Below are 67,931 nucleotides of genomic sequence, written 5' to 3' on the forward strand. Positions count from 1 at the left end.
ATGGAAAGCTTTTTATGTTCCCCTTACAACATAGAACGTCCATCTTCCCCAACAATCCAACCGTCCATTTTTTATTAAGAGAGCCACTAATCGTTTGATCTTAGAGCCGACGTTTCAAAGTATTTTATTTTTATTTTTTTTAATACAATTTTTCTAAATATGAAATTTGATACATACCATCTTCTCATTGGAGCACACCTATTAAAAATAGTAACAATAATTTTTGGATAAAAAATAATGACCAAAATACCCCTTGAAACTTTCAAGGATATTTTGGTCATTTTATTTGATTGAAAATATATTTTTTTATATTTTTTGTTTGTGCGAATTTAATAGAGAAATGAAAGTCCAAAATTTCGTGTCAAATCAGTTTATATAAAAAAAAATTAAAAATAAAACATTGCAGAAACGTGACATTGTAATTTGGGCAATCTTAACCCTCCATTCAAAAATGGAGGGTTGAATAAAAAGAGGATAGAACTTTTATGTTATAGAGAAACATATAAATCTTAAAAAGCTTTCCCATGTATATATATATATATATTTGTGGTGGAAGGTGATTCTCAAAATGTTATTAATTGGCAAAAAAAACAAACATTGATCCAAGAATTTCCCCAGTGGTTTGGCACCAGCAATTAATGCATCTCCCTACTTCTAGAAAATGATTGCAATTTGATGTTTTTTTTTTTTCTCTTTATGAATATTAATTGCAATTTGATGGTTACATGCGATAAAGGAACTACATGCAGTTTCAATAAGTGCAGTCCTTTTCTGAAATTAATAGCGTAATTTTCTTATTATTTTTCTTTTACCGTCTCTCTAACATGCTTGGTTCGTGTGAAACTGTTTTCTAGAAAATATTTTTACATGAAAAAATTCTCCCGGGTGATCAAGGTTTGAAATATTTTCATACCAATTAGTCTCAGTGCATCTTTTCACACCAATTAGCAACTAATTGATGTAAAAATATTCTCCCATTTGACCATTTGAAAGAACTTTTTCATGTGAATGTTTGCTAAAAAATATTTTCACGAGAACCAAGCATCCTGAAAGCATCACAAAATTCACAAACAACAATTAGGACTCATATGACGTGCATTTTAGTGTCACGATGATATACCAGATAGTATGGTACACTATATTATTATTAACAAGTTCACCTTTGTTTTACTTTGAAGTGTCAATTCGAACCCACTTTTAACTTCTATTTATAATACATTGAACATAAGAACAACTACTTTTTATTAGTTTTCTAGCATGGCCAAGAATAGCTCAGATCTATAGGAGTACAATGTTTTTAATTACTTAATAATGTAACATTATGCTTCGTAACTTATTTGTTATCTAGAACTCAAAGATTGATTGATTCTCGCTTTAATAATACAAGAAAAGTTATCTCATCTCATGAAAATTCACATGTTATTAGAGGTACTTATGTCGTCTACCTTGCCAAGGGGATCATATGTCTCCTCTATCAAACTACGACACGTTCTTATCATTCCTCGATTCTGTCTAATGCTTCCTATGCTACGTTTGTCCATGATCTTGTTTTCATTAGACAATTAATTGACCAAAATTATTTCATTATGGTTGTTACATTCAAAATTTCTCACTTTCAATCCATGTATGAACAACGACAATGATTTGAATTGTTTTCACAGTAACATGGCAACACAATAATTTAACAGGCAATTATATGGAATTCAAAATTCGATAGCTTATTAATTGCATCCACGATAAGTCTAACCTAACAAAAAATTTGCCCAATGCAACCAAACTCAATTATATGGCAGTCTATCATTATAGGTCGCTTCTCAAGCTTTTCCTTATGCACATATATCTTTGATGTGTAAAATGCAATGCACAGGGTGTCAGGCAAACCCATACTTTGATGTGTAATATTACACGCCTAATATCCGGTGCATGGGACATGAATGGCAAAGAGAGATATATTTTTCAGTTTGTGTTACCTAGAAATTGTCCTTTGCTTTGCGGATGACACCCAGAGCTTCTGCATCACTAGCATTCTCTGGGATTTTCAGTGATCTCCTAATTTCAGAACTAAACGTGCGCAAAAATGGATTACATGACTTCTCTTTGCCTAAAATTGCTGGAATCTGCTATGCAAAGAAATGAACATAAGCCTTATTCTGATTAAGCAGTAGAATTGAAAATCAAGCTTGGAAAAGGAAGTTTAAATAACAGTGACGCAAGCAAATCCATGCAATAAAATTTGGTGCACAGATATTGGTTCTTTGAATCATTTTATAATGTGAAGGCAGTGGGGCCTCACCAAGGTTTGAAATCTGGGTCTCAGGTCAACTTGAATCCCCAAATTTTAAAGTAGGCAAAAATATAGCAGACAAAAAAATGATATTCCTACTTTAGGCATCCAGGATAACAAAGAAGTGAAAAGACGAACAAACTAAAAAATTGGATATCCTAAATGGAAGGAAAAAACCATTTTGCAGATCAGAAACCATCTTAGAATGGAGCATTCTATGTTGTACTTAAAAACTGCAATACAATGCAATAAACATGAGATGGCTAATGGTTCTTTGAATCATTTTATAACCTGAAGGAAAGGGGTGGTGCCTCACCAAGGTTTGAAAACTAGGTCTTGGGCTCAACTTGGATCCAAACATGTTAAAGTAGGCAATAATATAGCATACAAGAAAAGACATTGCTATTTTCAACATCCATAATAACAAGTGTAAAGAAGAACAAACAAATAAATTGGATACCCTAAATGAAAGGACAGAAACCATTTTGGAAATCAGAACCAGCTTAATTGCATCAGGAAGAATGAAGACGACCATACTGTACTTGAAAACAAGGGTAGACAAGTTTTATTGTAAATTTGAAGGGTCAACACCTGTTTATCAAGATGGGTTTCTTGGGATTACCGTAGGTAAGCTTTTCTGGCGAAGCTCTGCTACTTGGGCAGCATATGCTTGGAGGTCTTGATTCTTCGGCTCTATAGAAAGCGCAAACTTTGCATTGCTCTGCTTGTATTCCAGGAAAGACATCATTTCCCGTATATCAGCTTCTCATTTTGTATTACATTTATTAGTCATTAAGAAGTAAAAGTATAACATACACCAGTGGTGTATGACGAACAGTGCACCAATGGGATATCCACCACCTGTTCCCAATTACTGATGATGGACAGGTGGAGATGAACCATGGTTCGTTAATCACCCCCATCCATCATCAGGCGCAGACAGTGGATATCACGTGGTGTAACAAAAAACATACATGACTGGTACATGGTATACTTTCTTTAACGGATGTGAAGATAAAGAGAATAAGAAAACGATCACAAGTACAATACTTTACCTGTACAGAAACACCAAAAGGGAATAAAAAAGTCGGTACTCACAAACACAATTCATGGATATGAACAGTTTTTAGTTCTATGAACTTTTTAAGAAGCTCTTCCATTGATGCGGCATGTTCCAACTCTAAAGAATTATATATCCTTTCTTCTTTTTTTTCCAGAAGTGAAGAATTTGTCCAATCCATCGATCCAGTTCTAATAGGTGATTCAGAAATTGTCTTCTTATTACTTGCAGAATTTTCACTTCCATCATAGACTCTCTTTTGTCCGAATAAGAAAATGGGATTTTCTTTTGTAAGTTCTTTCATTACTCCTTCTATAAATATAACTCTTTTGATAACCCATTTTCTTTTTTCTTTTAAAACTCTAACAAATAAAAACCATTTCTTTTTTCCTTTTTTAAACTCTTTTTCAAGTTCTTTATGAATAGGCTCAAAAAAGGAAGGTCCCTTTCGGGCAGGACCAAAGGGTAGGTCAGTTTCCATTCCCCAAACTGTTAAAAAACAAGAATTTTGTTTTTTTATTTTTTTCACCTGATGATCTATATGATGGGATCGTAGTTTATATTTGCGCCAAGTTTCAAATAGAAAGGAAATAAAATCTTTATCTGAATACTAGCTTTTAACCAATTCTTCAAAAATTTTCTTTCTGATAATTGAACACCATGATAGGTGCATATATATATATATATATATATATATATATATATATATATATATATATATATACATATATATATATATATGTATATATATATATATATATATATATGAGGTACCATGATGCATGTTGTTCGCAGATAACATAGTTTTGATCGATAAAACCCGAAACAACGTCAACACAAAGTTAGAACTTTGGAGGGATGCTCTAGAATCCAAAGGTTTTAAAATTAGCCGGAAAAAGACAGAGTATATGGAATGCAAGCTTAGTAGTAATAGGAGTAGAGATGAGGAAGTAGTTAAGATTGACGGCTAAGAAGTGTTGAAAATATGGCCTATCAAGGCCTAAATTCCAGTAGTCTCTCATTCAATGGGAGCGATTGAGAGATTTAAATCTTAGCGTCTTGCGAAATGAAGCCCAGATTCTTTTACCCCGAGTACGCATGAGGCATCGAGAGTTCACGTATTGAGAAACTGCTTTATCAAGGAGGTGAGGGTGATCTCCTAGTCAGGATTTTATAGGTTAGCATCATGTTTAGCTGCAATCGGCCAGGGTTTGGAGAATCCAAAAGAGAAAAATAAAACCCGAGTACTAATTGAGTATTCGCCCTGTATGGAATGGTCAAGACTTATGGGACATAAATCCGTATCCTGACAGGAGACCATTGCATGGCATGTGCATTTTCATTTCGTACGGGAAGCCACTCTTCCAAATGCATTATCTGAGTTTGGAAGAGCCAGTGCACATGTGCTTTGAGAGGACCCCTGTAATTAGTTAGATCATGTCCCACAGGGGTACACCTGTAATCCATTGAGAGCCGAATGATCGGAAGTTCTGGCTCAGCAGCTTTGATATGACCAATTATGTGTCTCTGCTTTAGACTGTGGAACATAGGTCTATTGGGTCGATCTAAGACTCGACGGAACATCATCCGGGACTAGCCCATTGTACTCCAATACCTATAGTTATTAACCTGATATCTCACTATACCTTTTGTCCGATTTTATAATGATGAGAAAAACCTAAAACTTGCTCAAAAATACTTTAAATATTTATTATAAATTTTAGAGAATTTTTCAGAAATTTATTTGCTAAAAAAATGAGGGTTGTCAAATTGTTTAACTCAAATTCTACTTTAATCCTAACATGGCAGTGTCATGTGGTGTCCGAGTCACCATAGGGCTGCCACGTGGCACCCCAAGCCTCACTGCTCAGCTAGGCGTTATCCTTAGCTAGGGGACTAGATTGGCATTTGGTTGCATGTTTTATAAAGGGTTGTGTTATGGTGTCTTGTTATATATTGTTATATAATGTTATAAATTAAGGCCCCCTTTTTATCACATGTCTTAATTAATTCACACATGGGTCATGCATGGCATGTGTGAAGCTTAATTAATTAATTTATTTAATATTAAAGAGAAAATGCATTTTCAAATTTGAGTTGAAAAAATATCTTCCCACATGTGTGAAGCGGACATTATCTTTAAATTGATTGGTTTGAAATTTTAGACCTACAAAGTGATTGGCTTTGATAAAGTAGAATGTCTCCATATGTGTGAGCTTTGCCAATTACTTCTTTGCCCTTTAGCCTTTGTGGTTATCTACTCTAATACATTATTAAAAAAACTAAAGGTATATTTGTAAGGCCATATTGGATACAATTGGAAGAAAAACATGGGCCAAGGACAAAATGGTAAAATGGCATAGCCTTAAGGTTAGGATGAGTGATAATGATGTGAAATCCCATCCCTTCATCCTAGTGGTTGGATGGGGATGGGGATGGGTGGCTAGGTACATTAGCCTCTCATGTACCTTTGGATTAGTGCATCAACGGTATTGATTGAGTCCAAGGTTACACCCATGTTATAAGAGCACATCATGATATCTCAAACCCTAACTATCTTAACTCTTGACCTATTTTGAAAAATTGCTGCTCCCCTCCTTCTTCTAATGTTTTGTGAGAGAAAATTGAAGAGAGAGAGCTTTTAGAGTTCCATTAATGGTGATATTGATGGTGGTCATCTTTTCTTATGCTTAAGTCCATAGTGTGCATTTATCAAAGTAAACTCCATCGAATTTTCTTTTCTCATAAGATCATATTCTTGGCATCTATAGTTACTGGAGTTTTAAATTTAGCAAAGTTTCATTGATCTTGGAATCCCCATTTGATCATCTTTTTCATCATGCTTATTCATAATGTGGTCCTTCATGAGTTATAGCCTATATGCATAAGAATCCATAATCATGCATAGTATCCATTGATTACTTTGCTTCAAATCCATCAAATAATTTAGTCTCAGTGTCACTCAATTTCCAGAACTTTTTCATCACGTTTTTACCTATGGGGGTTTATAATATTTTCATACAAGATTGTTTTGGTGGTCTGAGGAACCACCGTGTGTAGGTTGGCTATAACTCTCTGGTTCTTTTTCTGATTCGATTCAAACCTTATGCATTATGTTTTAGATGATACAAGTGTGTTGAGATCCTAAGAAGTGATTTTACGGTGTGTAATTGCTTTCCATTTGGATAAGACACTCTTGTGAGATTGAACCACTTTTGTACAATCTGAAGGGACAAAATTAAGTCCTTATAGGGCCCGATTGCGTGGCCCCGACACAAGGGGTTCGAAACATGGCTTCCCTATTTTAATTTGGCATTTTAATTCCCTGTTTAGTAGATTTTATTCTTTAGAATTTTGTTTTGCATGATGTATTTAAGCTTTGAGACATAGTTTATGTAATTTGTGTTATGAAAGTATAATTCATAAGCTAGTCTTGCTTTATATGTAATTGCCCAATAAGGGGTTGGTATTTGAGTTTATTTATAGTGGTTATACAAGGCTAGAAATGGTTGTAATTATTATTTAAAGGATTGTAACTTATTCACTTAGCTTGGTTTTTAGCACGTGGCTTGTTGAAGGTGTCCATTTTGTTTTGTTTTTTGGCTTGAAAATTTTCTCTAGTCTTTGTATCCACTATCAAGAAGTACATAAAAGACCGCACTTTAGATACCTTGAGTTGATAATCCAAGAAAATGAAGAGATTGAGGAAGATGTCGCATATAAAATTAGAACTGGGTGAGCAAAGTGGAGATGTGTAACTGGAATTTTATGCGATCGACTCATACCAATGAAACTGAAGGTAAGTTCTAAAAGACAGTTGTGAGACCAGCTTTGCTTTATGGGGCAGAATGTTGGGTGGACAAAAAACAATATACTCACAAAATGAGTGTAGCGGATGAAGACGTTGAGATGGATGAGTGGCAAGACAAGAAGGGATAGAATTCGAAATGAATCAATTCGGGAAAGTTTAAGTGTGGCACCAATAGGCGATAAGATGAGAGAGAATAGACATAGGTGGGCCGGCTATGTGCGGTATCAACCCAGTACAACACATGTTAGGAGGTGCGAGTTAGTTCAAGTGGAAGGATTGAAAATGGCAAAAGGTAGGCCTAAAAAGACGCGGTTGGAAGTAGTTCAAAAAGATATAAGGACTTATGGCCTCACTGAGGGTATGGCCTTAAATAGAGCATAATGGTAGACCAGGATTTATGTAGCCGACCCCAATGAATTGGGAAAAGGCTATGATGATGATGACGATGATATATATATATATATATATATATATATATATATATATATATATAGGAAGATATTACAAAATGCCTATAGGCGAAAATGAACAGTGATTTCACCGACCCTTATCATCGCCCAATGTTCATCGCATGATCACGATTGTCCGGTACTGTTTTATTTTTTATTTTTTCTACAAATCGGAATGACCTGAAAAGCGTGAGTTCAACAAAAATAGACAAATCTACGAAAAATATCAAAAAACTATTTTACATGAAAAAAATTGACCAAAATACCCCCGAAAAGGATTTAAAAATCCTACCATTATTTTGAATATATGAAAGCCTGGGATGAAGTCTTTGGGTACCAAAATATAAAAAATTCCCACAGTTGGTACATACAGTTTAAAATAACTGATCCAAATGATTTCCCGAACTGGTTTAAAAATTGGTTCTCCATATGGGGATCCACAAGCCAGATACTTCCAACAGAATACCAAATATCTCAGAGAAAATTCTCTGATTTTAATAAGCAAAGTTTAAAAAGAAATTTTCATTTATATTTTATGGCCCTTTATCAAATCCCATGGATCTTAAAATGGGAATACCAAATCTCATAGGACGATATGGACCGATATGATTATCTCCGTACATTACACCGCCAAATCTCCATTAAGTGGTGGGACAGTTACAAGAATGACTCTTTATCTCCTAATAAAATCAAAATGAAGTTTATCTCTTCCCCACCACCTCCACAAATGGATATTTCCCACTATGTGGCACTCCTCCAGCAGCAAAACCCAGCCATGACCAAAGAAGATCTTAAACTCAAGCGCTGGGAAGCCCTCGAAGTTACTGATGACAACATGTCCACCCAAAGTGAAGATCCTAAAGACTACACTCCCCTCAATGAGGACGACTGTTACGGCATCAAATTTCCTTCAAAATAAAGCAAATTTAGAGCGGGAAGACGACTCCAAACTTATCCAGGACACATACCCCCGAAAAGCCACCGACAGTCACCGTAGGAAAATCACTGTAGTAGTTACTATAGCAGAGTGCGGTTACTGTAGCCACTGACAGTCACTGCAGCGGATTCAAAACGTTTGAAGTCCGCAAAAGTCTATAAAAGGGGAGGAGCTCAACCCATTCAAGTGTCCTGGACTTTCCTCAGCCTCTCAGCTCAGCCTCTTTACTTAGCCTCTCTGCTCAGCCTCTCTGCTCAACCTCTCTGCTTAGCTTCTCTGCTCAGCTTCTCTGCTCTGCTCTCTGTTATTTGAAAGTACTCTCTGTTCTCTGCTCTACTCTCTACTCTGTCTTCTCTACAACTCTCTACAGTATTCTCTCTACTTTTTAAGTCTTTTCTCTGTATATCTGGTGGTGTATCAAGCCACCTAGTATAGTGAGTGTAAAAGTGGGCTGTGTGATTGTTTTTGGGACGAGGTTCCTGCTTACATCCCGAAACAGTTAAGGCTTTTTACAAGTTTCTGTATTTGTCAAATGTAAGTACCTCTGTCTTCTGTTATAAGATTGTTGTATGATTTCTATTATTGATATTATCTGCTTTGTTATCTATCCTATTTGCTTTTTCTGTTATCTGTTATCAGTTTTATTACTCTTGAGTGCAAATGGTATCAGAGCCACATTTCATACAGTGGTATAACTGTAGTACTAATAGAACCTGAACTATTATAAGATTCTAAGAACAGTTTGCAGTAGTAAGTTCAAAGTCGTCGTGACCCAAAGATCACTAAGGCCAAGGAAGAGCGAAGAAAGTGTAGGGACTGTTTTCGATTGACTCGAACTATGATGGCAAACTTTATTAGAACTCTATCTAATAGGTCAGCTACTATTAGTAGTACATTACGTGTGAATAACCGTGAAGAAATAATAATTGATAACATAAAAAAACAAATTCAAAACTGGAACATACCTAAGGTACCTGTTTCAGATATTTATAGTAAAGGAACTTTTGATTTTAAAACTAGTTTTTCTATTAAAACTATAGAACAAAGTATTTCTGTCATGGAAACCCAGGATAATTTCAACTACTCTGTCCTAGAATGATTGAAGATCATAAGAGGAAGGAATATAAATATTTATATATATTGGTCTTGTCTAAATAGCTGTAAAACATTTAACTAGAACAAGGCTAAATAATTCAGTCCTGCTTTGTTTAAGGGACAACAGACATAAACGCTTCACTAATTCCTTACTTGGAATAGTTGAATCTAGTCTCTGTAATGGGCCTATTTACTTCAATTGTTTTCCAAACTTTTCCGTGGCCCTAATAGATCCAAACCTCTTAAAAGTCTAAACTCTAAACCTTCAAACTCAAGGTTTTGATATGGACCCAGGATCACAAAACTTAGCTTTTGTCTACCGAATATGTTACAAGGTAATGAATACCTTATGTCCAAATGCAAGGCAAATGGACTCCAAAGGACAAACAATATTTTTCCAAACAAACATGGAAAAATCAAACCTGGTAATACCCAAGTCTGTTGCATGGTCCTTGGTAAAATTACCTGAGAGATGGCCTTTGCAATCAGATGCCCGAATTGAACCTCCAGAAAACAAAGACCCTGAACAAATACTTGAATATTTTGATGGGGAAATAGAAATTAGATTTCATTCATCCCGAAAAACCACACTAAGAAAAGCTGAATCTAGTGTCAGGGAACCTTCGAGAAGTTCTACTTCTTCAATTCCACAGTCAGAACATGAGAGACTATCTTCTCATAGACGGACCGTTATAGAAAGATTAAATAGAACCTCAAACCAGGTACAACAACCAGTTTATAGAGTTGAGACCGCAGGCTCTTCTGAAATAGAAGAACCGGAACCAACTCCTTCAGATCTAGATTTTGATGTCAATGTAATTCAAAAGGAAGAATTTGAAATTGACAAAGAATGGATAAAAAAGGACTTTTACTCTGAAGAAAACAGGTTAATAAGAGAATGGTTTTTTACAGAATTTAAAGAACCTCTAAGAGATGCCTTCCATTTCAAATTTAATAGGTTTAATTTAAATCATAAGGCAACTGTAAAGTTCTTCAAATGGTTAAAATATATAGCAAAACATTATCCTATTAAAATCCCAAAGTTTGAAGTAAACATAGTAGAAAAATCTTTCCAAACCTACCAGACTTCTCAAGGAGAAACAATTGAGTCCATACATCCCCCTGAGGTTAGTATAAGACTCACTGAGGAAAAGTTAGGCGAAAAGGTTGAAATTAGAGCCTCACCTCTAAAACTAGGACCAAAAGAAAGTGACCAAAGCATGGCCAAAATTGATGGAATACCTCATATCATTGAACCAAACAATTATATTAACGCCTTGCTCCAAACAATAGGAAAACAAACCACCCGAATAGAAAATGCCATAAACCAATTAAAAACAACTCTTGAACCCAGAAGCTTGGAAAAGAAGAAAGAAGTTGTTCTATTCAAACCTCCTCCAACAATAGAAACAGGGAAATTTAGCCTGCAAGGAATAAAGAAAAAAGAGGAAAACAGTGAGCTCATAGATGAATTAGCAAAAGATTGAGAAAATTGAACATTAATGATAAAGCTGAGTCCGCTAAAACTCAAAAAGGAAATGTTCAGGTCCTAGAAAAGGCACTTGACGAAGAAATTGAACAAATTGAGAAAGCTTTTAAAACTGAAAGCTTAGAAGTAAATAGGATCGATTATGGGAAAAAATTTAGACCACTATCCCAAACTTGGATGTACTATCCTAGACCTACCCCAGTAGACCAACAGATCGAAGAAGACTTAATATCAACTTCAGTTTCTTACTCAAGAAAATCTATTGTGAATTGGAATATTAATGGTATGGTAGAAAACCAAATCCTAGATCTCATGAAACACATGACGATGTATGCCACTGCCTGCAAGGCTAGTGGAAATCAGGACCATGAGATAGCCAAAGCCATAATTTGTGGATTCACTGGTTGGCTAAGAGGCTGGTGGGATTTCCATATGGATGAAAATTCGAAAAACCAATAATTAAATGCTACAAAACAATGGATGGTCAAAAGAGAAGATGGCCAAGAAAATATAGTACAAGAGGGTGATGCAATTAACACATTAATATATACTATAACCCTCCATTTTGTAGGAAGTACTGCGCTGTTGGCAGCAGGGTCTGAAGATTTATTATCTAATCTTAGGTGCCCAACATTGGCTCATTATAAGTGGTACAAGGATGCGTTTTTCTCACGACTACTGTCAAGAGAAGATAGTAAATCAGACAATTGGAAAGAAAAATTTATAGCTGGTTTACCACATTTATTTGTTGAAAAGGTAAAAATCAGGCTAAAAAACAAACATGGGGGACTCATTCCTTAATCTTTGGATACCGTAGGCGAGTTACCAGCAGAAATTTGTGCTGAAGGTCTGGCATTATGTACAGACTTAAAACTCTGAAGGCAATTAGAAAAGCAAAGAACAACGGGGAGGAAAGAGCTAGGAGATTTTTGTGAACAATTTGGATTTAATACTTTACCCCTTTCAAAGCTTTTTCCTAAGAAAAAACATAATATCAGAAGCAGGAAATTCAAACCTTATCAAAAGGTAAAAGAAAACTTCTCAAAAAAAAATTTAAAAGATAAACATCTTTCAAATACAAGGGAAAAAGGAAAATCCCTGTTTGTTACAACTGTGGCAAGGTTGGCCATTATATAAACAAATGCAGAGTCCAAAAGAAAATTAATTCTTTAGAATTAGATGGCCATATTAAAAGGCAAATATTTGAGATACTCCAGATTGAAAATGGAACTTCAGACTTTTCTGAGTCAGAAGAAGAAATGCTAATTGGAGAAATCAAAGATGAAGATATCATTTTCAGTAGCTCTGATTCAGATTCTGATTCTGGAGATGACCCAGACAAAGACAAAGAAAATTGTCAATGCAACTATTATAAGGCAATAATAGATATGAATGGATTGATTATCAATACCCTTACAAAAAAGAAGATTTAATTATAGACCTTATTGACAAAATAATAGACCCTGAAGCTAAAAAAGAAGCCTTAATAAAATATATCAATATGTCAAAAGCACCATCAAGAAAACCAAATTCTTCCCTTGTCCCTACAAAAGAAGACTATAGCTTTCAAGATATTATGAAAAGAGTACAAAATAAAACCCATACAGAAAAAGAACCTCCAATATCTGAGCTAAGATATGAAATCAATGAAGTCAGAAATGAATTGATAGCCTTCAAATCAAGAGTCCAATCTTTAGAATTAGCTCAAGATCCACTCTGAGAAACAATTAAAGAAAAAAATATAGAAGAAGAGTTTGATCAGCTGATAACTGAGCACAATATTCTCATACCACTAGAAGTTAAAGATACCCTTCCAAAGCCTGAAACTTCTAAAGCTGTTATGAATATAATAGAAAAGGTTCACACTTGCAAATATGTAAACCTAGTAGATAAAATTATAACTAAAAAATGGTTTACCAATATCACAATTGTAGTACAAAAAGAATACAGTTTCCAAACTACCGCACTAATACATTCAGGTGCAGATTTAAACTACATTAATGAAGGATTGGTACCAACCAAATATTTTAGTAAAACTACTCAAATCCTTAATACAGCAGATGGCAGTAAGATACTAATAAACTACAAGTTAACTGATACTGCAGTTTACAATAATGGTGCTTGCTTCAACTTTCCATTTATAATGGTGAAAGGTTTAAGCCAACCTGTTATCCTAGGGACTCCATTTCTGAATATGCTCTATCTTATAAAAATAGATGATACAAGAATAGAAGCTAGCATTGAAGGGCATAAGGTAAAATTTACCTTTATTGAAAAGCCCAGAGTCCATGAGATTAACAAAATCAGAGACACAATTTCTTCTAAAGAAAAATTTTTGTTCCATCTAAAAGAAGAAATAAAATATAAAAATATAGAAAAGAAATTGTCTCTCCTAGAAACACAAAACAAAATCAAATCTTTAAAAATCAATATGGAAAAAGATATTTGTGCAGAAATCCCTAATGCTTTTTGGAATAGGAAGCAACACATAGTAAAATTACCACATGAACCAGACTTTCGGGAAAGCAAGATTTCTACTAAGGCAAGACCCATTCAAATGAATAATAGGCTACTTGAAATATGCAAAAAGGAAATACAAGAATTATTAGAGAAAAAACTAATAAGGAAAAGCTCATCACCATGGAGCTGCTCGGCCTTTTATGTAGAAAAGCCTCAGAAATCGAAAGAGGAACTCCTAGATTGATAATAAACTATAAACCACTAAACAAAGTCTTGAGATGGATTAGATATCCAATACCAAACAAAAGGGATCTTTTAGATAGACTAGTCAATGCTTGTATATTCTCTAAATTTGATCTAAAGTCCGGCTATTGGCAGATCCAAATTGCTGAAGAAGATAAATATAAAACTGCCTTTAATGTTCCTTTTGGGCAATTTGAATGGAATGTCATGCCATTCGAATTAAAAAATGTACCTTATGAATTCCAAAATATCATGAATGAAATCTTTAATCCTTGTACTAAATTTATGATAGTCTATATTGATGATATGCTTGTTTTTTCAAAATCAATTGAGGAACATTGGAAACATCTAAATAGCTTTTCAAAGGCAATAAAAAATGCTGGCTTAGTAGTCTCTGCGAGAAAAATAAATCTTTACCAGAACAAAATCAGGTTTCTCGGTCATAATATATTCCAAAGAAGGATCATCCCTATAGAAAGAGCGATAGAATTTGCATCTAAATTTCCTCATATAATTTTAGACAGAACCGAGTTACAATGATTTTTGGGTTGCTTAAACTATATCTCAGATTTTTACAAAGATTTAGCAATTGATGCAAAACTTCTATTTCAAAGGTTAAAAAAGAATCCTCCAGCATGGACTGATGACCATACTAATGCTGTAAAGAAAATCAAAATAAAAGCCAAAGAATTACCATGTTTGGCACTTTTTAATCCTACGGCATTCAAAATAGTAGAAACAGAAGCTTCTGAACACGGATTGGTTTTGGGGGTATTTTGGTCAAATTTTTTTTGCGAATTATTTTTTTCATATTTGTATTAGATGAGCCTCACTAAGATGTACACAAGTTCCAAATTTCAAATCATTCCGATTTATACAAAAAAAAATGAAAAATGAAACACTACCGAACAATCGTGACCATGCGATGAACTTTGGACAGTGATGAGCATAGGCGAAATCACTGTTCATTTTTGCCTATAGGCGTTGAGAAGACTTTTCCATCCATATATATATATATATATATATATATATATATATATATATATATATATATTTTAGTTAACAACTTTCAAATATGGCAAGCACCATGGTTTCAAAGATTTCTTTCACACAAGAAAACCTTAAAAATCTACATACCATAGTATACTCATGGCCACAAAAAATACGCGTATCATCTGGCAGTGACATAATTTTCCTTAGTGACGAATGCATCTGCAATCAGAGTATCAAAGCACTACAATGTCATAACCATGGAGATATAGAATTTTTATTTTCTTTTTTTTTTTGGGAGGGGGGGGAGGGGGAGGGAAAACATGTCTTTCTTTTCTTTTTAGAGAAAAGTAACTATGTTAAATTTTACACCTCAAAATCATAGTAATATAACTCATTTGCATGATTAAAATGAAGGCCCATAGTTGAGATATGGTACAGCTCCAAAAAGAAGATCTATTAAGGTAGTTTTCAAGAGATCCATGTACACTTGACTGCTTATGGGATGGACAACAAGCTTTTCTCTTTCAAATTTGAAATTCACTCCCATCCATATAACTCAAACTACATAAGCTGGAGCAAAAGAGGACCTGCTCTGGGCTCCCTTCAAAGAGCTTGCCACATGATAAGCTAAATAAAGTGTCACCTGTGAATATTGCTTTCGACCCTGGAAAATAGAAGCTCCCATGGCCTGCTCAAAATTTGATCCCAAGAAAGCTAATATTAACGCAATAGTCATTAGCAATATGAGCACTATACTAGTCGTTGCATCAAAAATTAAGATGGAGGAACACAATGATTTTAGAAAAAACGAACCAAATATGCAACAATAGGGTGGAGTACAAGCCACAGGTTTTTACTCAAAAAGTTCCATGTTTCTCAACTACTACATGTCAACTCATGTAAATACTGTAGATTAGGGCCATGCTATCAGTTATAAACCTTGATAACTTGCTAAACATATCTTCAAATAGTCTATGACCCTGAAAACAATAAAATCTCGTATATAAATTTTTCTCTCCAAAAAAATTAGCATGTAAGAGTATTGGGAAAATATAAAACGATAACAAGCTCTTGAATCTGCACCTCTTGTATGACCAGGAGTTTCCATTACAAGCATCTCATGCTCAGCAAACATCCACTTGTCACCATCAAATAATTCTATATCAATGCCAGGAATTCGATGTTTGTCATTGCCCATGCCAATTACCTTCATGTGATAGAAATTTTTTCAAACTGAACAGTGGAATCTAGAAAAGAGGAACCCCCATGTATTTAAGCTTTATAAATATGCAAAAGCTCCAAAGAAAACCTCATCCATACCTTTGCACCATACCTTGCTTTCAGCTCCATATTCCCACCAGTGTGATCATAATGATGATGGGTGTTCAGTATATATTTGAGATTGTAATTTTTCTTATTCAGGGTATCAATTACAGGTTCATGCTCAGAAGGGTCTATAACTCCAACAATTCCTGTATTCAAATCATGCAATAGGTATGCATAATTGTCCTTGAGGCATGGCACCTGACACATCAAGCACTAGAAATGAAGATGATGACAGGGATTAACCAGAGATGAAGTAAGACTGATAGATACTCTATCAGGCTAATACATGCCATTAGTCTCTATCAGGCTAATACATGCAATTAGTCATAGATATGCAAGAGGAAAATGAGAAATCTTCGATGTCATGTGGAGCTATTACTTAATTGGATAACCACCATTCTCACACATCAATATGCACAAATATCAGAAACAAAATGACATCATGTTAGTAAAATATTCAAAGCTCATTCCCATTTTACAGGAACATTGTGAAAAATAGATTGAATGCAAATCTACTACTTTACAAACCAGGTGTGAACAAAATATTAAAATCTATGGGTATATTCATACATGCAAGCATGCCAACAAAACATAGGTTGTTGTCTAAGTAAATCAAATCAATAGGCTACAAGGATTTGATATAACATTTTATCACTGAATATTCCCAAATTAACTACAAGGAAAGAAAAAGGACGTCAGTAAGCAAGGTTAATTGTTACCAGCTCAATTTGCAATGGGGACTCTGTTTGAGGGATACTGGAGTAAGATTGTTTAATTAAAATTGAACCTCTAAGTCCCTGTGGTGATTTTGAAGGTCTAACATGAAAGGTCCTAAAGCTGAAGGAGAACTTCTTCCCAAGAATTAATCTTCTTCCGCATCTCCAACTGCAAACGAAGCGTCTTACCTGAAAACAAGAAATGACAGTTCATTAGAAGTTACCACAAGACAACAAGGGAATAATTAATATACAATCATTGCTTCACATACGCACACAAAACAAACAAAATTTTGTGAATTTCCTCACTAATACAAAGACACTAAAACAAAGAAACATAAATACCCATAGTTTATTTCCGTTATGTACAGAAAGAATTGTCTATTTTGATAAGTAAACAAAGACACATCGATGTTATAAGCTCATTAATACCAAATCAATATGCACCAAAAATCGGACAGGAAAATAATTGGTGGCCAACTAAAGCAAACAAAAATATAGATACATCTATTAATATCAAGAAATTTGAGCAATTAGGATACGCTCTAAACTCCAAGACTATCTCACATACAGTAATCTCTCTAGAACATGATCGAATACCAATACAGAGATAAACCGATAAGAATGAGGATGGCAAGTTAATAAATGGTGAGAGAAAATATGCCTTGCTAGTACAAGTATGAGCTCTGAAGCCTCCTATTTATTTTTTGTCGCAAAATTCTTCGACCAAGATGTTCATTTTAAGGGGAATGTATTTCAATCCACACATCTATGGTATATTCGCATACAAATACATACATATTATCTACCAATCAAAAAGAAAGAAAACATACATATAATCTGTATGTACCTATATATAGTTGTTTTAATGGACATTTATAAACGTATAATTGTATACACAGAAAAAAAAGGAGGGAGAAACTAGGATACATCTACAAATTGCTTATGAAGATGACGGATACAACTTATTGGGTACACTGGAGCTTAATTAGGCACTTAGATTTAAAAAATACAGCTCCCCATTTTGGCCATGCTTGTTCCACCATTCATGAAAAAATTCATATCACAAAAGAAAATTAACCAATGACTATGAGAAACCAAAGTTCAGTGGAGGCAGATAATTAAGGGAACTTGCTCCAGGTGATTAGACAGAGTTTCAGGCTAATCCATTGAATCCTCGACACCAATGAATTATTTCCCTTAGATATAATCGAATTTAAAAGGTGTTCTGATCGTTGGTGAGAAATATAAGAATACTATAGAGAGAGAGAGAGAGAGAGAGCCAAATGACAGTAAACAAAAGTGCAAATTATAAGAAATTTCAGCTTTTCTTCTTAAACAAAAAGAAAAAATAAAGAAGAAAAACAAATTGGGTTATAAGCAGAGACAGAGAGAGAGAGAGAGAGAGAGAGAGAGAGCCAAAGGACAATAAACAAAAGTGCAAATTATGAAAAATTTCAGCTTTTCTTCTTACACAAAAAGCAAATATAAATAAGAAAAAACAATTGGAACAAAAAATGAAAAAAAAAGGCCCAATTGGGGTGTAACCAGATAGAGCATTGGAACACATACATTAGTAGTAGCAGGTTGGGAAAGAATTGTGGAAGCTCTGGATAACAACATGGCTCTGAAAAAATTGTCACCTTCTTCTCTGAGAAACAACACTAATTGAACAGGGAAGTCGATGAAATTTGATGTACTTTTTTAACAAGGAAATTTAGGCATTCATATGGGCATATGTGTCAATGCTCTATGAACATTCGCCCTTCTTTGCTAAGATCAACGGGATAATCCCTATTAATTTTGAGGGATACTATTATTGAGACCATTTATTTTAGGGTTTGTGTACCATGACACTATATATCTTTAGTTAAGTTCGTTATAAGGTTCAATAAATTTTTTTTGAATTTTGTAAACACAACTGTCTGTTTTGAAATCTGATGGACAGCAATGGTTGTGACATTTTGTATTTAAAAGTAAATAGTCTCGTTATATACTCTTTTTTTTTATTATTATTATAAAAAAATTATAATTATTCTAACTATTAGATGTTAAATTAGATGGTTTGAGTGGCATTATGAAGCTTTTGATAAAAAAAATTTTGAATTTGAGTCCAGTCGTTGACGGTACTCTTACAACCTTCCTATTTGAAATATGACTCACAATTGTGACACGTCGTAATTTTTATTCCTATCTTTCAGTTATTTCAAAGAAAGTGCATAGTAAGATTGTTTAATTCGCTGTGAGAAAATGAACAACAAGACCATCTATCTTTTGCTTAAGAAAATCTCAATAATTTTTAAGTTTGGGATTTGGTGGCTCGACTATGTGGCTATTCAAAGTGTAGATTTTGTTACATATGGTGATAAATCCTTGATCATTGGATTTCACATTTAAGAGCTAGGCCTAATTATGACCTTTTTATACCATATTGTAAATGGCTTTATGGTATTGTTTATGAGAAATGGAACTTAATTATTAAATTTATTAAAGGGAAACGTTTACATAGAGCCGAGGCTCTAAACAATCAAATTTGAACCTATCTCAAAAATTTCAGTAGAAGAGGTTGGTTTGATGCTTAAATACCTTTAAATTGATCATCCCGACATCAATATGCATAGACATAAGAAACAAATGGATTTCAAGTTTTAAAATAGTGTATTTTGTGACACATTTTTGGACCGTTAATTTTTAAAATTTTCAAGTTTTCATAGATCTGTTGATCTACACTATTTTCGAAGCTTTAAACTTTATAAATAAATATAAAAATATATTTTAAGGCTATCATAAAGATTTCTAGCATTAAAACTACATTTCTCTCTACTATTTGAAGGTAGGCTCTAATTTGATGGTTTAGAGCCTAGGCTCTATACAAACCACACCCTTTATTAAATTATATATAAAAAATAAACAATTTAACACTTCATTTTGTATCTTTTGATCAGTTTCAAAATACCTTGATCAGTTTCAACATACCCAAAAAAACACACTTGTTGAGTTGAGTAGTCCATTTGGGAACCTGAAAATCTATTTCATGAAAATATAGTACACGGAAATATGACATTTCCATTCTTTAGGTACACTTGAATAGTAAGAAAATGGAAAAAGATTACCCAAGATTTTTCAAAAAATCAGAAAATCTAGTACGTGAGGTGAAGGATAAAAGATCTATTAAGCACGGCTAATTGGGAAAATCTTTCGGGTGCGTTTCTCTACCAAAAATGTCGTGATTCACTTCCCAATAAACCACAATAAAAATATAAAAAAAAAAAAAAATCTCGTGATTCATCTCCTAATAAACCATAAGAAAAAGAAAAAAAAAAAAAAAAAACATTCTTTAACGAGCAGCTAAACGTCGGAAGTGTTAAAATTCTGAATCCTTTGTATTTGAATTAATATCAAGAATATACAAAGTCTATATACAGCTAATTAATTATTGATAATGACGAACTAATATAGTATTATCAAGAGAGATATCTACATCAACTACATGATAACTTAAAATTAAAAACTATCATCAACTGTCTCTATCTCCTCAACTATCTCTATCTCTACACTCCCCCTCAAACTGAGATTGGGTAAACATCATCAGTTTGTCAACGAGATAGTCATGACGAGCACGAGTCATTGTCTTAGTAAATATATTTGTAAGTTGTTGTTGGGAGGTAATATATGGGAGTGTAACTTCTCCGGCCATAAATTTGTCACGAATGAAATGACAATCAACTTCTATATGCTGTGTGCGGTCATGAAACACTAAATTTGACGCAATACGTATGACGCAGCATACAATGGTGTAGGAGTTCGATCAAGAATATTGAGGTCCTGTAAAAGGCCTCTCAACCAAGTAATTTCACTGCAAGCTGAGGACATTGCTCGGTATTCGCCTTCTGCAGAAGATTTAGACACAATTTGTTGTTTCTTATATTTCCATGAGATGAGAGAATCTCCAAGAAAAATACACCACCCAGTGGTTGAGTGTCTAGTATCGGGGCATCCTGCCCAATCCGCATCAACATAGGCTCGTAGCTAGAGAAAAGAGTTAGAAGAGAATAATAGACCTCTATGATATGTACCCTATAAAAAACGAATAATACGATGGATAACAGAGAGGTGGATGCGATGAGGATCAACAACAAATTCGCTAACGACCTGAACTGCATGAGAAATATCGAGAAGAGTCATAATGAGATAAAATATACTCCCAATCAGTTGTCTATAAAGAGTAGGATCCAGAAGTTTGTCGTCATCATCCTTTCTATATTTGACATATACCTCAATTGGTATATCCACTCGTTTCTCATCAGATAAGTTAGCCAGTTTGATCAAGTCTTTGGTGTACTTCTTCTAGTTAACTATGTATCCATTAGGGGAATAATGAATCTCCAGCCCAAGAAATAAGTTAACGGACCCAAATCTTTCATTTTGAATGATCGACTGAGAAGCTCTTTCAAGTGTCTGATATTATTCAAGATGTCTTATGTGATGAGAATATCATCAACATATAGGAGAAGAATTGTTATTCTTGAAGAACAATGATAAGTAAATAGTGAAAAGTCATGAGCACTTTGTTTCAACCCAGCATGCAGAACGACCTGTCAAAATCGTTCAAACCAAGCTCTTGGATCTTGTTTTAAACCATACAAGGACTTTTTCAAATGACATACCATAAATTTATCATTGCAATAACCAGGAGGAGGTCGCATATATACTATCTCTTTTAAATGTCCATAGAGAAATACATTTTTCACATCCATTTGTGATATAGTGTACTGACGAATAGCGGAGAGGGCAGAAGAGATAGCCGTAGATACATAGTTTTGTACCAACTGTCGAATATCATCTGATGTCTGGGACATTGTCATATTTGGGTCATAAATAGTGCTGGATGGAGGGGTCTCTACTTTTAGTCCCTTGGAGGCATCATTAGCAGCTTGGTATGCCATGCACAAAGGCCTTCGTGTATCGAATCCCCGGTTGTCTCGCCGAAAAGGATTTCGACATTATATGATAATATGCCCAGCATGTTTACAATAAGTAAAAAAAAATTTTCTAATTATACTGGGATGCTATATGACCATATTTTTTACACTCATAACATTGCAGCAAATATGGATCCTTTTGTAATGGTGTTCCTCTAGCCCGTTGAGCTACAAGTACAGACTCAATATCCTTCTTTCCCTCAATGGTGGCATGGGTTGTGACTCTTGTTTTCTCACGAAGTAATTCACCAAGAATAGCATCCATGTTTGCTATTTTTTGGCGATTCAAAATATTAGCTCGAACAATCTCATAGTCTAAGCGCAACTTCATCAAAAACTGCATCACATTCATATCACCATTTATCTTCATTGAGCTCTAAATGCAACTTCAAGTTTACATATTCATATTATGTTGACAAGTTCATGAAACCAACATAATATTCCTGAATGGTTTTCTCGCTTTGACTATAGGAAAACATATCATACTCGATTTGAAAGCGTCTTGTAAGATTTGATTGCTGATAAATTTTTTCCAAATATTCCCACATTTCTTTCGCAGTATGGAAGCCTCTCATTGGCCTTCCAATAACCAAATCTACAGAGCCAAGGATCCATGAGATAATTTTTACATTGTTGATCTTCCATTGTTGGGTATCTTTAGTATTGGGTGTAGCCAGTTCAGGTTCAATGCATCAACATACCTCCACAAACATTTCCTTTCAACAAAAAATTGAAAATAAAACCGCCAATCGGGATAATTTTTCCCATCAAGTTTTAGGGCCAATACATTTCTTTTTTCAGAAGCCATATCCGAATTGTATCAAAACTTAAGAGTGTTCATATAATATGGTCCCTATAGACCACCTCCACCTCTTTCCACTTTCTTTTTTTTTGAAAATATTGGGAAAATGCCTGAGATCAAGGAGCAATGTATTGGTTTTGGTGCGCCGAGCCTGCAATATGTTCCATCAGTAGACCTGATTCGTAAGGTTCCATGTGTTTCAAGATTGAACAAGTAAAAAGGATCGCATCAAGGTTGGATCGGTTGATCGTGGCGGACATCAACGGGAACTGGTGCCAAGAAATTTGCAGGTATGCAAATAGATAAAGGTTGATTAACGTTGATTAACGTCAAGAAATTTGCACGTATGCAAATGGATAAAGTTTTGGTAGGATGATTGATTGGTGCAATATGGTATTGGGTTTACTCGATTTGATTTCAGTAGGATGATTGATTCATGAAAGTTGCTGGTGTGCATATATATATATAGAGAGTTGTAACTCACACGTAATAAATCGAGAGAAAGAGAAATATCTACATTAACTATAAAATAATTTAAAATTAAAACTATTTTCAACTATCTCTATCTCCTCAACTATCTCTATCTCTATAGGTAGCCCCATCAACCCTCATTATTCACCTCCTAATAAACAGCAAAAAAAATAAAAAATAAAAAATAAAAAAATCTCCAACGACAATTGTAGCTATTGTTCCAAAAAATAATAATTTGGGTTCTCTGCTAAGATATTTTGGCTTTATTTTTTCTTGTTTGATGCTATTGTTTGCTGACAAATTCGAAATACGTGAGTTCACCCATAGAGAATCGTCAAATCAGTATGCTTGAATTGTTTTTTTTTCGGAACTTTTTTAAATTAATTTACTTCTTCAATCTCCTCCAATGCCCCAACATAATTTCTCCTCCAATAAATCTCATTTAGTCATAAAGCCTTCTAGGTTACTGGCCAAATTTCTGTAAACTTTTTTGTTTCTTTTGAATTTTCCATGAAAGTTTTCTGGCTAGAGATGATGCTTTAGCACAAGAAAAGAAAATATAAAAATTATGATAGCTTATCATAATAAAAGCATGTTATTCCAAAGTGTTAACCTCTTGAAAACATGTGATTCCAAGTCAAGACACAAAGGCATACAAAAGGTGCAGCTAATTCTTATGCCTCATGCAATTATAAAGTTTAAGCATGGGGACAACGTTTAAACTACATACTAATAGAGATTGTACGCTCAACCATGTTTTGGGTATAAAGCCAAAAAAGAAAAAACAAATGTTGGTAATGCATTTCCTATATTTCTTTTAAACATAGCCAAACAGTAATAATGTATTTTCCTAGTTGTATTTAAATAAAACCCAAACAGTGACAATCCATTTGTAGGTAATGTAATACATAGTAATGTATTACACCAATAATATATTTTACAGACAATATATTTCCAGGTATCCAAACGACCTATGAGTTATAAAAGTTGCAAATAGGTAGAAAGTGAAATAATTCTTTCAGGTATCCAAACGGCTCTGAGTTAGAAAAGTTGCAAACAGATAGAAAGTGAAATAATTCTTTTCTTATAGGATTTTGATCAATTTGGGTAGAAAGTGAAATAATTCTTTTCTTGTAGGCATTTTGATCAATTTAGCTAAGCTAAATGAAATATTATTGGGCTTTGGGCCACTATTTTGGTTAAACCCCACACAAAATCCCTTATCTATAAGAGAACTTTTCTTTTTCGTTCCATATGCAAAAATGTGGAAGACGTTGCATTTCTTTGTTGTTTTCCTTGACAATGTGTTTAGGAAGAAAGATACATTTTCTGTAAATACCCCCATGTCCAAATAGAGCCTAAACGAATGGGGTTATAAAAGACGGTCGCGAGTAAATAATGTCGAGATTTTATCTTTTGGACATGAAAGTCACAATCATTATTGTCCTTTAAATTTCAAAATGGATGGTTGTAAGAGTGTTAATGAATAGACATAGTTCCAAAAAAGAATTAAAAAATTATTGGACTTAGTGATTTATCCCAAGCCGTCCAATTTGACATATTTTGAATGGAAATGATTGTAGCCTCTATGTACAAAAGATAAATTCCCTTTATAAACAATCTCAAGGGCAATTTCTTGAGAGAGTTTTCTATACTTCTTATGCTATATAGAACTTACAGACTTTTCCTTTTGATCAACTATCCAATTTAGATCAAGGGCGCCATTGATTATTTGATCTTAGATCCGACGCTTCACAATATTTTATTTTTAATTTTTTTCTAGGAGTCATGTGTATATGAAATTTGATATGTACCATCATCTCAATGAAAAACCTAAATAAAAAATAAAAACAATACTCTTAATAAAATACAATAAAAGCCGAGCCTGTAAACATTCAAAATAGAGCCCACCTTCAAATAGTATTGAGAAATGTGGTTTCAATATTGAAATACCCCTAAAACTTTTTTCTAACTTAAATATCCCTAAAACTTTCAAAAGTACATTGATCATTTTATTTTATAAGAAATATGTTTTACATTTTTTATCGGTGCAAGGTTAAGAGGAGTGAACGCCCAATATTTGGTGTCCAAAGGTTTTGTACAAAAAAGTTAAAAATAAAACAATGCAGAAGGTCAAAGCCAAGGATCGGGTAACATCTCTCTCTAAAATTTAATTCTCTTCCATAAAGAGAGTTCTGGTTTTATTGTTAGAAATAAACCAGAACTCTCACATACGCAACCAATTACTACAGCAGCATCTCACCCCCAAAGCATCTTCATTCTCTCCCCCAATAGCCAAATGAGTAGTACCTTTGCATGCAATGGTGCCACAGCACTCATCTGATCACAAAAATGAGAGAGAGAGAGAGAGAGAGGGCAGCTGCACGCGAGTCAACAACATACAGAGATACATGACCCAAGTGGGCTCTCAATTGAAGCAACATAGTAATCACATAGAACCGATACTAGAAACATAAGATAGAATTGGATGAAAGCAAACCATCTGATACTCATCCAAAATTATGGAAATGCATACAAGATGAGCAACTGTTGCAGAGTGTCGTATGAATAACGAGATTGAACAGGAGATAGAAGGATGAGAGAGATGTTACAAAGGACCAGCACAGTTCATCTGACAGCACAGTTCATCTGATATTGGTCCCAAATTACAGAAATGCATACCTAATGAGCTACTGTTACAAAATGTAGTATGGATAACAAGAAGTTTGAGAAGGAGAAGCTTTAATAACTCTCCTTTTTTTTCCTTAAAAACGCCAGGTAATGAACTCATAGCTCGTCCTGCAAAAATGCAAAAAGAGTGAATAACAAAAGGTGTGCATTTTTACATTGAAAAATATGTAGAATTACATCCGTAAGATGTTGAGTAAACCAGGATGAAGAGATAACAGAAGAACCAAATACTTACATGATAATCATAATCGTCATCATGGCGAGGCTGTTGACAACAATGAAATTTAAACAATGCATCAGCACATAGAAAGATTATCACCCCCCCCCCCCCCCCCCCCTCTCTCTCTCTCTCTGGATTTTCAAATGGGAAAAGTGAAGAAAAAGAAAGAATACCTGTCTCTTTCTGTATCTGTCCCTGTAGCGTTCCCTATCGCGGTGCCGCCGATCATAGCCTCTCTCTTTTCTCCGCCGTTCAGCTTCCTCTCTTGCTATTCTTGCTTCCTGTACAAAAAATCCCTCAGTGCATGTAAAAACCTGACAGTCATATCTTCCCTACCTCCTTTCACTATAATGGAATGTAATTCACAAACTCTCTCTCTCTGGGTAGGTGAAAACCTCTCAGATACATAAATCTCTGCCATTAATACCTCCTTACTTTCATTACATCAGAATGCAATTCAGACAATTACAACACCTCTCTCTCTCTCTCTCTCTCTCTCTCTCTCTCTCTCTCCCCACAAAATCATGGAGATCTGCGGCACACACACCCAGGAATGCAAAGCAAAAAGCTAATAAGAGAAGCTCGCAATACCTCTTCCTCTCGAGCTTTTCTCTCTTTCTCCGCTTCCTCAAATGCCTCTTTCTCTGCCTGTTATGTTATACACAGTATTTTGAGGTGATGATATTATGATTTAGCAACATTTATATATCTTCACGAAATTTACATAATATAACAATTGACTAGATGACACACCCACCTCTTTATTTTTGCCCCATGTATCAAGGACAACCTGTCGGGCATACTCCGGATCATCACATATTAGAATATTGTCAAACACAGTTCCAGCTTTCACCTGCAATTTGAATCATCTTAGACATCCCCTTTTTAACTCCTCAAAATTTCGTGGTGAGTTAATTCCTCACAAGATTTTGAAATTTTTTGGGCAATCTTGGAATTTCTTTTTCAAATTATGAATATGAGAATAAGACAAATCTAAAAAAATTATGCAAACAATAAAAAAAAGAAGGAATAGAGAGTTATTAATTTTCTTAAAATTCTAATTTTATGTTTCAATAAGCTTCTATTTTTACAGTCATTTCAATATATGTAGGAAGAGATAGATGTCGATGGGATAAATGAACTGGAGAGAGAGAGAGAGAGAGAGAGAGAGAGAGAGAGAGAGAGAGAGATCTTACATTTTGGGTTTGAACCTACCAAACCAAAGAAATAACAGAAACATAGGTACATTGAGAGATTCTCAAGCTTCCACTCTGAGAGATCCTTTTTTTTTTTTTTGAGTGAATCCTCCAAGAAATTGGCTTTTTATTTTTGTTAGAACATTTGAATTGAGAATAGAACTATATATGGAAGCTTTCTTGTTTTTTTTGTGTGTATGATTTGGGACAGTAAGTATAGATGGAAGAATTGTTAGTGCCTCACCTGCCAAATTTCAATGCCGACATATTTTAGTGGCTTTAACACATAAAGGTCAGGATCATCTTCAAACTCTGCAACCAAAGTTTAACAGATCAGATCTACAGTGTCCAATTGCAATATTTACATAGAAGGCACTGCATTGGCATCTTCTTTGAGTTTTAAAGATATATTATATTGATGAAAGGGAAAAGTTTCATTTTTGGTTTGGTAGGGATTCTTTCACCAAATTACCCAACAAAAAAAGGATTCTTTCACCACTTTTCCCTTAAAAGTCAGAAAATACCTGGATTATCAATCCATGGGATCTTCCATTTTCCCTTGTAATTTGGATTCTTGATCTTCTGTAATATTACAAAGTATCACAAGTGAGAGACAAAGCCACATAAAATAACCAACTTCCAACTTCTTGTGATATCTCACTTGTGCAAACCTTTGGTTTCCATGGCCCTTTGTATGCTGGATTTGGAATCATTGGTGGCTTCCAAACACCATCCTCGAACTCATCCCAGGTATCAGGCTGAAAAAGAAAAAGCACATTTCAGGCGCATTAGCTTTAAGTCATGAATAATTAGAATCTTGAATATCAAAAAAGCTCCAATAGAGGGCACCTCTTTAGCATTTGGATCAGGAATTTCAGCACGAATCGAATCATAGTCCTGTAGTGCCAGGTCATTGATGAACATCTGAGTATGCTAAGAAGTAAAAGGGAAAGAGAAACTGAAAGAAATTGAGAGGCATTTGAAATTATGGATCAAAATTTTCAGGTTAAAGATGATCAATAATCACCTCAGGTTTGACAGCATCAGGGTCATTAATGTATTCCCTGTCATCCCAATCTTTGGGCTGTGATCACAAGAAAAGCAAGTTTAGCGGATCACATGATTCCAAAAGAAATAGAACTAACATCGCGAGAAGTGTCCAATCTCCTAACCTTTTTTGCATTTACATCTTTGATTTTTTGAGGAGGAAGAATATCCCAGTCAGTATACATGGTTCCAGATTCCTTCTCTTTATTGTCAACCAGGAGGCTATAAGATGTATCTGGCCTAAGAATAAATGTGTATACATGAGTTAGCTTGTCAGTTTCACACTGTAGATCCTTCTTAATGGGATAATTCTGGCCTTGGTATGAAAGGATTAGATGCAGCTTCTTCGTCTGTGTGCCACAGATGTCAGGGCCAAACATAACACTGCAGAATGAGAAAAGATGAATAATAAGATCATTATGATGCAAAACTAATGGGAAAAAAAAAAGATTGGATGCAACGATTAAAATTAATGGATGGTAAGCACATAACTTTTAATGAACTATGAATAGTTAATCATTGAGAAAAGAGTCATCAAGCCAATAACACTGGCTGATTCTGTCTCTTCATCAATAGCCTTTTGAATATGTTCTCTTCTACCTTCAAAATCAGAAAAGATAACCTTCTTAATCAAAGTCTCACAAATAATTTGTAAAACCTGTACAATATTGTTGTCAAAGAGCCTTTTTTTTTTTTTTTTTTAATATGTTATCTTTTGATATTTACATAGAGACATAATTTAGATGTAACCATTCCATTCCCTTTGCAGAAATTATTTATTCTCTTAACCAGTGTTACAGGACACCGCGCAATCTGACATAATTTAGATGTAACCTTTCCATTTTGTTTGCAGAGATCATTTATTCTCTTAACCAGTGTAACGGGACACGGCCAAGTCCACTCGGACTTGGTCAAGTAACTTGAAGCCGAGTTGGGGCGCCCTTATATAGGAGGTAAAAAATATTTTTTAAAAAATGCAAATAAAAGGGGAAAACACCACTATATTAGTTAGAATCAAGTTTTTAGATGATTTTGGTAGCTTTTAAGATGATTTGGGAATTTTCATATTTTTTCCCTTTTTTAAAATTTTTCTGAAATATTCAAGATCTAAATCAAAAATTTCAATAATCCATCTCTTATAGATTTTTTTCAACTTTTTAATCATCTAATGCTTTAAATTATTTTTTTTTTTCCCCTTATTTTTAATCATTTTTTAATTTTTTTCTTTTTTTATTTTTTCATTTTATTGTGTTGTACGTAAATCAACAAAGTCCAAGTGGATTCGGAAGAGTTACTCGCTCGGCCAAGGGCCAAGTACCTTGGCCAAGGCAATTTTCAAAACATTGCTCTTAACATAAGAGTTACAATCTTAGAGGATCACTATAGCAGGAGAAAACCAGTGAAGCATAAGCAACACAGTGATCAATACATCTACAAAGCTAAGAAGTTTACAATACAAACCAAGACCAAACTGGAAACAGGAGAGAGAGAGAGAGAGAGAGAGAGAGAGAGAGAGAGAGAGAGAGAGAGAGAGAGAGAGAGAGAGAAAGTAAACCTGTAGGGAGTATCACCACCAAATTTCTTCTGATTGACATATCCCGAAAGAAGCTTTATATATCCACCACCACATTCAATATCCTGCTCAAATTTCACAGAATATTGAAACACCAGAGTTCTATTCTTGTTAGTGAATTCTGGAATCTTGGCAGATATGGCGAAATGTCTTGCATCAGGGTATGTCTGAATACCTGCAAAATTTGAAAACCATCATGGGGACAATGAACCAAATTCCCTGGTTGCATATCACATAAATTGAATGTCACATCCGCACAAGTTGCGTGATTCCAGTTTTCAGAAAAATAGCATGATTTTAGTTAAAGCTTCTTCCTATATTTTGCATATTAAATAGAAAAATGATACAACTTGAAAAGTTTATTTTGTTTGAAAAATATATCCAAGTTACAAAATAAAGGAGGATCCTCCATCAATGTAGAACTGAAAGTGCTTCTACAATTCCTTCCCCATTTTAACTGGTGAAAATCACACTGTAGTTCAGTCAAATTTCCGTAGCTGCAATACCAAAGGTAATAACAGGAATTTTGTCAGCTCGCTTCATTTTCCAGAAGTGCCTAAATAACTAATGTTATAAATCAACAAGAGACATTAATATGTCTGAGTTTTAACAAAGAAAGTTCTTCACAAGTATCACATAAGCAAAAGATTATTTAAAATGACTTTTTGACATGAATATACTTCTCTGCTGCTTATCAACAAAGATACTCAAAACAAATATAAACCTTTATCATCTGGATCTCCAGCCCATTTCCCAGCTGAGTGCTTAAAAGATCCAGCCTTTCCCTCACTCTTTTTCCAGTCTGATTTGACCCAGTGGCTCTCCCACCCATCTGTTCCAAACCATAAAAAGAGGAATGCAGAATACAAGAATCAGATTACAGGATATTGACTCATCGTTTAAAAGTTCACAAAATTGAAAGATGATCTGGCCAAACAATATTAATAATAACAACAATAATAATGATGATAATAATAATAATCATAATAACGATGATAATGATGATGATAATAATAATAATGATGATGACGATGATCATAATAATAATAATAATAATGAAATTACCAGAGATAATATCACATTCACAAGATGCTAAGATCAGCAACCATAGAAAGGAACAAGCTATTGTCTAAAGGAAGCAGTGGGCATTCATGTGTGCATCTCGGTATGTTACAAAGAAAGAAATATTGAGACAGTATGGTTTTAATATAACATTATTGAGATAGTGTGGTTTTAATATAACATTATTGAGATAGTATGGTTTTAATATAACATTCTTAGAACCAAGCTATAAAAGGTGGTAAGGTGATCATGCTATCCTATAATCAATATATGTTGACACTTGACAACCACTATATACAAAAAACAATAAAGAGAGAAATATCTACATGTGAAAGATTAAATAAGTTTCACTCAGTTTGTAATTGCCAAAATCTGGATTTGCACTATATTCGGTGACTCGGTCTGCACTTGAATTGAAATAAGGTGATCATGCTATCCTATAATCAATATATGTTGACACTACTATAAATAGTAAACAAACCACAATAAAGAGTGAAATATCTACATGTGGAAGAATAAATAAGTTTCACTCAGCTTGTAATTGCTAAAATCTGGTCCATCTTGCACTAATTTGGTTTGCACTTGGATTGAAATTCCAAAACTTGGCCTTTCATTAGGGACTGGCTGAAATCTCTTAACATTTGAAATGGGCAACTTAAAGTAATCTAGGTTACCTTGTTTTAATTTCTACTTAAAAGATGAAATGCTAATTTGATTATGTTGTGGGGAAGCTGCTTATTTTACTGCTTATTTTTGCAAAGGGCATTTTTAAGAATGGTTACTTTGAATACAATGCTTTTATTTATTTTTGAATCTAAGTAGAAATTATTATGGAAAACAAAATAAAAATACAAGCGAGAAATTATAAACCGATTCCAAAATTGCTTTCGGAGTTCAAGGAAATATAGGGTGCTTACAAATGACTGTAGCAGAGTTCACTGAAGTCCAGCAAAAGTATTCCTAAGTTTCCAAAGTCCTAGACATAAATGCCCCTACCCTTAAGCATTGACTCTAGCTTAGATGAACAATTCCAGGCAGTAGGACCATTAAATTGCAAAATCCGAGTTCCCCTTTCATATTCCCATAGTTAAGGATTCTGAGACAGTTTGAACAAGAATAAAAGGAAAAGAGTTTGTAAAAAACGAACAAAAGGTGAAAATGTGCAAACATGGTAGACTGGGAGAAATGAATCTGAATTGAAAAAAAAAAAAAAACTAAAATACGAGAACATTTTAAAAAGGAGGAGATGAATTTAAATTCGTATTGTTGAGAAGTAACTGTAAATCGTCATCAACAACAGGATGAAAAGCCCAACGAATATAACTTACTGTAAATCACACATACGTCCCAAATCAGAGTCAACCACCATTTGAACAATATAAAATTGAATCATTTTCCCCAATTAATCATGATTTTTCCAAGATAAGTTTATGCCATCATCACAAAATAAATACATATAAGTCAAATCACCATTAAAAAGTAAAATGGGTAAATAGATTTTTAAATAACCATAAAATCATGCAATATATTCGGATGAAGTTCTCAAAAATAAAAATATAAAATCCGAAAAAAATACAAGAAAAAGTCTAGAAAATGCCAAATTGACACTAAGAACATGACAGCCCAAACGTCTGCATTTCACAGTAAATCATTACATAATGAAATATTAAACCATAAAACAGCTCCCAAATTACTACGAATAGGATCAAAGCACCAGCACAGTTTACTCTATGAATAACCAGCAGTTCAAGATGAGGGAACTGAAGAAACCCTAGAAAAAGGCCACAAGAGAAAGGGTAGAAGAATTTACCATCAAATCTCTCTTCAAAAATGATCTCTGAAACTGATAATGAAAGCAAAAGGCAAAATGGGAGTAGCAAAAGATTCAAATTCAGGGCTTTCTCCATTATAAAATCAGATAGAGGACTGAAGCTGATCAGTGTCGTTAACAAAGTGGGTATTTATAGCACCTGATTGTCTAAAGGAGTTTGGTTGGAGGACCAAATAGCCCTGATCAATTATTGAAATGACGAAAACATCCTTAATCTTGACTTTGGGAAATCGCTTGTTAGATTAAGAGTAGGGGCTCAATGACGAAGTCTCTTGCTCCATTTTCATCTTTTTAAGATTGGTGGACACTTTTTTAGAGTAGGGCCCGGTCTTACTTTTTATTTTTTTATTTTTTTTTTGTTTTTTGCAACAAATGCAAGAGATATTTTAGGGGAACCGGGGTTTCCTACTATTCAAAAGTTCCACCAAAAAAAATATGGCTACAAGAAAAGTGTAGGTATGCGCATGGTTGCACAGAGGGCTCCCAATTGCTTGTTACATGAAAATAAATGGATGATCACAATCGTGTACAATTTTTAAATTTTAATACTAACTTGAAATTATGGGAATCCACATGTAAAATATAATTTGTAAAACAATAATGTACTGTATTTTAGTCATTTTAATTTTTAAATTAGTTTTAGGTGCTCATTTACGCATTGAAAGTAAACAAACCTTAGTATACACGCCCCAAGTATATTGTTTGGGAAAAAAAATGCATGTGTACTAGTGGATAATATTTCTTGCATGGTATTAAGATTTTAATAAATGAAAAAATTATCAAATTATACTCAAGGGTTTGAATTGTTTATCATCTCGTTTATATATTTGTATCTAATTTCAAATAGCCCATCAATCTTCGTATTAAAATTTAAATAGTCCATAAAATAACACATCATGATCAGTTTTAAAGTTTATCAAATCACACCACAAGTAGAATATTAAATAACTCAACTTCAACGTGATTTTACATCATCATCATTATCGTTAAAACCTCTTTCCAACTAATTGACGTATCACATGTATCTTTAAATAAAAGGAAAAGTATGTAAAGAGCCGAGGTTCTAAACAATCAAATTAGAGCCCACCTCAAAAATTTCATTAGAAGAGATTGTTTTGATGCCCAAATATCCTCAAACTGATTTACTTCAAAATGCATGGAGATGAGAAAAAAGTGGATTTCAAGTTTTATAAATAGTACAAGTGGTAATACAATTTTAGGCCGTCAATTTTTAAGATTTTCATGTTTTTATAGATTTGCTCGATCTTTACTATTTTTGAAGCTTTAAATTTTATAATTAGATACGTAAATATAATTTAAGGCTATCATAAAGATTTTAAGTATTGAAACTATATTTCTCGATACTCTTTAAAAATATATTTTACTTTGATTGTTTAGAGCCACACTCTTAAGTAAATAGACACTTTCATTTATTTTACAAAAATTTTTGTGGTCGCTCCATGGAAGGGTAAAATCGTCTTTCCGGAAAAAGTACAAAGACTCGAGACCAGGTTAAGGAGAATTGAGTACTATATAAGTAATTTAATTATTACTTAGGGTATTTTAGTCAATTTAAAAAGATTTTGGTCGTTTGTCTCCTTGACTTCTCAAACCACCAGTGACTTTGCTCCATTTCACGTTACTCTATTTCTTCGTAGATGGCTTGATGGACGGCTAAGATTAAGAAGCCATTTACATGAGAAAATATCCCACTGCATACGTTTTTGGACGCGGTTTCTACGAGTTCATGCAAAAATGAGTTAGCCTCTTAAAAAAAAGAGTCAACCTCTTAAAAATTTATTTTTATATGGATTTTCGATACATGGAGATTGTGAATATGAAAAAATAAATAATTTTTAAATTAAAAATAATAATTTTATTAACAAAATATTTAAATAGTTAGTTTCAATCATTTTTAAATGGACCACCTATTTGCATTTATTTTTAAGATGGATCGTTTATACCTCAAGACGGCATATTATAGAAATGCAGACAAACCCACATAATAGTACAAATTAGTGTTTTAAACCAGATTGAGTGGTTGGATCCGTCACCCATTGGACTCTAGATTTGCCGATCTATGTCAGATTTAATGATTCTCCCGTATGAAAATTGATCTCAATAGAATTTCAATAATAATTTTAATTTGAAAACCTTTATTTAAAAAAATATTAAAATGGGTGGGAATTGGGTGATCTGATGTGGATCACTTGGTTCCCTAACACACTCACCAAGAGCTAGGTAAGTCTATTAATGCCACACGCATTCCCCGCTCTAGGAATCAGTTTGGTCCCCACCAATTCTTGATGTGAATTTGTAGATTTTAAAACGCTAGTGTAAATATGAGCAAGACTATTTATAGGGCAAAAAATTTAATTTTTTTTTCCAAGACATGGTCAAGGTTGAGATGATCAATTTGTAAATCCTATAACATTTTAACCATATTTTTCAGCTCGATATAAGGTGGTAAAATATTCAGGTTGTCTTCCATTTTAACCATAAACAATAGTTTTCTTTGCCAAAAATGATCGTCTTTTTTTTTAAACCTTAATAATAATGTTATTTATTTATTTATTTAACATTAACAAGTAATAATAGATTGTCAAAAACGATCCTCTTATATTTAATTAACCTACTTGTTTTCTAGTCAATTCTTTTAATTGTTTCTCATTCGGAGTGACTACCAATGAAATAGGCCCCTCCCAATCCATGGACCTTGACCTAGATGAAAGATTTGTGATGTTGACACCACATGTAATTGCATTTTCTCTCCCGACCACGAATCAAGGGCCAATAAGATTCAATCCTTTGGTTTTCCAACCAATGGGCACTTGCCTTTTCTATCATAAGGAGATTACAAAGAAAGTCCTAAGTATTGTTTGAGCTTTGAGTCAAATAGAACATGTCGCAGCTAAATGGGAAAATTTGTGAGTCACTATGTCTTGTTTTGAGAAATTGCGCACAGATACTTAAGCCAAGAAATTAGATGGTTTTTTTTTTTTTGGTAATTTAGTGATGAAGACGGACATGGTGGTGTCAGTGGAAATGGAAACCCCAAAATGGTGACTACAATGTGGGGGTGATATCTCTACGACCCTAGCCTTTTTCCTAAATTAGATGGGGTTATGCTATCCAAACACTTTATTTCCCATGTTTTGTATGTGGATGTCTTAACACTAGGATTATTGTATCCATATCTATATGTTTTATAGGGTGTGGTTTCTATAAGGTTGCAACCTTAAACAATCCAATTAAAGTGCACCTTCAAATTTTATCGTAACCTGAAATTCTGATGTAAAGCATTTTTAGGATTATCCAAAAATCTATTTTCATATCTAATTATAAAATTTTAAATTCTAAAAATAGTTAATATCAAGTAGATCTATAAACATATAAAAATCTTGAAAATTAGCGGTCTAGATAATGTGCTGCAAAATGCACTATTTTTGCGACTCGAAATATTTTTCTTTTTTCGTATTCATACATCTTGTTGTCGAGATGATAAATTACAAGGTTTTTCAACATTAAAACAATCTTTTCCAATGGATTTTTGAGGTGCATCTGTAATTTTAATGTTGCAACCTTATATAAACTTTTTTTTATATATATTATTAAGCTAGAGTAAAAAGGTGGACATATGTCAAAAGAATAAAGGGGACATATGTCAAAAGAATAAAGGGGACATATGTCAAAAGAGTAAAGGGGATCCTACAATGAGAGAGAAGATAAGGTTAGGAGTCTGAAAGTTAGGGTGTTACTTAGGGTATGGATTATATAAAGCCAAGAGAAATCCCAAATTTTAGAGCTGAGATTTTTTAGGAACTTCAGATGTTAAGGGTGTTCCCTTTTCTTAATGAAGAATGGATATACAAACTGTCTAAAAAAATTTAAACTAAATCTTACATAAGGAGAGGTGTATTAAAATTTAATTTGACTCATAATTTATATTTTATATTTTTTGGAGAAAATCAATATGGTAATTATTAAAGTTCTAATGTTGTGGCTTTGCGAGTGTGAGAGATAGAGAGAGAGATGAGCTATCTTTCTAAGAGTGCTGGGAGATGGTCTAGGAGAGAAAGATATCAACAAATTTTAGAAGGTATTACAAGGATTCCCTTTAGGATTCTATGATCACCTCGTAAAATTTGTCCATGCTATTTAAAATCAAAAGATAAACTATCTTTATGAATTTTTAAAAAGTGTGAATGAGAGATATATTATAAGTTAAAAATATCTACAAATTATAGAAGGTAAGGTGTGCACGCCAATAAGGAGACACAACTAATGACCAAATAGATAGAGATGATATCAAGAACACTATGGATTATGTTCACATATAGGATCTACAACTTCATGCTCAACGAAGCACTTGGATGACGTACATTTATGTTGAATATTGGTAGATCTAGGATGATGGATGGTAGATCTAGGTTCCTTAGTAATAAATAGCTAGATCTGGGGTGAGGAGGGCTAGATTTGACTTTTCAAATGTTGGATTTGACTAGATCTGGGGTCACGTAAGCTAGATATAGGGTTTGATGGGTATGTATAGAGTTTGGGGTAGCAAATATATGATTTGATGATAAGAGCTGGATCTAGTTATGGGCGGTTCAGACCTAACCAATCTTACTTATCATAATCAGATCTAAATCTGATCTGAAGGGCTGAATAAGTTAAGAACTGGATCTTAGATTGGGTAAACAAGGGCCTAAGGTTAAATTTTTGGGTTTTAGGCCTAAATAATCTAAGACTAGGAGGAAGGGTATGAGGCTATCAGTATTTTAGTCCTAAAATTATATGAGAACTACATCTTTCGGCAAAATTTAGAACTATGCCTTATTTGTTCAGTGTAAGGCCGGCACCTTATATAAACGTCACCCTATAGTACATCTCAAAAGTTCATATTGGGAAAATTTTCATAAGTAGATATTTTACCCATGGGAGTATAATTATAGCATATACTCTTTAGGGAATAAGGGTATAGCATAGTCTTCAGGGAGTATGCTATACTATACAAGCTTGTGACTCCATTCACGCATTCTAGTGAATATACCAATGGCTCTCGCACAATTTGATCTCATTTATTCTTCAGGCACTCAAGTCTTGTGAGCCATAGGGCTGGCAATAGGATGGGCCTAAGCTGGGCTATCCTTGGCCCTAGCCTGAGCCTCTCTTTATAGGACCCACTTGGACCAGGCCAGGCTAAAGAGGCCCTAGCCGAAGCCCCACAGTTGGGGTGGCAATGGACCCGACCAAACACGGGACTCGATGGGTAACCTTGGGTCGGGGTATGGGTTCAAATTTTGGATGCAAAAAGTTGAGTCTGTGTCCAAAACTTGGACCCCGAATACTATTCGGGTCAGGGTCCAACCGGATCCGACTCGAATAATATAGGTATAATGTTATGTGGGTATTCATAAATGTTGACAATAAGTTTGTTTCCTAAGAATTTCCAATTATTAAGTAAAATGATATAGAATGTGGGTATATGTGGGTATTCATAAATATTATATAATACTATAAATATATGATGGTAAAAAAAAAAGGCGCAAAAAAGAAAAAGAGAAGCTCATAGTCACAAGGTGGCAGTGGACCCTACAAGTAGATCCGGGACGCAATGGATCTGAATATGAGTTCAAATTTTGGACCTGAAAGATTGGATCCGGGTCCAGCCGTACCCTACCAGGTATGCTTTGCGGTCTCGTCATTGGAGACACAACCAAACATGGTAATCCAACAATATACAGATCTCATGGCATTATGGCACAGTGGCCACGATTGTTCGAATAGAAGAATCAGCTGATCTGGGACCCTGCAAGTAACAGTAATGGTTATGTTCAATAGATTTATAATCTTTTCTTCTATCACATATGATGACACAGTCAACCATGTCTAGAAAAGGTATGAAATTGATCTATTCCTCATAAAATGAAATTCAAGCTTTCATTTGGTTATTAAGTTTAAAGGACCTATTAACAGTAGATCAGCTCAAAAAGAGGGGCAATATCATCACAAATATTTTCCATTTTTACTTTGAAGACAAAATGAGGAAATTGTGAGTCATCTTTGCATCAATTGTGTCTTCATTTAAAACATTTGGGTTTGTATCTCCAGACACAACATTGATTTGGTGAGAGATATGTATGAAGAAGCGTTAACTAGTGTATGAGCAACTACTGGAGAGACGAGTAAGTTTTAAATGACAATAGGTCTACATCATGGATCAGCATTGAGCACTTACCTCTTTCTTGTAGTTATAGATGACTTAACTAGTCACGTATAAGATGAGGTACCATAGTGCATGTTGCTCGCGGACAGTATAGTTTTGATCAATGAGACCCAAAATGGCGTCAATACAAAGTTAGAACTTTGGAGAGACGCTTTAGATTCTAAAAGTTTGAAAATTAGGACTAAGACAAAATATGTGAAATGCAAGTTTAGTAATAATATGAGTAACGGCAAGGAAGTAGTTAAGATTGAAGACCAAAAATTACAAATAAAAAACGTTCTTTCAATATCTTGGTCAATAATCCAAGAAAATTAAAGAGATTGAGGAAGATGTTGCACACAGAATTAGAGCTGGTGAGTGAAGTGGAGATGTGTAAACGAAGTTTTATGTGATCATCGTATACCATTGAAGCTAAATAACAAGTTCTATAAAATAACTGTGAGACCAGCTTTGCTTCATGGAACAGAATGTTAGGTGGATACCCGTAAAATGCGTATAGCTGAGATGAGGACGTTGAGATGGATGGGTGGCAAGACAAGAAGTAATAGAATTCAAAATGAATATATTCAAGATAATTTAAGTGTGACACCAATAAACAATACGATGAAAGAAAATAGACTTAAGTGAGCTGAACATGTATTATGCAAACCCAATACAACACCTGTTAGGAGGTGTAAGTTAATTCAAGTGAAAGACTCAAAAGGACAATGGGTAGACCCAACATGGCATGATTGGAAGTATTGATAAAAACTATTGAGACTTATGGCCTCACTGAGAGTATAGCCATTGATAGCATAATGACGGACTAGTTTGTACAACCAACGCAATTAGTTGGGATAATAATGACGATCCCAAAATTTGATGTTCTACCAATATCAAGACATATCAAGACATTCATCTAAATTGCTTGATGTAGATCGACCTTGTACACTTCAACAGGGCAAGTATTGTGGAGGATAATGATGGATGTTTTCCCCATAGGTGCTCTGGAAAAGGAGGAACTGGAGAATTTTTGACGGAGTAGTTCTTGATGTTAATAAGATCAAGTGCAAATAAGAGCATCAGCAGCAAATTCGGCTGCAATTTCATAGGAATATTCGAGGGGTGGCTAGATAAGACTCGCTATCCAAGCTAGATGAGTTCTTCAATATGAACAAACACCTTTGGTTATTATTATAAAACTCAACTGTGATGGCAGCTCAAGATGACTATTAGGTCAACTTCGATGGCAGCTCAATACGTAATCTAGATGATGTAAGGGAGAATTAAAAATCACATGGTGTCTTTAATGGATGAAATTCATATATTATTTAGGGGGAAGAATATCACCAATGTTCATGCCTAGAATGAGGCTTAACCAAGAAGCAGATACTTTCGCAAAGCTTACTGCTCTAAATAATGTTAAAGAGCAACTGATTACCTATTCAGTAACCAGGCATCTGAGTAGAGATTGTGAAGTTAATGAAATAATACCAATTAAATTAAAACAGATAAAGCTAAAGATAAAAAGAGACCTTGTTTGATATATCAATTTATGGACTATTGATTCTTAGTATTGAATGATAAATAACATGTTAGAACTTTAACAATAAATACATGCCACATCTTCATAACTTTAGTGTACACAGTAAATTAAGAAGCCGGCCATCACCTCAACTATTAGGCTCAAGCCACACACCCTCCTTTCAAGCACCCCCAATTTTCCTTTAAGCAAAAAAAAAAAAAAGGAAATAAAAAAGAATAAATTATCTCGCCGGCTTTGAATCGACAGCTCGATCTGTACCTGTTTGGTTATTTCCCAAAGCAACAGACGCCAGCTCCACATGAATGAGCAAATAATCGTAGATCTTCTTTCTTAGCCCATCAAGTCTGTCAGTGAGCCCATCACCTAAGCCCACCTCATCGAGCCAATCATTCACTCTTTTGAGCTGTGATAGCATAGCGGCTACCCGTGTACTATCTGTTGGGTCTGCTTCACGCCCATTAAGAGGCCCGCCAATGGAGCCCGCATCCAAGAACCTCTCTAAGAAGCACAAGAACCAGCTCTGAGATTGGGCCCGAAGTGACTTGGCCAGGCCCACTGCCTCTTCAAGCCCACCAAGTCCACGGGCCCACTCCGGCTGTGGAGGTGGCGCAGTGGTACCTTTTTGAGGTGGGTTTTTAGTGGGGCCTATGAGAACTGGCCGGCTCTTGGCTCGGGTGCCTTGGGACAGGGTTCTGGAGGGGTCTTCAAGGACTACAAGGGGTTGGACACGGGTTTGGACTTGGACATGGGCATGGGCTTTGGTTGGGTTTTGTTGCTTGAAGAGAGAGAAAGGAGAGAGGTCGGATGCAAGTGCAGCTTGAGCCCATGACATAGCATGCTTCCGCTTCTCGGCTGAGAGCTTCAGCTCATCCTCTGTTGGTCCCACAGGCACTTCAGCCTCATGGAGGCCTGGTGAACTTGGGGAGTTGGCCTTTTGAAGGGACTCCGCAACCATGGTGGCTCTATTGAGGTCAGCATGGAGAGCTAAGAATTGCTCCACAGATGGCTGTGGATCTTCCTCTTTGGCTGATAAGTTAAGCTCAGCATATACACTGTAAAAATCCAGATGGTGCTACAGTAAGCATACAATGAGGGCTGATGCACATTCATCTTCAGGATACAAGAAAAACCAAGGTATAAAAGAATGTTACTTATTCAGTACTACAGTAAAACAACAGGAAACACAAGAGAATTGCCTTAAAAGAGATGGAGAAAAACAAAATTATAATAGAGAGTGAGTGAGTGTGTGTGAATAGCCTTAAAAGAGATGGAGAAAGACAAAATTCCAATAGAGAGTGAGTGAGTGCATGTGTCTAGAAATAAGTGGATTGTTGTCTTTCTGAACAGAGTTTGTAAGTGTCCATCCAAACAAAAGAAAGTAACCGCGTTAGTGGGGACTTTTCGGAGAAGAAACATGACTTCTCACTTCTACCAGTCACATTTACTGTTCCTCGATGCTGATACAACTGCAGAAAGTGCACCTCAAAACAGCCCTACGCTATAGCACACATGAACGTCGCCGCTCCGTATAGAGCCACCCCTCTCTTTTGTTCGATGAAGGCAATGACAGGGATAGTTTCACTATATATACTTGTTACTCTCATTCTAAATGGCCAGTGTGGGACAAAAACATCTCGTTGACATTGATTGACTTTTGAATTTGCACAAGATAAAGTAACTTCTACAAAAATATAAAACATAGCACATGGTACTTTTAACTTGTATTAGTTTGAAATGGAAACAAAGTAATTTTCCTATGCAAAAATACTAAAGATTCTCTAACGAGGGTGGTGATCTCCAGAGCTGATTTAGAGTGTTAGGGATCGCTGTCCTTTGTGACTTTAGGCATGTGATGTACCTATTGCACTCCTTTCTATAACATAGTGAAAATTCTACTCTTTTCCCTGACTGAAATCCCTCACATACACTTGCAAATAATTCTATAGTTGATTTGTTTTCAAAGTTCTATGTCAGTCACAGCCTCAGGATCCTTTTCCGTAATTGCCACCAGGTGGTTGTATACTATTTCTTTCTTCAAATGTATAATATCTTGGCCCCAGTTGGTCTTAATTCATCCAACTACCACAAAGTTTCTGATGTCATGGTTAGTGGATCAGAGTTTATTCTTAGCATGGAAACCATTTTCTCACTTCAAGTTGAATTCATGTGATTTCAAAATTGTCCACAGTGATTCAAACAATTTGCTACCTGATTCCTTGAGCATGAATCTCCCCTCCAAATAAGAATTATCATTTATAATTGCCAATTCAACCGCGAGATTCCCAATTTGTCCCATGCCACCTTCTCCAAAGAGGCGTCGATGATTCATGCCGGTATTTCGGCAACTGTGGTGAAAATTTAATCTCCCCTCAACATCTGAGGATGTCTGAGAAGGGGAAAAGAGAAGGATTTTTGTAAAGAAGGTGCTGGACGAGAGACTGGGCCAACTTACTACTACCATGCCATGGTCGAAGCTTGAGGCTCCATAGACTGAACTATGCATAAGGTCTTTTTTTTGGAGGGGAGGGCACCACTCAGCACCAACCAGTGGGGTTCAATGCCTAACAAAAACAAAACGCACAGGCCAAAAACAAAAAAAAAGGGGCAAACAAAAGAGATGTGTGGCTGAGGAGAGGAGAGAAAGAACGCATGCATGGAGTTTCTTTCTGTCGGAGGTTCGAGAATCTATGAAAGGACATCTAAGGAAGAATTCCAGGAAGTTCAGATTATACTTTCTGGCAAATGGTACACTAACAATGGATAGGGAATTGGGCCTAGCAGAAAGCCACAAACCATATTCAACTCTTTACATTGCTTTAGATTTGCTGATAGAAGAAGATATTCTATTGCAAAGGCAGCGCATCTCGCTTCAACCAATATTCAGAAACTTTTTTTGGATTTTCAGAAACTTCTTTACGGATAAAAATCACTACTAGAAAATCATTCAATTAAGCCGATGATCCTACAATTAACTCGAAGAATTTCAATGAATTTCCCATGGACAAGAATCAAATGTGCCTATTAAGTTTCATCCAGGACAACCGTCAAGAGGGTACAAATGATAATCAAGAGATTGCAAGTTTCTGAATTGATTAAGCTGCAGATGAATTGGTCAAAACTGAGTAAAACAAGCGGAATTGTTAAGATGAAAACTCAATGGAATTCAATCCAAATTATGGCATGAGTTACTAATTCCATACAATGATCCATAATTATGGCATAAACAATCGCCAATCCCACCAAGGCAGCCTGGGACCATCTTAAGTGATTGTACGTTAGCAGTTAGGACAAGCATCAGCCATTGTATGTAGATCTAAAAAAAGTAATACATTTATTGATGGATATTACTCTGCTGACATAAGACATGGGATGAACCCACCATTTCTAATAAAGGCAATGCTCTTTCATGATGTCAACAATAGGTCAATGCTGACATATGTGCTCCTAGAACTGCAACTTATCATTATTCAGCGCATCAAAACAAACCTCTTGGGGAGCTGCATGAGAACTTCCTCAAGGGTGAGATCTCCATCTTTCTCCTATCTTACAAGCTCCCATAATAATGTGAAATGTCCATCGGAAAATCTTATGAAAATTCTAATTGCCCTTTCTATAAGAGGTGTGTGTGCAATCTTTTTTTTTTTTGGTTTAAGAGGGGAAGGAGGAAGGAGGGGGGTTAATATGATTTGTGGTTGTCCAATATCAGTTCTTTTATTCTGTTGAGAAAAGAGTAAGTAGGGACTATCCTCTAATTGATCCACAAAAATGCCAAAAATCTTCACCAATCAAATAAACAAGCCAATCTCTGATGTTTAGCCGTTGTCCCATTTTCACCAAAGAAGGAGAAAATCTTAACCTCTAAAATGTCAAGCGAATTCTGCTGATGGATGAAAGAACAATTTCCTTTTTTTAAAATAAATGAAAGAATAAATTTTGTACCTGACAGCACAAGAAAATATGTTCCACTTTAATGGCATTATATCTGTTTACCAGTGTGATACTATATCTCAAACTACATAATATCCGTAACAATTCCATGTTGTGAGTACAAGGGCATGGCGCACTCTGAGAAAGAACAGAAAACATGAATTCAGAAAAGCCTTCCCCCCATAAAGGAGCTAGGCAGAATGAGTATTGGATGAACGTAAGTGGAAATTGAGTGGCTGTCTTTCTTACTAAGCACATACCATACTAACCTCCATTCCACATAGTCATAATCCTTTTTTAAGGCAAAAATGCAAACATGCCCAAGTGTTCCTTCTTTTTGCCTTGGAAAGTTGAGTCCAACCTCTTGCCCTATTTGAGCTGCCTGCCTAAAACTAATGCCCCTTGGCCTACAACAATGCTAACCCAAAAAACTCCTGCAACTTCATATATATCTCTTTTGAAAGAGTTGCAAGTAGACTGAACAACAATCTAATGGGCTCATCTCAACACCTTCATTTTTCCCCTCTCTCCAGTCCTAGCACAAGGGTAGAAAATATTGAACTCACAACCCATAAACTTAATCCAACAATAATATTCACAAGAAAGAAAAATCACACGCATCCTTCTTGATGACATCCCACCATGACTGATAAATAACAGGAATAAAGCCACCCATGTGAGTGCTCTCACCCCAAGTTGAGGACCACCTAGCACAAGGGTAGAAAATATTGAACTCACCAACCCATAAACTTAATCCAACAATAATATTCACAAGAAAAAAAAATCATATGCATCCTTCTTGATGACACCCCCAACATGACTCATAAATAACAGGAATAAAGCCATCCATGTGAGTGTTCTCACCCCAAGTTGAGGACCACCTTGCGCACCTCCTTCCATTCCAACTAAGGCTCCAAGCATCGCAGGAATCTAAAGGGAGCACGACAAATCCTATCGTGTCCAACCACGGCTGAAGTAGTACAACTTATCGAAGTCCACAGCAGAAATCATAACAGATGAAGAGTCCTAAAAGGGGCTATTACTAACAGAGAACAGATGCAATTAACCTTTCCCATGCACTTTACTTATCTTATGAAGAATCCAATTTTGCGATCCCCTCTTTTAACTATCAATTTTTTATTTATTTTTTCCCTATTCATGAACAATGGAATCTCCCTGAAATATAGAAAGTGAAAAGATAACCAGATTGGTAGATTGAGACCATAGAAGAGAGCCACCAAAAAAAACTAAAACCATTTAGGTAAATGTAACTACAACCCAAAATGTTAAAACCCTCCAGGCCAAAACAAATAAGACGCTGCTACTTCAAATCGAACACCTCACAGATGAACCTGCAACTTCAAGTGCTGTTTCTTGCTAAAATTCAAATTAAATAATAGATCCAATCATGCTTCAACATTACATTGATCGGATTCCCATGAGAAAGTGAATAATCCACGGTGCACACAGACCACAAATTTCACCTGCATGAACTCATTGTTATGTGTAGTTCTGTGAAGAATGCCAAAGACAATCAAGATATATAGCAACTAGATAACTTGGTGGCTTTAAACTACGATAAGATGAACAATTCACAAGATTGGAGAAGAATCATCCACATTGTCATCATCTGAGCCTTTTAGGGTTGGCTTAACGAATCTTATTCTGCCATTCTGCCCTATCAGGGGATCATACACTCAATCAAACCATTAGTAACCATATCTTTTCTAACTACTTCCATTTATGTCCTTGAGGCCTTCCCCTTGCCTTTTTATAACTTTCTACTTGAACCAAATCACCCCTGACGTTCTAGGTCAATGTTGCACATGACCAAACCACCTAGTCCATCCTCTCTCATTTTATCTCCTATTGGAGCTACCCCTAAGTTCCATCAAATGCATTTATTTTGAATTGTATCTTTCTTTGTCTTGCCACTCATCCATCTCAACATCCTCATCTCAACTACACTCGTTCCATGGATATGTTGCTTTTTGACCACCCAACATTATGTATCATAAATCATTGTTGGTCTTACAGCTGTTCTGTAGAATTTTCCCTTTAGTTTCATTGTTATGTGACGATCACATAAGACCCCAAAAGCACAACTCCACTTCATCCACCTAGCTCTAATTCTATAAGCAACATCTTCTTCAATCTCTCCTATCTCACAAATTATCAACTCAAGATAACGAAAATAATATCTTTTAGGTACTTCTTAACCATTAATCTTAACTAATTCCCCTTTTCTGCTCCTTATTACTAAACTTGCATTCTATAAATTTTGTCTTAGTCTGGCTAATTTTAAAACCTTTAGATTCTAAAGCATCCCTCTAAAGTTCTAAATCCTAGTCAAATAAATTCCCACTTAGGAGTCAAAACAAAATGTATCTGTAAGTATAGATGTGGCCTTATACACACAACAAACAAACAAAAAATGAGTGGCCTTGGCACAAATGTTGTTCTTTTAAACATATTTCACAACTTAACTCAATCCTTGGAAAATTACATTAATTCAAGCAACATGTAACTATTCGCCGCAATAACCCTTCACAGGTTGCATAAATCAGATGAGTGCATATTTCCAACTCAGCTTTGGGGGTTCCTCTCCAAATCCTTCTCAAGTACTCTAATATACCCACTAATTTAAGGCTCGTGATTAAATCGTAGAACTCAGAGAAACAACTGTATAATGTTCTCTTTAACTATTATTTGAACAATAGATCTCAGTATGTCTCCCAATCATAGTTAGCACGTCGGCATTTAAAACGCGACTTTTTAAAAAATACGAAGTTTTTTTCAAAAACGTTTAAAACTGCTACTCTTTTAAAAGGTCAGCAAAAATACGCCGTTTTTTTACATAAACGTTTAAAACATACCTTATTGATCTTTATGAAAAAATCAGTCAAAAAAAACTTTGCCTTTTTTACATGTATTTTTTTTTCCCTAAAAGATGAAAACTTTTTTCCTATTTTATGTAATTTTTATTTCCATGCTTTCTAAAAAGTATATTATTACCAAAAAACAAAAATTCCCTAAAAAAATAAATTTTTATCCTCAAGTATATTGTTAAGGTTTATTATCTTAGGGTTTATGCTCAAATACATTGAATCAAATTAGAATAAAATAACATAAAAACTATTGATAAAAAATCCCCAAATTTTGACTAGGCAAAATTCACCAAAAAATCCATCCAAATTATGACTCAAAGACCCAGATTATCACAACTTATACATCTTAAATACCTAAAACAAAAGCTTAAAAAAAAAAAAAAAAACAGATTAGAGCTCAATCCCCAAACTTAATTCTTGACTGGAAATCTTTGATTAGTAAATCCCTAAAACAAAAGCTTAACAAAAAAACTAGATTAGGGATCAATCCCCAAACCTAATTCATGACTGGAAATCTCGGATTAGGGTTTATGTCCACCGTGTTCTTCATCTTCTCTGAGATTTTATTCCATTTTGTTTCTATGTGCCTATGCATGCTCTCTCTCTCTCACTCTGCGTTTCTTTATGAAATATTTTGTATTTGCTTCTCGTCTTCTTGCTCTGTGTTTCTTCTTGGTCTACTATGTTTGTTGCTCATCTAACCAAAAAAGGTGTACATCTTCCCATTGCATAACTATGGTTATAAAGGGACAGTCACCATATAGAGACAGAAAGGAATATACCCAACTCAATTCTACTTATCTTACATTGCCTTTTTTTTGCCTTATGTACTAAGTATGTGTGGTGTTTGTTAAAGCATTTAATGAGAAAATTCATATCGTATATTTCTCAGCAACTTATCATTTTATTTTTTTTTATTTTTACTTAATTTATTTTAAACATGTTCGTTTTTTCACTCCGATTTTTTGAGCCTAGTCCGATATATTTGCAATATTTTTACATAAAGTATTTTTTCTGATCCGTATTTTTGACATGATTTTTTCATCCGAATTTTTAAAATAAAAACAATTTATTTCCGATTTTATGGTGATCTGATATATTAATCTTCCCCGACTTGCTAACTATGCTCCCAATAGAATATTAAGGAACAAAGTAGTGATGAAGGTATGCAATAATCAACCAAATTTACGAAATAACACTAGCATTTTGGCAAGAATATCAATCATTGGCCACTAAAACGACGACGTTGCGTGCTCTGCCCCTCATAGATCAGAAGATCAAATGAAAGGTAAAGGTCACTTAGAGTGAAAATGCAAAAGATCCAATTCCTTTGCATACCAGCTGTATATCCAGAGGCAATTCCAAAAAATTAACAAATTCATTTGCAGACCAGCAAAGAATGTAAAGCTACTAACTTGTATTCTCATTATAAACTCTCATGGAAGTCAAGCAGGACTCGAACTCGGAGAGTGAACAATAAAGAGATTTTTCTCTGATGTGAATAATAAATTTCAAGAATTATTCTCTGGTCAGAGCGCTCTCATTAACCTATGATTACCTCAAGCATCGGATCAAACTCTCTTGAGCAGAAGCTTCTTGTAAGGCCTCAACAGCTGCCACTAGTGCTTCGTCTCTATGCCTCACAACTTCCTAAGATACCAAAATATAATGACCACAAAATATTGGTAAAGAGTGTAATATAAGTTTTAGCGCAAAACTTTCAAAAGGCAATCTAAGAAGTTAAAAGATAATGGGGTCAAAAGGGATTTGAGCATGGAAATTATCTGATGCAAAATCATAATTAAAAAGGCCACAATAGCCCAAGATGATAATCTACCTTGCCAAGCTTCGCTAGACCAGATGGGAGTGAAGCCCATGAGATGTTACTATCTGTCAGTCTTTTGTTATTGGCAACATTGACTAAATTGCTTGGGATGCCATTATTTGATATATCACCAGATGGTTTCCTCCCAACAGAAGGCTTTTTCCTATTTGAGACGTTGATTGTATTTGAAGGTGCTTCCACATTTCCCTTCTTCAATGGTGCCTGCACTTTGTTCTCCTCTGTAGCTGTTGGTTTGTCATTCCCAACTGCTTTCTTTCGAGGAACCTGAATTGGATAGGATGACAGACTTACATAAATCACCATCTTAATAGGATGTATTCGTTCAGAAAGTAAATAAGAAGATAAGAAATAAGGAATCTCAAAGAACTTAGATTAAATGCCATGTTAAACTGTATTCATTCAGAAGTAAATAAGATGATAAGAAATGAGGCATCTCAAAGAACTTAGATTAAATGCAATGTTAAACTTTATATATGCGATCAAAGAGTGATCTGAGTAATAAAAGCTGCAATTGACTAAATTAACAAGTCAATTGTTTTCTGATATACAAAAGCATAACACTATAACTCCAATTCAGAGCCAGATTAGCAGAATTCCAAGATGTCAATACTATTTGACAGCAAAAAATTAAGGGGGTGGTGGTCGATTGCTAACAGAGCATCTCTTTAACAAAATTATAAAAAAAATATGAAAATTCAACAAACAATCAGATCAAAAAAATGGAAGAAACCTTCATTGATTATGCACAATTAATATATGATATGCACGATCATGAACATGGCTCCATGCAAGTCTTAAAGGAAAACAGACAAAGTAATAAAGAGAGAGAGAGAGAGAGAAAGAGAGACTCACAGAAGCACTGCGTGTATCATGATTTGGGTCACGCTTAATTGTCTTTGCCGCCATATTCTCTCTATTCTTAGCTGCAATATTTTCCCTCTTGAGATCTAGTGTCCCTTCCCAACTCCTCCTCAACACTTTACCCCCCAAATCAAGAGCAGGAACCAGACTCCCACTAGAATTCCCAGTAGATACCCGCTTGCCCACTGTGCTCGCCTTCAAAACTGAAACCGCCTTTTCGATCAATCCCTGCCGGAACTTCTCAGACCTCTTCTCTGAATCCAACCTCAATTTTCCCTGCTCCTTGACCCCAGCCGAAAACTTCTCAAAAGAAGTAGGCAAAGAGAAACAACTTGTGGGTGATGACGGAATCGACCGAGAGTTCAAACCATTGGGTTTCTTACTAGAAGTTAATCTAGCTCCATTTCCAATCGAAACAGAGGAATTTTCTCTGTCCTTACGTACACCAGCTTTCAAAGATAGCGATCGCGATCTATCAAAAGACTTCACCTTTGCAAGCTCATCCTTACTATTAACACTGCCACAATTCGGGTTGATCTTTGCTGAACCCGATTGGTTAATGGTGATTTTATTCCCTGGAGAACTGGGCCTTTCTTTGTTCTTCTGACCAGCCCCATTTTCCATACCTGCCTTGGAAGAGTTCTTTTCAGAACCCAAACCAGTGGCTGAACCAGAAGGATTAAGAAAACACAGAGAATGGGTAGCAACAAGATCTTCAGGGGTTCCTATGCATGGGTGCCTACCTGCAACGGGTTTCACCCCTCGTAAAATTGGAACTGGAGACGCAGATTCTAATCTCTCAACATACATGAACTGACCCAATTGGAGTTTATCACTAAGGATCAAATCATCTTGTTCATCAGGCAATGAGACATAGGTGGCATGTGAAGAATCTGAAACTTTGAGATAGAATCCCTGATTAGGCCACAGCTCGCCACCTGCCAAAGCTGGAACAATGCCTATAACTTGCAATAAAACAGACCTATGTTCTCCTGCTATCTTCACATCTGTGTTCATATGTTGCAGGAGCTTGAGAAGGACTCCTGGTACTAAATTCGCCATTAAAAACCTCAAATTTCTTGAATTGAAGAAGTTCTAAGCAACCAAGAAGCATACTCTGAAGAACCAGGTGTCTCAGAAAGCAACCTCTTTTTGCAATCACTGAAACTTACCCACAAGTTCGTTTCAGTTGAAGAAGAAGGTGCGGCTGGTTTTAAGGATGCCCGAATCTGACATACAAATTACAGTGGCGGTTAAAGAGCAAAAAAGCACATCAAATTCCAAAGACAGTAAGGATTTCGCAGAGAATAATGGCTCCCATTATTCTAACTGCATTTTATATACCAAACAAATAACAGAAGTCCTTGCCATAGTTAATTTTTTGGGTTTTTATTTTTCTTCAAAGCCAGAGAGGATTTCAGAGACTAATGGCTTCTAATATTCTTAACCCATTATATAATTTACTTAACTAAAAATAAATGATTATTCAATAGGTAAATTTTTGTTTCTTTTTTGAGGCATTACAAATGATGGGGTTTTTTTGCAATAGAAGCCGCGTGTGCATATGGCTGGATGTCGGTTGTGTGTTGACTGACCCTTGGTGGGTGATCTCTGGCTCCATTTTAGCTTTATACTTTTCTTAAGGAACAAAGATATAGCAATAATTACTAGCGCAGATTTTTTGAAATAAAAAATAACGATTACTAGGAAAATAGTAATATAAAAATGCAGGTTTTAAGAGAATTGAAGTAAGGATAAAAGGTTTTTTTTTGACAATAAGGATAAAAAGTAATTATGGAGAAAACAAAGATGAGATGATTAGAAATCACCACAAGCATGAAGTTTAAGATGATGAATAATAATTACCAAGAAAATACAGAAATTTATTATGAACAAATAATAAATGTTTGCCCAAGAAAAAAAAAGGAAAAAATTAAAAAGCATTCAACTTTTTACTTATTTTTTTATTGAAAATTTTAAAAATTCCATCAAAATACACATTATTATCATGAGTTGAAATAATTGTAAATGGTTAAAATGACAAATTATTGATAAATAATATATATTTGGATAAAGGCATTAAAATTACACTGCATTTCATATTATAATTGAATCTACTGAATTAATCTGGGTATATCTTAATAAAAATTTTATTTATCACTCATATTTGGGATAATGAAATAAGGATAATAAAAGGGAAACACTTCCGCGTTAACCTTATACATCATCATTGCCTGAAAAAGCAAATGGAACTTTCAATGGAGGGTCCAGATTTCTCCAGCACAATGATGGAGAGAGATATTTTTCACCATTTTTAGCATAAATTTTCAAAATTGGGCAAAATTTGTGACAATTTGTTTACCTCATGAATTGATGATCTTTCGGGGAAAAATTTCGCCGAAATTTTAGCTATCGACGCCTGTGATTGGCCAATGATTCCTCGACTTTCGACCTAACAATTCCACTGTAACCGACAACCTAAAGCCAAAAGCCATGAAAATTAATCATTTTATATCGGAAATTGAGCACTAAATTATTAACTTTGCGGCATAAATAATTAAAAAAATGAAAGAAAAAGCCTATTCCACACCCTAACCACTTCCCTATTATAGTGCTCGATTAATTTAAAGAGAGAACAGTAATTAATTGCTCGATTAATTGTGCCCTTACCTCTAACCCTCGGGCTTCATCTCTGCAACCTCAGCTCAAATTTCCGACCACTTTGCCCGAATATGGTTCAATTTCCACCGGAAAATGATCGGAAAAAAAACAGGGGATCCTCTACATGTGGATTCCCATCGAAGCTCGAAATTCGAGCTTCTTATCTTCAAAATCGCAGCAAAATTTCGAAGTTTTCTCTGGCATTCAGGCGCAATATTTTCCCGGTCAACTCCCCGGCGATTTCTTTGGCGGGAAACGAATTTCCGGCAATGAGATGAGGGATTTTCCGGCGAGTTTTCGCTCTTTTTCAGGGCTTTCTCGGAGTAATAGATCTATGCAGGGGCACCAGCAGACAATGACGTAAGCCCTACACGTGCCACGTGGAGATCGTTGAGGCTTCGTCTGTCCCACGTGGTAGGTCCACTATCCAGCTCTCGCACGTGTGAAATGAATGCGTTGTCTATGTTAGATGTAAAATACCAGGAAAGTTACAAAGAAGTCTCTTACTTATGGTTTAGCAGTAAGTACAGCTGCTCCCGCGGGATCAAATCGTATATATACTCCCGAGCAATGTTCCCTTTAAAAAGGTTTTGTGGAATTAAAATTTTGGAATTTATTTTAAAATTATAATATGATTTGCTTTCATCATCGTTATCCGAACTTTATGTCAACTATTTGGGGTCGACTTTAGTACTAATATTTAAAAAAAGTAAGTTTTGACTTTCAAATTAGATTTGACTCTAATGTTGAATGATCTATATTCAACATTATGAAATACACCATATATACTATGCTCTAGAGAGTATTATCAATCTACAGTCAAAATACCTATTGGGATGATTTCACTCTAAAATTATGAGAACCACCTAAAAATTACTAGATGACTACTTTCGCAAGAAAAAAAAAATTTAAATTTTGAGTTTTTTTAACACTTAGATGTACAAGTTGAAGAAATTATATCTCCGAAATTTGAGGTCCTAACATTACTCCTATATTGGTTTTCATATGAGGGAGTAAATAGATGGTATACTCCCATGGGAGTATAAAATCCTTTGGCTACAAAATGTATATAGGGTGCAGGTAGCCGCACCATCTATGTGAGTCGGACATTATGGATTTGATATACGTTTTTAAGGCAGCATCAAATTTTGATTATAATGTCAAATCTACACCATCTAACTAAATAAACAGTATAAATTACTCAAAACAATTGAAATTTACCATCACGATGTGTAATAATAAAAAAGGGACCGCCGATTTCTTTTTGGATTGGATATAAAAGTATGCCATGATCAGTTTAGCCATAGGCATTCGATGGTTACAAGTATAATCACCATGCAATACATGGATAGATGCCGATGGATGCAGCCGAGACCCATTAGAGCTTCCCATGATCTGAGCAGTAGCTCCACTAAAACTCCATCGCCATCCAAAATAAACGTATGAATGTCTACTCTTTGTGGTCACATGGATCATAGTTAATAATTTCCCTACCATAAATAGCATGTTCCAGTGGGAGCATAATGTACCATAAGTCCCTTGCGCAAAATAGGGAATTTTTTGGTTAAAGATCAAGTTTTGGGAACCATCTAAGCATCATTAGATGATTATTATCCAAAAATAAGAAAATAGATTTTGACTTCTTGAACATCTAGATCTTTCCCTTTAAATATTAGACAGTTCATGTGCAATCTTGGGATGTTACCTTTTTTAGACATGTAAAGCCGTGAGATTTATTATTGTTATTATTATTTACTTTGAGATTGGTCGTCGGTTCTAAAGGTTACATCTCTAAAATTTGGCATCTAAACATATTGCTAACATTATATTTGTCCGGAGGAGTAAATGATTAGTATACTCCCACAGGAGCTGAAAATCTTTTGGTTAATTTTCCATAGATAATTAGGGACAATATTCCTTTCCAAAATGGGGATGGGCCAGAGAAGACATCCAAATTTGGAAATTTGGAGGCACTTGCCAGATTTGGGGAAAAATGATATTTATGCAAATTTATTTTTTATGGTAAGTTTTATGGTCTAGTGGTGTGAAAGCTCTTGTCTTAGCATGGGAATATGGAAATATTGCTAAAATAAAAATGGGACTAGTGTCCACACAAATGTGGAGGTTTTTGGCCCCTAAATTTGGTGGCAATTACCAGTTTTAAGAATGGGAAACCCTAGCCTTTGCTTTGTGTGGTATTTTGGTCATCACACCTTAGGCTTTGCTTTATGTGGCAAGTTTTGTAAAAAAATTTTTATTGTAAAACTATGAAGAGGCTCATGAATCTTTTGTCATTGCTTTTGATAAAATATGAAAACTAACCCTCTAATTAAAAATAAGGAAAAATTAATGGCAATAAGCAGCACATGAGAATTATTGCCTTTGTTTTGTGTAGTATTTTAGTCATTTCACCATCTAAGAATCATGGCTTTCGCTTTACATGGAAATTTTTGTCATGGCTTTTATCAAATGAGAAAACTACCCACTTTAGAAAATTAAAAAGTGGAATGGGTATAGCGTCTACATGATGGAGATGCTCAAGGGTGCACAAGCAGTGGTTCAGATTGAACTTGATATTTCTAGCGGTCTAGAAATAGTTTTGTTTTTTATTTTTATTTAAAATTTATTTATCTAAATTTGGGGTATAGATTATTTTCTATATGATGCACTAAATAAAATAATAAAAAATGTTTTGAACAAAAAAATTGATCAGAACATCCTCAAATTATTTCAGGGATATTATGGTCAATATTTTTATTCGACATCTTTTTTTCTTTTTTTATTTGGTACACCATTTAAAAATACATCTATATTCAAAATTTTAGATAAGTATACTTTTTTTTAATATATATATATATATATGAAATGCTTTTGTGGCTACGAGATGTGGCCATCTTTGATCTAAGGCATTGCAAGGGTTCTTGTGCACCCTTTCACCATCTATATTATGGATGGGAGACTCCCATTAAAAAAAAAGAAAATTTATGAAAATATCTATGAGAGATGAACTATTTAACATATTACTCATATAATTGATTTAATTTCAAAATACCCATAAAAAATCATATGATCATGAGTTGGAATAGTTGCAAATTTGTAAAGAATTGTATAGTGCATCTCTCATGGATATTTTAATAAGTTTCTCTTAAAAATAACAATTGCAACAAGGTGAGAAAAATATTGTGGGGGTCATGGAAATTTACTGGCTCACATCAAAATGTGAATTGATGGATCATTAATCTTAGTAGAAAAATCCATAGGTGGCTAGTTAAATTTCATATGTTTATGTATTTAAGTTGAAATTTTCATTGAGTCTTGAATCCCACACATCCACACTAACCCATCTAAGAAAAATAATATTATTTTAAATTTCCAACATTTCAAAGAGGCTCCCCCTGCACAAATTATAGCTTCAAGAATTATGCTCAAAGCCCAACATTTCCTTTTTACTATCTATTTTTAATCTATTTTTTTGTCTTTTTTTGTACTCTCACTTATCAAATCATCAAAACCAATAAAAGTCCTGATCATACAAATAAAAAAGCCCAACAGTCCAAGCCTTTATTGGCTGGGTGTGACTTAAGAGTCCAGCCTACCAAATATAGAAGATTATGTGTAGAATATAAGTTTGTATTTAGGTAAAATATGTTGAGACTTCAACTCAACCACCAATGATTACATAAACTATTTTGTGGCATTTGAATCTAGCATTCAACTGCTGCCTAACTTCCACATATAAAAGCCCTTTGTTTAAAACATAAGATATTTAAACTTATTAAAGAAGTGGCCACAAACATATGGACACACATGTGTAGTTATTTAATACAACCATTTCATAACCATAAAATGGGACTTCTTCTACAAACAACTACTTTGAGGTGACTTTAAACTTTGTAAACACATACTCCTCATTTCAATGATCAATCTCAAAGAAAGGAAAAGATGAATATGCAACCTGGAAAAGTTCTAAATGAGTTAAACTCAAACAATGAATGCCATCTATTCGGTGGAATTTAGATCTAAGCTTTTAAGAACTCATAACAAATTTTCTTATAATCATTCATTCGACGATGATGATGTTATTCAAAGTATTTATAGGGTTAAAAAAAAAAAAAACCCAAGGCCTAAATCTAACCATCCAATTAAATGAACTACTTCTATTTAGTGTTCAAAGAAAATGCACTTTTAAGGTGCCTTTCCAAATCGACCACTGGATGTAAAATCTGGATTGCTGGAGGAATAGCATTGATTAAGCTCAAAGTTTGATTTTTTTTTTTTAACTTTGGATTAAATTTCCTTTTCGTTTGGTCTAAGAGCAATTAAATAAAGTCTAAAAGCCATTTTCACTTAAAAGTCTAAAACCGAAACAAAAAGGGCCTTTCTCAAGAACATTGACTCAATGGACCTCAAAAGATAAATAACTGTGGTTGCAAAATGAAGGCATTTTCGTCGTTTGGCATTGCTCCTTTATCATGCATTCCAACGTATGGTCACACCAACTCCCAAAAAAAAGGCCGTAAAAAAGATGCAAACAACCGATTTAAAACAAACAGCGACATGGAGCTAAGCTCATCCAAAACAATTAATAAAAGAAAAAAGATAACAAAGTTGGTAGCTTTTGCTCCTACCCACATATGGAGAACACCTAAGAAACGTTTCCACTCTCCAGCATAACACAATATCTCTCTCTCTCTCTCTCTCTCCGGCATAACACAATACTAGAAGTGTCTAATAACTATCTCTCCTTATTATAATTATCAGGATCGGACCGGCTACTAAATCAGTGAGGGTCGTAGCACTAAATTGATGAGAGGGCTGGTCCAATCAAAACCAATTCGATTGTTAGTAGAAATGATTTGATCAATTTTGGTTGTTGCATCTTTGGGTTTGGTTAGAACAAACTGTAGAGCTGTATTTTGGCTTCCACCACCATCACATTCGATCAAAATAAACTTTGATGGAGTAGCCTTGGTAACCCTGGCCCAGCAGAGTTTAACGGACTCATAAGAAATACTTTGGGTCACATTTTGTGTATGTCCTTTGGTCCCTATGGCGTCACTACAGCTAATGAGGCGGAAGCTCGGGGCCCACTAAAAAGACTTAAATTGCTTTTTAGATGGGAGGGTGTAAAGATTATCGAAGGAGATTCGGCAAATATGATGGTTTGGATTAGTGAAGTCTTCAATGTCCCTTGGGGATTAAGATCCTTATATCCCTCCAAAATGTTAATATTCGCCATTGTTACACGGAGGCCAATGAGGAGGTAGATTGCTTAGTCAAGGGGGTGTTAACCGTGCTTCTTTGGTACTTAATTTTTTTCTAGTTTGTTCTGTCTCTCATGTATTTATTGTAAAATTTTGATAGTTAATGGAAAGCTTGTGTGAGCATTCAAAAAAAATTGAAAAAATATAATATAAATAAGAATAATAATTTAAAAATATGAATTTGTGAAAAGAAATTTCTCAATTTGATTTAGCTAGTCGAATCAGTCAAAATTGAATAGTTGAACTAATCAAAACTGATCAAAACACTTTTTCTGATTAATTTTCAATAAAATTGCTTTAGGTGGACAAACCAAAACATTAATCTTCGTCCAACCGATCAGCCCAATTGGTCTCGCCCGAGTCTTAATAACAACGCTCATTATAAGGTAATATAAAAATTATCTTGAATACCATTTAGATGCCATGTCACTCTATCCATCTAACTCAATACAATGCGAAAATTCTCTCTCTCTACCATGACACCTAATACAATGTGAAAGTTAATTGAGATGCCATATCTCTCCATAATTCAAATGTGAAAATTATCTAAGTTAACCCTTCACTCTACCTTCCTTTACACGATCTGATAATTGTTTAAGGTATTATTTCTCTCTCTTTTCTTTCTTTCTCTTTTCTTTTCTTTTCTTTTCTTTTCTTTCTTTTTTTTTTTTTTTCCTTGACATATTAACAGTGGAGGGTGGGGCATATCTTTCATTTCTCTCTGTCTACCATTCAACATAAAAATAAATAAATAAATAAAATGCCTCATGTCACTATCTTTGTAGCATGATCTCTTCTAAGCATCATCTCTCTCTCACACCCACCCACGAAAGGTAGGTTATAATCCACATGGCTATAGGTTTCATGGTCATGAGAGTAATCACGGTTCATCGATAGCTAGTCGTTGAATGTGAGAGATGGGGACCCAAAAGAATTTGAATATGAGTCCGATAGTGGGTCCTAGTTTCGCTCCTTTATTGTCCAACAAATCATTGGATGGTGATGACCCTCGTGATCATGGAATTTATATGGTTATTGGGATTATACTCTCCCATATTGACAAAATAAGTTATATTTCTATCTATCTATCTATTATGTAATAAGCAAGAGCAACACCCTCCGTATTCTTTCTCCACATGTCCTACCATATTAATAAGGGCAAATATCTCCATACCCCTCATTTTAAAGTTTTATATCTCAATAGACCCAAGGTTTCAAAACATATATTGAGTAATAAAAATTATAACTTTAATATCTTTTAACCCCCTAAGCTAACTTTTTTCCCTTTAAACCTATTTTTTGCCCCAAACAAATATAAAAAAAGCATTTCTAAACATCATCATTTCTCTCTCGTCACGTGATTTTCCTTTAAATCTCTCTCTACCTATTTTCCCTCTCTCTCCCCCGTGTCTCTCATTATCTCTCTTTCACCTTAGAGAGACAAAAAGGGTGAATATTATAGAGAGAGAAATTTGGGAGGAATATATCACATAGGGAGCAAATGTTTAAAATGAATATTTTTTTTATATTTGTTAGAGCTAAAAAAAATAGTTAAAAGTGGATAAAGTTAATCAAGGGGTTTAGGAGATATATTTTGAATGTTTGAGTCTATTCAGATATAAAAATTAAAAATAAGGGGTACAAGGATATTTTCCCTATTAATAACTCTCTTTTCTCTCCCCACATCTCTCTCATGCCATGCATGACATCTCTTGCCTCTGTCTCATCTGCCATCCCATTCTCTTCCTTTCATCTCTCTCTCTCTCTTAATAATCAACTTTTATAAAAAATTTCTCCTATTTTCTTTCTCCTAATAAATCTCTTCTCTCCCTACAATTTTCTCTCTTATCTATCTTCACCAATATTCTCATGCACCTTCACTATCTCTCTTTCTTAATAACTCCTTTAAATCTCTCCCGTCATATTTATCCCTCTCTCCTCTCTTTCTATAATGCCATATTTCTCTCTCTATCTCTTTCCATAATGGAGTAGGTTCTCTCTCTCTATACTCTCTCCCTCTTTATCACATATTTGTCTCTTCCTCTCTTTCTATAAAGCCATATTTCTCTCTCTATCTCTTTCCATAATGGAGTAGGTTCTCTCTCTCTATACTCTCTCCCTCTTTATCACATATTTGTCTCTTCCTCTCTTTCTATAAAGCCATATTTCTATCTCCCTCTCTATCCACAATGGAGTCTGTTCTCTCTCTACACTTTATCTTTATCCCATATTTCTATCTCTTCCTCTCTTTCGATAACGTTATATTTCTCGACCTTTTTCTTTTCCTCTTTCCCTCTCACCCCCTCTATCACAAAACACACACTCTCACATTCTCTTCTCTTCTCCATAACCCTAGATATTCATTGTAATGGTATTTTTAAGGTAAATACTCTTCTTTTTTTATGTATTTATTCATTGCTTTTTCTTTCATTTTCAGTTTTTTCATCACGTTCTCTTAAGTTTATGTGGAATTGGAGTTCTTTTTTTTTTTAGATTATATGGAATTGAGTTTTTTTTCTTTGCTTTTTTAGATCTTTTAGTGTTCTATAAGGTAATTAAAATTTTGTTTTTTCTGCATTCTATATATTTTTTCATTTTTTTTGTTTACATTTCAGTCCTTTCCATCCTATTCTCATTAGTTTCTATGTAGAACTATTTTTTTTTTCAGAATATTATGTAAAATAGAGCTATTTTTTATTGTTTTTGTAGATCTTCGAGTGATTTATAAAAGCCTTAAAATGGTTTGTTGAATGAGGTTCTATAGGTCAAGTTGTTTCAAGATGTTCTCAACGAATCTACTGTGAAAACATAATTTTGGGTTTTCAAAGTAAATAATATTCCATTTTCTCTGCATTTCTCTACATTTTTATGCATTTCTTCATTACTTTTGCCAACATTTTCGATCATTTCCATCATATTCTTCTTAGTTTCAATGTAAAGTTGATTTTTTTTTTTTTTTTTTACATTATGTGGAATTGAGTTCTTTTTGTTTGTTTTTGCAGATCTTTTAGTGATATACAAGATAAATAACTTTATGTTTTCTCTACATTTCTATGCATTTCTTTATTGTTTATGCCTACATTTTAGGCACTTCCATCATATTCTCCTTAGTTTATATGTGGAATTGATTTTTATTTGTTTAGAAGATTATATGAAATCGAGTTATTTTTGTTTGTTTTTGTAGATCTTTGAGTGATCTATAGAAGCCCTGAAATAATTTGTTGATCGAGGTTATGTACATCAAGTTGTCTCGAGATGTTCTCAATGGATTTACTGTGAAAACAGAATTTTGGGTTTTTAAAGTAAGTAATCTTCTGTTTCATCTGTATTTCTATATATTTCTTCATTATTTTTCCTACATTTTTGACATTTTTCATTACTTCTGCCTACATTTTCGATCATTTCCATCATGTTCTCCTTAGTTTCAAAGTAGAATTGAGGTGTTTTATTTTATTTTATTATTATTATTATTATTATTATTATTATTATTATTATTATTATTATTATTATTATTACTATTATTATTATTATTATTATTGTTATTGTTATTATTGTTATTAGTGTTATTGTTGTTATTATTGTTGTTATTATTATTATTATTATTATTATTATTATTATTATTATGTGGAACTGAGTTATTTTTGTCTGTTTTTATAGATCTTTCAGCGATCTACAAGGTAAATAACCTTCCATTTTCTCTATATTTCTTTATTGTTTTTTTCTATATTTTGGTCATTTCCATCATGTTCTCCTTAGTTTCTATGTAAAATTGATTTTTATTGTTTTAGAATATTATGTGAAATTGAGTTATTTTTGTTTGTTTTTGTAGATCTTTGAGTGATATGCAGAAACCCTAATACGATTTGTTGGTTGAGGTTTTGTAGATCGAGTTCTTCGATATGCTCTCAACGGATCTATTGTAAGAATAGATTTTTCGGTAATATTTACAATATTGCTGAATTTTTTATCTATTCTCGGTCGTTTCTTTCGATATGTCTCATTTTGTAGATAAATCTCTTATCTCATGAAACCATAACTGTATTTTTTTATTGGAGCTCTACAAAATATCATTTTGGTTCTTATTTCATTGGACATGAAAAAATCTCTTTTTAAGACATAGTTGAATTGAATTCCAATAAATAAATAAAAATTACAATATTACTATTTATTAGGTAATTAAAAAAAGTATATTATTGAGTTAATACAATATATTAAATATTTGCATTAACTCGGATAACATTTGTTTTAATTCGGATAATAAAGGTGCTTTTGTTAATTTATTCGTATGTATTTTTCTTTGATTAGGGATTTTTCAAACTATTTGAATAAGCTATGATACAATATTCAATTTTAAAGACAAATTGCTTCATTTTTTTAAAAATTTAGTCTCCCTGTAATCTTATTTGATCACAAATAGGATTTGACTTATTTATTTATTTCATGGTTTAAAACAACATATAATTACATAATAAAATTATTCAATTATGAGAACAAATTTAATAATATCTAAAACCATATTTTATTCAAAATATTTTTTAATGATAAATATGTATCAGTGATAAATATTAAATATCACGTGTAACACACGTGCATATTACTAGTATTTTGTAAAGCTGCTCGTTTAATCCGATCCACGCCATTATGTTCGAGGTGTACAAAGCCTGAGCGTTACAAAAAAAAGTAAAACTTCATCTCAAAACCTTGAAAAAAACAGGTAGTTTCAGTACTAAAAATTCCTATAATGGCTTAAAATCTATTTGTGCCCCTAATAACAAAACTCGAAGCCACAAAATAGTGCAAATCATCTGATCCGCTAGCGTTTAAAAAGGACGGTTCAAAAATGTGTTACAAGTTTATTGATTTATGACTTGAAATTCATTTTTTATTTCAGATCTACAATTGTAGTGGTCAAGATGAAATTTAAAGGTTTTCTGGCTCTGAAACCACCTTCTCTTGTGGGCTTTTGAGGTGCAATGACCTTTATTTCTTGTGGGCTTTTGAGGAGTAGTTTTACTTTTCCGTATAAGGCGTAGGTCCTATATATACCTTTTTTTCTTTTTTAATGTTAACTGTAACGTAAAATCTCCTTAAAATTGTAGGATGCTAGAAGATATGAAAAACGATCATATCTATCTGAACCATGATAGACTTCGAAAAATAAACAAATTTTCAATCCCTAAAAACGATTTGTCTTGTGACATTTTGCAGGCAGTCCATTTCAAGTACTCACAAATCCACCAAAACAAATATTATATTTGGAACTTCAAATTTTATAATTCAAGGACATAAATAAACTTTCTATGCTTTCCCAACAACATAAAACTTATATACTTCCCCTTATGCAACCCTCCATTCTGAATGGAGGGCTCAGATTTCCCCAATCACAATGTTATGTCTCTACTCTATTTTATTTGAATTTTTTTTTTATAAACTATTTTGACATCAAATTTTGGACGTCCAATCCTCTATTGAACTCTCACTAGCGAAAAATATAAAAAAAAATATTTTCAATAAAATAAAGTGACCAAAATACCCCTGAAAATTTAAAAGGGTATTTTGGTCATTATATTTTATTGAAAATTTATTTTTAATATTTTTTTGTAGGTGCACCCCAATAAAAAGATGCACGTACAAAATAGCATATTCATACAATTTGTATAAAAAAACAAAAATAAAATACTTTGAGACGTTGGATCTAAGATCAAACGGTGAGTGACTCTTTTGATCAAAAGTGGACGATTGGATGGTAGGGGAAGCATAGATCTTATATATTGTAGGGGAAGTATAGAAACCTTTCCCAAATACATTTACCATTACAAGGATTTCCAGCATCGGAATTGCAATTCACTAACAGAGTTTTTAGGTGTCGCTTTATCTCGGAAAACTAGGGGCAGCAATCGACCCAGACCCAAAGGGCAGACCAGCCATGGATCCGCATAAAAATGGAGAAAAAACACTCAACGAGTTACAACCCTATAGTAGGGCAATTGAGCAAAATCATAAAGTAAAGACATAGAAATGAAATATGGCAGTCTAGAACGCCAAATTATAGCATCAGAGAAAGATATCCTCTTCTTGGCAAGTGTATTGGTTACTCTGTTGGCTTCATCATAGATGTGAGAAATGGACCACCTGCTATTTGAAAGGCTCTGACAGCAATACAGCAATTAGCTACTACCGTGTGGAGTATCCATGGAGTTCTATAGCGCTCTTGAATAATATTTACAAGCAATGATGTATCACTTTCAATCTGAATTGGAAAAAAAATGACTTTAATTGCCAGATCAACGCCCACCTTCAAAACATAGAATTCCACATAATTATTTGATGCAATGCCAAAAGGGTGACAAAAGTAGTAATAAAGGTACCATCGCTATCCCTGATAATCCCACCACCAACTGCCATACCCGGGTTCTAGAAAGAGGCCCCATCAACATTACGCTTAAAATGTTGGGGGTGAGGGAAAGACCAAGTAACCGGGATAGAGGTTTTGGGTTTTTGTTGACGCTAAGGGATCTGTAAATTCTCAATTATTATCTTTTTTTAAATATGGAAGCCCCAAGACTTCGCATCTGCTAAATCATGGACATGATGAATAATCTTTCTCAGTAAGCTTCTCTCGTTGAAGCCTTCATCTGAAAACTTCCACGGTTACATTCTTCCCATATAAATCAAATTGTGGTGAAAAAGAGGGATAACAAAATATTAAGAAGCTCATTTGATTTGAATTTGAAACCAATCCATCTCCTCAACGTTGTTGTAATGGATGTACCTGGAGTAAAACGCTTACCTCATCTCCATGCAGTTGATTTTCCATAGAAACTCCGAGAAAGTACATTGAATAACATATGCCAAATATTATCATCATTATTGCTACAAAAAGGGCATATAGAGTTCACGGAAATCCCTTGTTGATGGAGGAGTGAGGTGGGGAGTCATTGATGAAGGGTTTGCCAAAAGAACCACTTGGCTCTTGGGTAGTATTTTGAAGATCATATCGCTCTGAACAACGGCTGAGAAATCCCTTTTTACCAAATGAAATCCCATGTTGCTTTAATCGAAAAAATCCGTTGCCACCCCTACTTGCCGACTTGGAACCACTTTGCCAGTGGTCTTTTTTCAATTAAAGAGGCTTGGGATTTTATACGAGACAAAAAATATTCATAGCATATTTTCCGTGCTTTTTGGTCTTCTAAATATCATCCTAAAGCCAAATGATTTTTTTGGTTGGCCCCACACAATCGCTTACCTTACAGCAGTGTGGTGTTGATCTCGACTGTGTATGTCCATCTTGTAGGAACCATGATGATAGTCCTTGTCATCTATTTATTTCAATAGGTGTTATCGCAGGCTGTATGGAGGTCAAGAGCATGGCGGTGTGGTAAGCATTTCACCCTTGGTATTTCTATTCTTGTTATGTTGAGAAGTTAGTCTTTAGATTTAAATCAAATGACCTTCTTAATATTTTGACTTCTATTTTTTTCACAACAATTTGGTTTTTATGGGAAGAGTGAAATATGATAATCTTTCAATTAAGGTCCACAAGAAAAGAACAAATTTGGTTTTTATTTGTTAGAGAGAGCAATCATTAATAATTTACATATCACATGGCGTCAGCAGGAACCCAAATTCATTATTTCGGTGGCTTGGTCTTTCCTTGAGCCCAACATTTCAAGTTGAATGTTGATGCAGAATCTAGGTTTAGCAGGTGGTGGCGATGTTATGAGAGATAGTGGTTGTACTTTTGTAGCTACCTTTGCTAAATCATTTGGCACTGCCTCTAATAATTACGTTTGAAGAAAGATTTCATCTGGCTATTCAGTTGGATTGATTTCCTCTCCAAGTATAAAATGATTAATCTTTACTTGTGAATGCCATTTATAATTATTGACGTACCCCATGAAGGTTACATATGGTTGCAGCTATTTGTCCGAGCAAACTTTCCACTCGTACATGATCGATTTCCATATTTTGTGAAGCCAATATGGTAGCCGATGCCCTTGCTAAGAAAGGTTTTTTTAGTTCTGGAGCTACTATTTGACGTTTTAGACGGCCATACTTTATTTCCCTATTTGACTTACCCATAAAAAGGACTTGGAACCACAAGTCAAATCAGAATCAACAGGGATCAACACTGGGTCGTCCCAAAATTAGGCAACTCAAAAAGAGTTTTTTTTTTTTAAAGGAAAGTATAGAATGAGACCATTTACCTTTAATACAAGGTGGTCACTATAATCTTAACTATTGTATGTAAAATTGTACCTCTGCAAATATTCCATTGACCAAGCTCAAACTTCAAAATAAAATTTTTCGAACTTTGTGATACATCCAAGCCATCAAACTTCACATTGGATGGTTGTAAGTAATTGTGACCACATTATATTAAAGATTAATGGTCTATACAATCTTTTTTTTTTTTTTTTAATATTTTGACTCAAAAGTTTTAAAATCAATGTTCTCTCAATTTTGAAACTTATTTTATCAAATTTCCACACGCTGTTCTGCTACCCCTTTTTAAATCCAAACAAAGTTTTCTTTACATCAAACCTATTTTTTTGTGTGAGAGAGAGAAAATATTTGCCAATTTTGAGATAAGAAGCACGCCATTGTTTATAGCTCAAAAGCTCCGACCCATCATTTTCTTGATTTTTTATTATTTTCTCAAGCAAAATTTGTAAAATATCATATGAAATCTGCAGTAAAACTTTATAACATAAATAATACAAGTTGTCCGAACAAAAATTGTTTCAAAGAGATATGGTTGTTGGTCGATTTGACAAGGCATTGGGGGTTACGCCCTAGCTATGAGATACATCGTCCGAGTGCCTGGCATTTGTTAGTTTGATGGTGAGATTCGCCTTGGAGACTCCGTCGGTACTGTTCCAAACAAATCGGTGCTTCGGTCAATTCTTGAAAGGTTTGACAGCTTTTAAAAGAAATTTAATATAAATAAAATATACTTTTATAAATAAAAATATATTTATATATATGTATATATATATATAAAATGATTTTATAAGACTCTCTTTTATCAATGTGTAGGATTCTCAAAAAATCATCATTAAAATTGATAAAGATCTTTAAAAAAAGCCAAATCGTACAAACATGTAATAATTTTTTAGAGATATGTGACAATTTTAATGATAATCTTTTAAAATCCCTCATTCTTACGTATCATTACTTTTTTATATATATATATATATATATATATATATATATATAAACACTTTATTTATTTTATTACATAAAGACTTAATAATCAATTTATCTTATTTTAATAAAAATAAAAGGTAATAGTGGATTTTTACAACGACAAAAGAGATGGGACAGGTGACACTTGTTGAAGAGGATGAGACGTTCATGAGGTATGCGCCTCGTGAGAAGTTAAGTTTTGGCGTAACACGCACCTCAGATTTGTTGGTCTTGGGACCCGCACTCTTTCACTCTATTCTCATAGAGTTAATGATGCCGCAATTTCGTTTTGAATGGCGAAATATTGTGCCGAAATATCGTTCGTATTCGTTGAGCTGCAGTGGTTAGGGGAAACCTGAAGACTTCGGGTGCTTCGCCTAAAGCAAAGTGAATATAACAACACTGGATGGACCTGATAAAGGCAAAATTTGGGGAGAGATTGAACGTGTGCTACGGCCCCATCTTACCCTTTGTTTTAAAAATTCGGTTAGTGGAGAGGATCATTCAGTTATATATTCGTATTGGATCAGCCTGAATCGATAATCCAAAAAATAACAAAAATAAATAAAAATTAAAATAAAGGTTGTGTGGTGAGAATTTAGAGGGAACATAAAAAATATTAGATATGCTTTTATATATATATATATATATATATATATATATATATATATAGAAGAAAGGATCTTGTCAGCCCACGGCCTAACAGCTATAGTATCAGCCAACGGCCTAGTTTGGCGCGATCCAATGGTCATGATCGTATTTCTTACTTGAATTTTCATTTTTGTTTTTACAAATCCAAA

General features: G+C 34.3%; 3 protein-coding genes and 1 long non-coding RNA gene across 14 annotated transcripts; 1 reads left to right on the top strand and 3 right to left on the bottom strand.

Moving 5' to 3' along the window:
- Positions 1 to 1,758: 1,758 nt before the first annotated feature.
- LOC18448730 (putative hydroxyacylglutathione hydrolase 2, chloroplastic) lies at positions 1,759 to 18,526 on the bottom strand. Of its 7 annotated transcripts, none has more exons than XR_016057296.1 (9): positions 18,436 to 18,526; positions 16,867 to 17,052; positions 16,142 to 16,345; positions 15,905 to 16,028; positions 15,409 to 15,509; positions 14,966 to 15,040; positions 11,029 to 11,060; positions 2,907 to 3,005; positions 1,759 to 2,117 (listed from the first exon to the last, which is right to left on the bottom strand). XR_016057296.1 is itself a non-coding variant. In XM_088869162.1 (8 exons), the coding sequence occupies exons 4-8, from the start codon at positions 15,954 to 15,956 to the stop codon at positions 1,971 to 1,973; spliced, it is 474 nt and encodes a 157-aa protein (XP_088725288.1). In that variant the 5' UTR covers positions 15,957 to 15,979; positions 16,142 to 16,345; positions 16,867 to 17,052; positions 18,436 to 18,526; the 3' UTR covers positions 1,759 to 1,970. The 7 variants fall into 7 exon arrangements, 4 of the variants coding, with proteins under 4 accessions (XP_088725288.1, XP_020531917.1, XP_088725289.1 ...); XR_016057295.1 differs by having other exon boundaries at positions 16,142 to 16,360; XM_088869162.1 differs by lacking the exon at positions 11,029 to 11,060 and having other exon boundaries at positions 15,905 to 15,979.
- A 7,076-nt stretch (positions 18,527 to 25,602) lies between these two features.
- On the bottom strand, positions 25,603 to 32,841 carry CRT3 (calreticulin 3). Of its 2 annotated transcripts, none has more exons than XM_088869165.1 (14): positions 32,718 to 32,841; positions 30,570 to 30,677; positions 29,828 to 30,020; positions 28,398 to 28,656; positions 28,253 to 28,309; positions 28,075 to 28,122; positions 27,897 to 27,983; positions 27,750 to 27,807; positions 27,470 to 27,537; positions 26,787 to 26,882; positions 26,621 to 26,677; positions 26,203 to 26,310; positions 26,045 to 26,074; positions 25,603 to 25,917 (listed from the first exon to the last, which is right to left on the bottom strand). In XM_088869165.1, the coding sequence occupies exons 1-14, from the start codon at positions 32,812 to 32,814 to the stop codon at positions 25,906 to 25,908; spliced, it is 1,278 nt and encodes a 425-aa protein (XP_088725291.1). In that variant the 5' UTR covers positions 32,815 to 32,841; the 3' UTR covers positions 25,603 to 25,905. The 2 variants fall into 2 exon arrangements, with proteins under 2 accessions (XP_088725291.1, XP_088725292.1); XM_088869166.1 differs by having other exon boundaries at positions 29,828 to 30,342.
- Positions 32,842 to 38,310: 5,469 nt separating this feature from the next.
- On the bottom strand, positions 38,311 to 53,119 carry LOC18448728 (protein CORTICAL MICROTUBULE DISORDERING 2). 4 transcript variants are annotated; one of them, XM_088869168.1, is made up of 7 exons: positions 52,685 to 53,117; positions 52,377 to 52,492; positions 50,006 to 51,243; positions 49,145 to 49,417; positions 48,866 to 48,957; positions 40,751 to 41,544; positions 38,311 to 38,550 (listed from the first exon to the last, which is right to left on the bottom strand). In XM_088869168.1, exons 3-7 carry the CDS (start codon positions 51,074 to 51,076, stop codon positions 38,534 to 38,536), a joined length of 2,247 nt encoding a protein of 748 aa, XP_088725294.1. In that variant the 5' UTR covers positions 51,077 to 51,243; positions 52,377 to 52,492; positions 52,685 to 53,117; the 3' UTR covers positions 38,311 to 38,533. The 4 variants fall into 4 exon arrangements, with proteins under 4 accessions (XP_088725294.1, XP_088725295.1, XP_006858851.1 ...); XM_006858789.4 differs by lacking the exon at positions 38,311 to 38,550 and having other exon boundaries at positions 40,486 to 41,544; positions 52,685 to 53,119; XM_088869169.1 differs by lacking the exons at positions 52,377 to 52,492; positions 52,685 to 53,117 and having other exon boundaries at positions 50,006 to 51,463.
- A 7,072-nt stretch (positions 53,120 to 60,191) lies between these two features.
- LOC148781850 (uncharacterized) lies at positions 60,192 to 62,061 on the top strand. Its single transcript, XR_016057911.1, has 4 exons — positions 60,192 to 60,321; positions 61,124 to 61,241; positions 61,597 to 61,616; positions 61,769 to 62,061. It is a non-coding gene; the product is annotated as an uncharacterized LOC148781850 (long non-coding RNA).
- Positions 62,062 to 67,931: the final 5,870 nt, after the last annotated feature.

The sequence above is a fragment of the Amborella trichopoda genome, chromosome 6 (assembly GCF_054954075.1).
Source record: "Amborella trichopoda isolate Santa Cruz 75 chromosome 6, AtrichopodaSantaCruz75HAP2 v2.0, whole genome shotgun sequence".
Taxonomy (NCBI): domain Eukaryota; kingdom Viridiplantae; phylum Streptophyta; class Magnoliopsida; order Amborellales; family Amborellaceae; genus Amborella; species Amborella trichopoda.

Coding starts and splice junctions, on each gene's coding strand:
- LOC18448730 (XM_088869161.1), bottom strand. CDS start 18,486: ATGTTGTTATCCAGAGCTTCCACAATTCTTTCCCAACCTGCTACTACT. Junction 15,510..15,904: donor AACTCCTGGTCATACAAGAG/GTGCAGATTCAA, acceptor AATTTTGAGCAG/GCCATGGGAGCTTCTATTTT. Junction 15,041..15,408: donor TTGAAGGGAGCCCAGAGCAG/GTCCTCTTTTGC, acceptor CTCTGATTGCAG/ATGCATTCGTCACTAAGGAA.
- CRT3 (XM_088869165.1), bottom strand. CDS start 32,814: ATGGAGAAAGCCCTGAATTTGAATCTTTTGCTACTCCCATTTTGCCTT. Junction 26,311..26,620: donor GAAAAGCTCGAGAGGAAGAG/GTATTGCGAGCT, acceptor TTTTTTGTACAG/GAAGCAAGAATAGCAAGAGA. Junction 26,075..26,202: donor ACAGATACAGAAAGAGACAG/GTATTCTTTCTT, acceptor TGTTGTCAACAG/CCTCGCCATGATGACGATTA.
- LOC18448728 (XM_006858789.4), bottom strand. CDS start 51,076: ATGGCGAATTTAGTACCAGGAGTCCTTCTCAAGCTCCTGCAACATATG. Junction 49,418..50,005: donor ATGATACACGCAGTGCTTCT/GTGAGTCTCTCT, acceptor TATCCAATTCAG/GTTCCTCGAAAGAAAGCAGT. Junction 48,958..49,144: donor GTCTAGCGAAGCTTGGCAAG/GTAGATTATCAT, acceptor TTGGTATCTTAG/GAAGTTGTGAGGCATAGAGA.